At 44.6% G+C, this 69,109-nt stretch overlaps 1 protein-coding gene across 2 annotated transcripts; it reads left to right on the top strand.

Moving 5' to 3' along the window:
- Positions 1-32,454: 32,454 nt before the first annotated feature.
- Positions 32,455-64,438, top strand: LOC127044291 (epidermal retinol dehydrogenase 2-like). Of its 2 annotated transcripts, none has more exons than XM_050938927.1 (7): positions 32,455-32,662; positions 40,048-40,391; positions 56,180-56,311; positions 57,868-57,967; positions 59,471-59,615; positions 61,295-61,420; positions 63,557-64,438. In XM_050938927.1, the coding sequence occupies exons 2-7, from the start codon at positions 40,071-40,073 to the stop codon at positions 63,648-63,650; spliced, it is 918 nt and encodes a 305-aa protein (XP_050794884.1). In that variant the 5' UTR covers positions 32,455-32,662; positions 40,048-40,070; the 3' UTR covers positions 63,651-64,438. The 2 variants fall into 2 exon arrangements, with proteins under 2 accessions (XP_050794884.1, XP_050794885.1); XM_050938928.1 differs by having other exon boundaries at positions 40,045-40,391.
- Positions 64,439-69,109: the final 4,671 nt, after the last annotated feature.

Here is a 69,109-nt window from a genome sequence, read left to right as displayed (position 1 = left end):
CCATCTGTCAAATGGGGATATAATAGGAGGTGTTGTGAAAATAATTCAGTAAGTTTTGTGAAGCCCTCAGATACTCTAGTGATTACCACTATACAAAATCCCATGAGGAAATTAATAATTCTATCTTTAGAGCAAGGTCTGAATAATGTGCTTGATTCTGCAACCTTAACTGTGTGTGTGTGTGTGAGAGAGAGAGAGAGAGAGAGAGAGAGAGAGATTATTATAAACAGTTTTGTCTCCAGCCTGTCAGTAGAGGCCACTCTTTCCTCAGGCTGCTGGAAAGTCAGGATGTAGCTAGATTAGAAACAGATTTCTTTAGCCCACAATGGGAAGCTAGCTTCAAGTTTAATTAATAAGTGGCTACTACTCCTTCATAAGAAACTAATACTCTAGCTCTTTTTGCAGTAATTTCAAATAATTATATGCATTTCCTGTTCCTAGATTTCTTAGAAATCTATAATATGCCACCCTTTGGGCAATCAACATTTATCTTCTCATTCCAAGTTACTACAGAGGCATCAGGAGTGAGTCCATAGTTAAGTTGCATTGAAATATGCATTTAAGGTCAAACTAAATGCATCTGGGTCACATTCTAGTGATAGTGATTTAATTTAATCTTCAAAATTTAGCACAAAAGTCTTCATAAAGCTATTTAGTCTTCTATGTAATTTTAGTCATTTTAATTTAGTAAAATATATTTTAAAGAAATTACACACAAAATTCACTTGTCCTGTGAAGAATTATTGTGCTGAATTTGGAGGTTACACTAAATCACGCGTATGTGACACAGTGGGATTTTAGTCCAGATTTAAGTGCAAATTTCAACACCACCTTATCCATGGAAAAACTATTGACAATGCTGATTGCCAAGATTGTTTAAGATTTTGAATAATGCATTATCCAAAGTTTTGAAAGAGAGAGAGTATATCATTCAGTAAAAGATACTGGAACAAGAGACAGTATACATGTATTTATTGAGTGGTAGCTGCTGCCTAATCAAGTTAAAGTTAATTTCCCATTATGAGCCTAAGCTAAAAAAATCCGTAGACAAGTATGTCCCCAACAAGATACTAATTACCTTGACATTTCTCATGCTGAATCCTGTTTATTAATTTTTGCAGAAGGAGCATTTTTAAAAAGCTCTTCTTTTCATATTTTACCCTGTGCTCTTCGCGTTCCTTTGGCTTCTTCTCAACAGCTACAACCTTCATGCATGCACACACATAATCTGACAGCATATGTGACAGTAAATTTTTGGAATCTTACAATTACAAGAATAACTCTGTATGTGTTTAACAGTGCATGCTGGCCCTTTAAGGGTATATCTACAGAGCAGCTGGGAGGTATAATTCTCACTCAGGTAACTGTACACGTTAGCTCTGGTCAAGCTAGTTCCTAAAAATAGCAGTGTGGCCATAGTGGCACAAGAGGTGGTTTGGACTAGCCACCCAGGTCCACACCCAGAAAGTCGGGGGGCACTGTATTCTGGAGAACACTGGGGAGGTGCAGGCAAAATTTATTAGCTGTTGTTTGTTTCCATTTATAGAACATATAAAAGAGTACCCATCCTAAAAGCTCTCTCTGCCCTGCCATTCCTTAAAATCACTTACAAAATTATACAATAAAATCTCCAATCAGCCTCCCCCACTTTCAGAACTAGCTATGATCAAATAATCTTCAGCAAACTTCAGAATCCTATTTTCTCTTTATCCTAATCAACTCCCAAAGGTCTGAGAAACAGATGGGTCTTGCTATATGCACTAGAAGTCAATAGATTCAGGTAATTTTGGACTGAGCTGAGTAAATTCCAAAGTCAAAGGATATGTCTACAGAGCAAACAAAAACCCATAGCTGGCTAGTGCCAACCAACTCAGGCTCATGTAGACTTCCACGCTCAGGCCGGAGCCCAAGCTCTGGGACCCTCCCACCTCACAGGGTTCTACAGCCCCGCTTCCAGCCTGAGCCTGGGAGTCTACGCAGCAATGAAACAGCCCTGCAGCCCAAGCACCTGGCATAGGCCAACCACAGGTTTTTTGTTAACTCTCGAAAGGACACTACCAGTGCTTAATTTGTGCCAGGGCTTGCTAAGGCCGAGCCCCGGCACCACTGGGTTTGCTGAATCAGTTATGAACATAAAAAAATTGGTTGAGCCCTGGCACCTCTTTCATTACAAATTAAGCACTGGACCCTACCCCTGTTAATAATGTTAATGTATGTTATGTAAATGTGAATGGGGACAAATTTATGAATTTGTTGAGGTACCAGTTAGTTTTTAAAGCTGAAATGTAACAAACTAGATATTTCAATTTAATTATAGCCAATATCTTAATTAAATTTACTAATAACCCTTTTTTATTGAGTCCAGTGATCATTAAGTTACCAATTTTTATGCTATGTTTTTCTCAGGTCAACTCTTATATTGGACAGTACTTCACAGATTAGAATACTTAGTTGTTCTTAACTAACTAATAGTTGTATTAAGTCACCAAGAATCATGTTAGAAAATAATCAGTTATCAAGTTTTTAGTATCTCTAATGCATTTATCACACTTCAAGTAATTCTCCAAGATGTAATGTTGCACTTTATCTTAATGTGATTCTGGTATGTCCAGTGCTGGGTTTGCAATGGACTAGATTAAAGCATCAAAAGCTATTGCTTAAAAGTTTTCTTTGAGATTCTCTTAAGTCAATTTACTTGGACTCTCAAAGGAAAAACATGCATAGAGCATTGCGTAGTTCAGTGGTTCCCAAACTTGTTCCGCCACTTATGCAGGGAAAGTCCCTGGAGGGCCGGGCCTGCTTGTTTACCTGCCGCATCCGCAGGTTCACCCGATTGTGGCTCCGACTGGCCATGGTTCACTGCTCCAGGCCAATGGGAGCTGCTGGAAGTGGCGCGGCCCGAGGGACGTACTGACCATTGCTTCCAGCAGCTCCCATTGGCCTGGAGCAGCGAACCGCGGCCACTGGGAGCCATGATCGGCCAAACCTGCGGGCTTGGCAGGTAAACAAACCGGCCCGGCCCAGCCCGGCCGCCCAGGGGCTTTCCCTGTACAAGCAGCAGAACAAGTTTGGGAACCACTGGCTTAGTTAGAATCCAAAAATGCAGTTCCTTGATGTCTCACTAGAAAGAGTGTAGACTCAAGGAGGTAGCATTCAATACTTATATTAAAGAACACAGAGAAAGACAATGAAGTCTCACCACTTCTGACTTCTGGTAATCCTGTGAAGGGACAGCCTGTCCACGTCACTGGTCCATATATCTGCTGCACTTCTGGGTTCTGCAGCTTCTTTGGTGGGTTCAGCAAACTCTGGTTTTATACCTTGTTTCAGGAATTTGTTGGAAGAGGACAATCCTCCTATTTCTTATTGGATACTTGCCAATGGGCTCTCATTTTTGCTTTCAGTTTTTCAGCTATGTCCATCTATATCCAGTAGATGGCAACAATGTATAACAAATTTCTTTGTCCTTTTATTAGGGTATTTTTATGTTTTATTCATTTCAGTGATTGTATTTCTATATTCACCCAGACTAGTAATTGGAATTTTCCCCTTTTTAAGCAGTTTCTTTTAATATTTCAAGTCATACCTTAATAAAATCTTTTTTTCCTTATGCCATACAATTCATATCACTTCTAGAGTGCAACAATCATTTTGAAGGAAAACAAACATAATCCTCAGTTCCTCCAAATGTTGTGGACATACTCCGTACATTCTCTGAGTATAGTTATACCTTTCATTTCACATTGTTCAGGGCTTACAAGAGACTTTGTCTTGAAGGAACAAGAAATTATTCACATATAGAGAACTGTATAGCTGAGTCATAAGACAGACAAATGTACAGTTTCTAATTTGGGGTGAAAACTGTATTGAACAGCTTTGGGGGATCAGGAAATATGATCTCTGGAATCTTCAGCTTTCTGTGTCTTTCAGCTATTATATTATAGCTATTGTTTATAGCTATTCCTATTGGTTTACATTTACCCTCTTTCCCACCCCTCCAATCTCTGTAACTTTATTAACAGTACAGAATAGACCACTCTGCACTGGAAATAGGGTGTTACCCTAAAGGCTGACAATTAAGGGTATGTTTTCACAGCAGCGTTAGTCTGGGTTCTGGCCTGCGTGCTGCCCTCAACCCCTCTTCTATCCACACAGGGTGCTTTAAGTCCAGGCTAGGAGGTGTGGCTAAGGGCATAGGCTTGAGATCAAGTTTCACTTCAGCCCAGACTGGCAACTTTACTACTTTGCAGTGAGAAGACAGGCTAATCAAGCCTTTGTGCTGTTAGTCCTCCAATACTGTCTCACAAGTGCAACTGAGCTGCATCTTCTTATCTACCTCCTCCCTTAGTCTGCCCTGGAAATCACATACAGTAGCTCAGTATTTCTAGCCAGCAATTCTCTTTCCTTGCTGCCAGTTGGCCAGAAGCCAACACCAGCCTTCTGCTAAAGCTGTGATGTAATATCAGTTAGATCCATAATTTAGGAAATGTATCCGAAATGATAATTTACGTTTAATGCATAGAGGAGAAACAGATAGAGCAGGCAGTCAGTTGCTCTACAAATCATTTTGTGGTTTGTAGACTGAATTGTTTAATGACATTCTCATTAAAAGGTCTTGCTGCCAAATGCAGTTTACTTTTTGCCTTCAGAACTGTCTGCATTAATAATGAGGAACTGCACTTGGAAGTTAATAACTTAAATTATTGTTCTCATGTCACTGATACAGACGGTATGCTAGGCAAGCTGCTTCCATGCTAAGCCAGAGAGAGTGAGAGTCTCTGCGAATGAATTCATAGAGCAGCCCAGTGTAATGCACTGCAAACCATGTAACAGCCCACCAGAAATCCATCCCTGCACGTGGGCTAGTACAGCACTCATAGGAAGGGCTGTGCAGTGGGGACACTCCACTATACTAGGTTACCTTGGGCTAACTCTTCAGCATAGATGTACCCTTTTTAGCTAGACACTGGAAGAGAGGGCAGTTCCATCCACATGTAAATTATAAGATACTTGCCTCAATGACAAACATGACCTTGACAATTTTATTTCACATCCCCATTTCCTATTCCTGGGGGAGAAGAGATTCCAACTCCAGCTTGGCTGAGATTCCCTAAAGATTGTCTCTCACACATTTAAGGTGTGGACTGCCTTCTTAGATAGGTCAAACAATTGCCCAGCACTGTCCTGAGGTTCTCTTAGAACTTAAGAACTATGACACTCTGGAGTATATCCATCTACTGCAAATATCCCCAAAACATCGTTATTCTCACTGCTGTCGCTGATCAATGTAGACACTTAATCTCTGTCCATTGCTAGTAGGAAATAATCTATGAAAGCAGATAATATAGTTTGTCTACCATAATGAGGCCTGAAACCAGTTTGGCTGGGATCAAGGAAATATGAAGCCTCCAAATATTTCTGGAGTTGCCTCACCATAAAGTCTGTTAGAAAGGGAGTTTGAAATAGATCTATACGACTGCGACTGTCTGCATCAAGAGACAGATTTTTAGCAGAAACCTAACAAGTATTTCCTCAGAGAAGCTGACAGCTGGTCCTGCCAAAGGGAGGTGTTGGCAATCTCCACAAGGAATGGACTGGGTACTTAGTTGACCTTCGCCAGAAAGGAAAACCATGAGTTCAGCAAGGTGATTCCAGAACCATCCAAAGTTCTTAACCTAAGAGAGCAACACCAGCTGAAACTGAACATTTGGGTTCACATTTGTCCTCTCCACTGCCTACTCCACTGCCATGGAGAAAACTCAATTAGGTTTTAGCAATTTCAACTGCAAAGAAACACAAACATTCCTTGTGAAAAAACACACAAGGATATATTGGATTTAAATGTGACAGGGGATCTTGATCCCTTAATTGAAACCCTGCTTTAACATAAAAGGAAATGCACCTATTCTTTCTAGCTTTTTTCTTATCAATGATTTACAAGTGTTAATCACAGCTCATGAAGAATAAAAATTAAGGCAGCATTATCTGAAGAAATCTGTTTAGGGCTTGGAGACAGGAACTCACTGGCTCTAAACCCAGTTTTGACAGAAATGGTCTGTGCTCTTTGTCAAGTGGTTTCATCTTTCTGTTCATAGATTATTAGTGTTGGAAGGGACCTCAGGAGATCATCTAGTCCAACCCCCTGCTCAAAGCAGGGCCAATCCCCAAATAGCCCCCTCAGGGATTGAGCTCACAACCCTGGGTTTAGCAGGCCATTGCTCGAACCACTGAGCTATCCCTCCCCCCATAAAGTCATCTGTAAAATGAGAACATGGAAAAAGTTTAGAAGATGAATGTTCACAAAGATTTGGAGATGTATTATACGTATTAGTGTATTATTGTTAGTCAGAATTGGGGAAACTATAAATGTTGTGTTTTTCTCCTCTGTTTTGTACCTGTAAGTGTTGTTCCTCCTTATAGATTACTTTGGAGTCTTCAGCAATGTGGATTATTTCAGAGGTCAAAAGAGAAGGAGTTGAAACCAAGCTACACTGAAGAGGTGATACACCAGCAAAATGAAATTCACACATGACAATTTATGGAACTAATGGATTATTACTTTGCTACTTTAGTAGATAACTGACCTTCTATGTGGTACTTAGTGTTTCATGATACAAAACAGGTTCCCCTAATTGTCTTTCATAATTTGCTAGGGCTAGATTTAAATGAGCCTAATACAGCTCTAAAGGGGAAATGGAGATTCATGCCCACCAATACCTCCTCTCCCCGTCTCCCTTCTACAAGCCCCTGTATGGGCTACCAAACTTTTCACTCCAGTTCCTGAGCATAACACATATGCTATATTGCAGCAGCTTCCTTAAGAAATCAAGTGCGCAGGGGAAGGGCAGAACCATGGCTTCCTGCCCCATTCTTCTTGCCAATAGAGCCGGTTAGGGACATGTGTTAAAAGTATGTTGCACCTTTTCTCAGGGCAGAGCCTAAGGAGGCTAGTGAATGAGTCTGGTGAAAGAATATCCATATCACAAACTATTCTCAGTTGGCACATTATTGGATACTCTCTGCTAAGAGAGCAAGGATTTAATAGTTACAGAAGTTGACCTGAATTCACATTCCTAAAGGTAATCCCTCTAGATAGTATTAAAATACATTGGCAGGGCAGTGTGAAGAAGTTTACATTACTATAGTCTTCACTGTGCTAGTTCTGTGGATAATTAATGTAGTTAGCATTTAGGCCCAGATTCAGTTTGGTATTTAAGCACAGGTGCGACTTCAAGCATATGAGTAAATCCCCTGAAATCAACACAAGTACCTAGAGGCCACATTTTTAAAGGAGTGAGGTCACCAAAGATTGCCCAGTGGGAGTTGGGTACCCAAGTGCTCTTGAAAATCCGGATAGGCACTTATCTGTATCTTCAGTTGCCGAAATATCATTAAAAATCTGGCCCTACGTGCCTTGTTAAATCAAGGCTTTACCATCCAGTACTGTTTGATTATTTGCACAAGAACTAACACTGAAGAGCATTTTTGTTAGAGTAAATGTAAATCTTATGCACTGAGAGAATTCTCCATAGTTGCTAAATTTACCCTGATCAAATTTACTGTTTGTGTCTAGGGACGAGAGATTTCAATAGCTAATGTCTACAGATATACATCTTCCAAAGAAAAATAGTTAAGTGCACAGATTTCAGAGTGGTAGCTGTGTTAGTCTGTATCAGCAAAAACAATGAGGAGTCCTTGTGGCACCTTTAGAGACTAACAAATTTCTTTAAAGACTGGGAGTGGTTGAGTCATTAGAAAACCTAAACTTAATTTCCCCATTACTAATTTCTCCCTACTGTTACTCACACCTTCTTGTCCACTGTGTGTAATGGGCCACTCTTTTACCACTTCAAAAGTTATTTTTCCTCTGTTGGTATCCTGCTATTAATTTATTTATCTCATTAGACTGACCTCACACTAGGGGAAAGCAACTCCTAAACTTTCATGTATTTATACCTGCTCCTGTATTTTCCACTCTATGCATCTGATGAAGTGAGCTCTAGCTTATGAAAGCTTATGCCGAAATAAATTTGTTAGTTTCTAAGGTGCCACAAGGCCTCCTTTTTAGATTAACATGTTTGCATGTTGACCTATTTATGTAATTTTGTATATAAAAAAGGGGCAATTTGTAGTAGGACTATCCAGGATATCTTATGAAAATATGTGTGTGTAAAATATTGAAACTCCTAACACTGTTTTATAACAAACTATCTAAAAGCACATCATGTACTAATAACAGTAAAAGGCACATTTTAAGAAATACTTTCAGCTAAAACTACTTATAATCTCTAATAATATGCCACTAACATTTGGCAATAAATAAATTATGAGTCCTAATATACCTACTGAAATCTTCTTAGATTGAGAATTGGGGGAAATACACTAAAATTATACTTTGTCCCTCTGTTTGCTCACAATCTGCATTAACTTATACTTATTGTACATACATAAGCATTCTGGGCTAGATTCACAAAGGGACTTAGGTGTTGTGATGCTGAGAGGCGCAATGCCTAACTTTTAGATGCCTAGAAAATCATTGATTGACAAAGCCTAAGATCAGTACTCAAGCTTCCTATATAACAAATGGAGGGAGATTGGTGCCTAAGAACAGAACTCACAAAAGCCACCATGCTGAGTGGGGAGCCACCTAGCCTAGCCAACAGGAGATGTTAAGGAGAGGGCTGTGCTATAAGCTCTGCTCCTCTCAGGGAGTTCAGTGCATAAATCCAGGCTGCAGGGAGTCTCCTATCTGTGCTTGGGACTCAGCTGTGAATCCTCTCCTGTAGTTAGGAGCCTACAGTGCTTTTCGTGATGATGGCCACCCTAACTTTTAGCCCAGTGGTTAGGGTGTTCACCCACAGTGTGAAAGATCACCAGTCCAGTTCTCCTCCTCCTCCTCCTCCTGAGGAGACGCGATTTAAACAGAGATCTGCCACCTCTCTGATGAATGCTTTAACCACCGGACTATGGGATATTCTGATGTAGGGAACCTTCAATCTCTCCTGTTGAAGCTGTTCCACGTGGCTAAATAATTAGTCACTGGAGCAGGGGGACCAGACCCTGGGTCTCCTACAACCCACATATGTGTACTAATCACCAAGCTATAGAGTCATTGTTGCTTGCTCTTTGGCCCAGTGACTGTTTATTTATCCACACTGGAACAGTTTCAACGGAAGAGCTTGAGGAAACCTCACCTCACAGTATCCTAATGCCTAGTAACTGGAGCACGCACATGTTCAAATCCCTTCTTGTCAGAAGACCAAGGACTTGAACTAGTGATCTCTCACATCCTGTGTGACTGATCTGACCACTGGGCCAAAGATAAGAAAAGAAGGCCTATTTCTGTTTTGTGTGGAGTTAGGTGGCCTCTGAGCATGCCTGTCAGATCAGGCGCAGCATGTGAGTTAGGTGCAGAAACACCTATTTTCCTCCAGTTTGTGAATTGCACTGGAGCTTAGGTGGGAGACAGGCATCCAGTCACCTGGAGTAAGGCAACAGAGCCCATGCTCAGAGGTGGAAACATAGACACTTAGAAAACTTTTGCTGCAAAACATAGGCACCGAATGAGTTTAGGTGCCCACAGGGTTAGGTGGCAGCTGAACAGGGGTTTCGCGAATACCTGTGGATCAGACTCGCCTCTGGCTGCCTACCTCTGCTGCAGGAAGCTTTGGAGCTGGACAGCAGCCTTGGAGCTTCTTGGAGGTGCAGGGGATTCCCAGAGGTGGGTCTGATCTCCCCTGTGTTGCTGGGAGAGCCCCAGAAGAAGCTCCTACCTGCAACTCCCAGCCATGCTGGGGAGGGACAGGACATCCGTTTCCCCTACACAGACATTTTTGGGCACCTCTCCTGGCTGCAGAAACGTCTGCACTCCCAACTCACTTCCTGCCCCGAGAGATCTGCAGCTGCAGGAAGCGGGGTCGCTGTACTGGGTGCACCCTCTGTCATGGTGCACTCCATATGATGTTATGAAAATATGCTAATGAGTGTGAATATAATGTAACTGGAATATCCTTCATGCAAAGGTGTCTTGTAAGGTAGCTTTACAAAGCTTATAATCTACTGAGTGTCTTCATCCTATTTGTATAAATGTATCATTCTTGTATCTGAAACTAGAAATATGAAATATAACTCCGAGGTCCTATTGTAATTATGCAAAGTGTGGGCCATTAATGGTAGCTTGGAATCTTGATGGCTCCCATTAACCAGAACAATTGGTTTTAAACGTCTCTGTTTATTTGTAAGTCTTCCTGTATACCTGTGTTCTGGTAATTGGGTAATGAAGTCTTACAGTGACATGTGATCATGTCAGCTGAACTGGAATCCATCTTTAACCTAGTGCTTTTCCATTTAGAATGAGCAGTGGGAACCAGAGAGGGACATCCCCTTGTGCAAAAGCTATATAAGGGGGTGGAACAGAACAAAGGGGGCTGCAGTCATGAGAAATCCCCCAGCTACCACTGAGCTGGAAGAAGGACTGTACCAGGGAAAGAATTGGGCCCAAACTAGGAAGGCATCCAGTCTGTGAAAGAAGCTTATTAAAACATCTCTGAGGGTGAGATTTTATCTGTATTCAGTTTTCCTACTTTATTAGGCTTAGACTTGCGTGTTTTATTTTATTTTGTTTGGTAATTTACTTGTTCTGTCTGTTATTACTTGGAACCACTTAAATCCTACTTTTTATATTTAATAAAATCACGTTTTACTTATTAATTAACCCAGAGCAAGCATTCATTCCGGCGGGGGAAGCAGGGGGCAAACAGCTAGGCATATCTCTCTATCAGTGTTTTAGAGGGTGGACAATTTATGAGTTTACCCTGTATAAGCTTTATACAGGGTAAAACGGATTTATTTGAGGGTTGGACTCTATTGGGAGCTGGGTATCTGAGTGCTGGAGATAGAAGCACTTCTCAAGCTGTTTTCAGTTAAGCCTGCAGCTTGTGGGGGACATCGTTCAGACCTAGGTTTGTGTTTGTAGCAGGCTAGTGTGTCTGGTACAACCAGGTGGGGCACTGAAGTCCCAAGCTGTGAGGGAAAACAGGCTCAGAGGTAGTCTAGACACATCAAGTGGCAGTCCCAAAGGGGTTTCTGTGACCCAACCTGTCACACACTCCTTCCAGTTGCAATTATTAGCTTATTTTAATTTAAAAAACAAAAAAGAAAAGTCACGTGAACTTGACAGGATTTATTGTCTGACACCTTACAGCAGCAATAACACGCAGGGCTCAACTCCCTGATCGGTAGATATGGGCATTTGAGACAGTTTTGTAGGGTAGTGATCTTAATTGGTAGCTTCAAACTTGAGCCACTGCCTTAAGTTAACAAAACAAAGTGGGAGAGGAAAAGAATTTCTGGTTTCTAATGTCATCAATTGAAAGTCACCATGGAGCATCCAGCAACGGTGTCTTTCTTCATTCCCTGTCACTGCGCTGAAAACGCCAGTCCACGTTTAGGCACAGCTCTCTCTGCATCCACGGAGTTCATTGGAATTGTCAGACAGCACCGAGCTAGCCTTGCGAGGTAGGGGATTCTGCTTTCCATTGAGTTCCAAAACTGCAACACAAGCAAACTATGAGTTGGGTGGCAGAGGGGACGCAGGCCCTCCCACTTCACTGCATCCTAGCCCAGGGCCCTAGCAGCAGCAGAAGACCCGCTGCTGCTTCAGTGGGGATCCTGGCAGCAACACACTGACATGGGTTCTGGCAGTGTCGCAGCCAGACTAGGGTTGGCTGTCCCTGGGCTACTCCCCCTCTTCAGGTACCTGGGTCAGAGTGGTGTCCTCAGGGTGGTCCAACACCATGGGTTCCTCGGGACTGCTGGCACAGGGCAGGCTCGGCAACTCCTCTGGGTAGCTGGCCTGGGGAAGGCTCGGCAATTTCTCCGGGTAGCTGCCCTGGGGCAGGCCCAGCCAGCCATTGGGTCCACCGCAGGTCGCTGGGGCTTCCCAACTGGGAGGTAGGCCAGAGGCATCTGGTCTCCCCGGCAGCTGCTCTCTCAGTGGGCTCTGGGGTCAGGAGTTTATACTTCCTGTGCCACGCCTGATCATCTCGGGGGCAGGCTCAGAGCTCCCTGGCTCTGCCCACTCTGGTGTCCAGAGGGGCTTGTCTCTCTGTGGGCGGTGGGAACCCACACCACCTCACGACATATTTGTATCGAAGTTTGCAACTAGAGCATTGTTTTAAACATCTTTTTAACGTAGATGACCAGTTTATCAACTTTACCAAACTCACATCTCTGCAGCTCACTGACAAAAGAAATTATATATGCATTACATGTAATATGGACAGCATTTGGCATTACACCTTGGAAAATAGATTTGAAAGATTGTAGTCATGTAAGTTGCATTGTGGCTTATGAAAGCAGATACTTTGTCAAAGTTTGCACCATATTTTGAAATGATTTCAATTATTGCTTGAGAAACTGTAGTATAGTTAGCAACCAAGTAAATGCAATCGGTGAACACTGTTGTTAATTTTCCTTGCCTTGCCTAATCTTCGGCCTTGGCAGAAATAAAATCAAACAGAACATGCGGTACGTAGTTGTCTTGCTCACGTGTGGACCCATCCAAAACAATTGCGAAAGACTCACATGAGTTAATTTGAGACTTCATCTCCTCAAAATGTGTAGCAAAAACCTGTGAAAGGTAGTCCTGTCGTAGCTGGTAAGCAACCGGCATTTTGTACATTCCACTGAATGAACTCATGCAGCTTGGGTGATCAAGTTTTTTCAACAGTATATTAGCACTTGCAAATGCATCCACAAGTTCCATTTTAGCTAAAATACGTGTCTCAGAACTCTCTGTCATCTTCTTAAAAAGAGTTGAAGTTGTTTTTTGTATTTGTAACTTTTTGTTTACCAGCAATGCACTATCCACAGCCCTCTTTCTGCTTCAATGGCTTTCCAAGTCTAAGTGGCGCTGAACTGTTGCCCAATGTGCACGATCCAATGAAACATTTCAGCTTGTACAAAATAGGTTGTCATCATCAGCAAGTAGAATTTAGCTTCCAGATTCTTTCACATGATCCTCTGCACTAATGGTTTCAGAGGTTTTTCATTACTTTGGACACTCATTTTACACTTATAATTTCACTTGTCTTCTGGTAGGCTGTCAACTGAGATCACTACACTGCAAAAGTGCCCCAGTGGTCATATCTACCAATCTGTGAGTTGAGCCATGTGATTCACTGCTGTAAAGTGTCAATCAAAAATTTCTGTCAAGTTCTTCACTTTTCTTTTTATTTTTATTGAAACAAGCTAATAATTGCATCTGGAAGGGGGGGCAGTTCCCTGTAAAATGACCCCTCTCCCTGTGTCTGCAAAGCGATGGGGACAGGAAGAAAGTGGGGGTGGGGGGAGAGTGCAGAGCTATCTGCTGCAGGGAGAGGTACCCAAGAGTGGATATGTAGGATAAGAAGAAGTCCTGTCCCTCCCCAGCCAGCCAGGACTACCAGCTAGGAGCCGCCTGCTGGGGCACCCCCAGCAGTACAGGGGAGATCGGACCCACATCCACCCCTGTAAGCTTCCTGCAGCTGCAGGAAGCTCTGAAGCTGCTGCCCAGCCCCAGAGCTTCCTGAAGCAGGTGAATATACCTGGAGGTGGGTCTGATGCCCCTCCCCCCCGAGAGCATCCAGGCAGGGGACAAGTCCTGTCCCTCCCCAGCTCAGCCAGGACGAACAGCTAGGAGCCCCCAGCTGATGCACTCACAGCAGCATGGGGGAGATTGGATCCATTTCCACAAGCCTCCTCTGGCTGCAGGTACCTCCGTGGTTACCGCCCAGGCCTGGAGCTTATGATTCATAGTCTGACTATCCACCCTATGCAGAATTCTCCCTAGTTGATGGAGCACAATAGTGTGAAAGCAATGGACATGACCTGGCACGAGTTCTGGATTAAGGTGTGTGCATGCATATTTGCCTGGAAAATGCTGAGTAGCTCTCTGCAGAAGTCCAATTGAAGTTCCCAGTCTCTTTCCCTCATCTCCTAGTCATGCCATACTTGTAGTAGTGGGATTTTATGTTTGTATTTTGTATAATTTAAAACAAAAAATAATAGAACAATAATGTAGCATGTATTAAATGTATTGGTGTATAATTTGATCATATCCTGCCAGCCACCCTTTTTGAATAGCAGAAAGTAATGGCCTAATGGACCATTTGGTAAAAATGCATCAGGCCTGGTCCACACTACACAGTTAAATCGATTTAAACAATGTTAAATTGATTTAACTCTGTACCTGTCCACACTACAAGGCACTTTAAATCGATTTTAAGGGCTCTTAAAATCGATTTCTGTACTCCTCCCCAACGAGAGGAGTAACCCTAAAATCGATATTACTATATCGATTTAGGGTTAGTGTGGATGGAAATCGAAGTTATTGGTCTCATTCCTTTAATGTAGCTACCCAGAGTGCACCGCTCCGGAAATCGATGGTAGCCTAGGACCATGGACGCACACTACCGAATTAATGTGCCCTAGTGTGGATGCATAAAATCGATTTTATAATATCGGTTTTATAAAACCGGTTTTAGTAATTTCGATTTTATGCTGTAGTGTAGACGTAGCCACATGTGTCTGGGCTGATTTCAAGGCAGTAACAGACTTTTCAAGGTCACTATTGTGTTGTAGGTTTAGCATTTTAAAATAAGTAAAAGAATGCCGTAATTGTTTTCTTATGCATTGCAATTTGATGTTCCTGTTCAAAATGTTCTGTGTAAATTAATTAAGATCCTGTGTGCTTCTTATAAGCATAACATTTTTGGTGGAGAATTGCGAAAGGGGGAAGACATGCAGTGTGATTGTTGGACATGCTGCTAAATATTGCTAAAAGGTAAACCATACGTATAAAGTGATCGATCATTCAGCTGCGCACACCCCCGGTAGTAGAAGTGCTGGGCAATAGGGGGAGGATTAGAGTCCTCTCTCCGACCCATCTGTCAGGGAAAACTATACAGATAAGATATATACAAATTATCTAGGTATATCACCCCCGGTCATAGAGGTGCTGGGCCATAAGGGAGAGGGTTAGTGTCTTCACTTCTACCCATCTGTAGGGGAAAAATTGCATAGGTGAATATATCCTCGATTGTAGCAGGATCAAGCCCAGAAGGCTTAGCATTTCCCCCTCCTGCTCTGTCAGGCAGAGTTCTTTTTAGTGGATATAGACTCTTGTGTTTTATAAGTCCCAGCACAAGCGTGGGCACAGAAAAGTTATAAAGGTAAAAGAGATTCATAAAGAAATATGGTCAGGCGGTATTTTCTATGTGAGACCCAACTCTGAAGGATATAGGAGTGTGGGCAAATAGTGGTAGCACCTGTGTAGGAAATGTTTAAAAGGAAGCAAGATGATACTTTGTTCAAGAAATTACTCCTTTTAAACAGATCTTGCTCTGTTAAATCAATCTCTGAAGGATATAGGAGTTTGGACAGTGTAGTTTTTTTTTTTTTGTGAGTGATTTCAATGATTTCGTGATTTCACAATTTTGAAAGAAATGTTTAAGGAAAGGGACCAGGAAGGGTGGGGGCTAGTTAAGGAGAGGTCACTGCAGAGCAAAGAATTGCCTTGGTAGAGGCACCCCCACTGGAAAAATTTAATACTGTGGGCCAAGAAAAGCATGTCTGGTTTACTGATGGGAGTGCTATGGTAGTAAAAGAAAAAAGATGTGTAAAATATGCCATCATTAACTTAGAAGAGGAAGTCGTTCAGGGACATTTAGACCATGGATCGACCCAGCATGCCGAGCTCCACGTAATTTACCAGGTTTTAAGACAATATGAAAATTCCTGATGGCCTGTGTATATTTATGCTGACAGTGATTTTTGTGTGAAGGAGATACAGTTTTGAATACATGATTGGTACAGGAATGGGTGGAAAGCAGCAATTGAAAAGAATATTGCATATTCAAAGAAATGAAAATGAATTTACCAGTGAGTAACAAAGAACTCTAAACAGTTAAAGGTGCGATATATAAGGGCACAGAGTAAAGGAATGGGTGTGAAGGTCACCTGAAATAATCAGGTGACACAATAGCCCGACAGCATGACATAGCAATTGTAACCAAAAGTCAGAAAAGGAATGTCTGTGCTGACACATCTAAGGGTATGTCTACACTACGGGATTATTCCAATTTTACAGAAACTGAGTTTTGGAAAGAGATTTTATAAAGCAAGTGCACGTGGCCATACTAAGCACATTAATTTGGTGGTGTGCGTCCATGTACTGAGGCTAGTGTTGACTTCTGGAGCTTTGCACTGTGGGTAGCTATCCCATAGCTATCCCATAGTTCCCACAGTCTCCCCTGCCCATTGGAATTCTGGGTTGAGATCCCAATGCCTAATGGGGCAAAAAACATTGCTGAGGTGGTTCTGGGTACAGCCTCACCTCTCCCTCCGTGAAAGCAACGGCAGACAACCATTTTGTGCCTTTTTTCCTGAGTGAACTGTGCAGATGCCATACCATAGCAAGCAAGGGGCCTGCTCAGCATTCTCATGCAGTTTATGCTGAACCAGGACCTGAAAAACCAGGCGAGGAGGAAGCGGCTACGGCAGCGCGGCGACGAGAGAGATGAGGACATGGACACAGAATTCTCTCAAACCGTGGGCCCCAGCACTTTGGAGATCATGCTAGTAATGAGGCAGGTTCTAGCTGTGGAACACCGATTCTGGGCCCGGGAAACAAGCACAGACTGGTGGGACCGCATAGTGTTGCAGGTGTGGCTGCGAAACTTTTGCATGCGTAAGGGCACTTTCATGGAACTTTGTGACTTGCTTTCCCTTGCCCTGAAGCGCCAGAATACCAAGATGACAGCAGCCCTCGCAGTTCATAAGCGAGTGGCGATAGCCCTCTGGAAGCTTGCAACGCCAGACAGCTACCGGTCAGTCGGGAATCAATTTGGAGTGGGCAAATCTACCGTGGGGGATGTTGTGATGCAAGTAGCCAAAGCAATCACTGAGCTGCTGCTACCAAAGGTAGTGACTCTGGGAAATGTGCAGGTCCTAGTGGATGGCTTTGCTGCAATGGGATTCCCTAACTGTGGTGGGGTGATAGATGGAACCTATATCCCTATCTTGGCACCGGAGCACCAGGGCAGCCAATACATAAACCACAAGGGGTACTTTTCAATGGTGCTGCAAGCACTGACGGATCACAGGGGACGTTTCACCAACATTCACGTGGGATGGCCGGGAAAGGTTCATGACGCTCGCGTCTTCAGGAACACTACTCTGTTTAAACCGCTGCAGCAAGGGATTTACTTCCCAGACCAGAAAATAACAGTTGAGGATGCTGAAATGCCTATAGTTACCTTGGGGACCCAGCCTACCCCTTAATGCCATGGCTCATGAAGCCATACACAGGCAGCCTGGACAGTAGTCAGGAGCTGTTCAACTACAGGCTGAGCAAGTGCAGAATGGTGGTAGAACGTGCATTTGGACGTTTAAAGGGACGCTGGTGCACATTACTGACTCACTCAGACCTCAGCCAAACCAATATACCCATTGTTATTGCTGCTTGCTGTGTGCTCCACAATCTCTGTGAGAGTAACGGGGAGATGTTTATGGCGGGGTGGGAGGCTGAGGCAAATCACCTGACCGCTGGTTAGGCGCAGCCAGACACCACGATGATTAGAAGAACACACCAGGAAGCACTGCGCATCAGAGAAGCTTTGAAAACCAGTTTCATGACTGGACAGGCTACGGTGTGAAAGTTCTGTTTGTTTCTCCTTGATTAAAACCTGCCCCCTTGATTGACTTATTCCCTGTAAGCAACTCACCCTCCCCTTCGATCACAGCTTGCTTTCTAAGGAAATAAAGTCACTATGATTTAAAAATCATGTATTCTTTAATAATTGATTATAAAAAGAGGGAGATCACTGACAAGGTAGCCCGGGTGGGGTCTGGGAGGAGTATAGGAGGGAAGGAAAGGCCATTTCAGAAGTTCAAAATAATGACAGCCTTTTGCTTGGGCTGTCCACTGGGGTGGAGTGGGTGGGTGCACGGAGCCTTCCCACCCACCCCCCGCCCACGTTCTTACATGTCTGGGTGAGGAGGCTATGGAATTTGGGAAGATGGGAGGGCGGTTATACAGGGGCTGCAGCGGCACTCTGTGATCTTGCTGCCGTTCCTGAAGCTCCATTAGATGCCGGAGCATGTCACTTTGATCACGTAGCAGACCAGAGTTGCATCCCACCACCTCTGATCTTCCTGCCGACACCTCTCATCTCGAGTGTCCCTCCTCTCTTCACATTGGTCCCTCCTGTCCTCACATTGGTCCCTCCTGTCCTCACGTTCACGGCATCTTTCCTGTGCGTTGATACCGCGTCCTTCCACTCATTCAGATGAGCTCTTTCATTGCAAAAAAAAAAGGGAGAGAAATATTTTAAAAGATACATTTTACAGAACAATGCTTATACTCTTTCACTGTGAACAACACCATTCACATTACATAGCACATGTGATTTCAGTACAAGGTCACATTTTGTACCTTAATATTGAGTGCCTGTGGCTTTGGTGTTAAAGATCACAGACGCAGGTCCAGGCAACAGAATTCGGCTTGCATGCGGCTATGGTAAGCCATTGTCTTTCGGCTTCTGCAGCCTTCATAAAACCAGTGCCCTCCTTTCCCACATACCAAGCAAAGCTCATTGAGTGCTGCAGCTTTCCTGTTAACATGCAGTAGCAGAAACTAAACTAACCCCCCACCATCCAATTCTCTGGGATGATTGTTTTACCCCTCCCCCCACCACGTGGTTGGTATCAGGGAAGATCCCTGCTAGCCACCCCCCACCGTGTGGCTGGTATCAGGGAAGATCCCTGCTAGCCAAATGCGAAAAAGCCAATAATTCCGCCCCTCCCCCCATCTCGGCTAACTGCAGGGAAGGATTTCTTTTCAGCCACAGGCAAACAGCCCAGTAGTAATGGCCACATCTGTCCCCTTAATTAAATTTCTGTATTTCAACCAGGTTACCATGAACGATATCACTCTCCTGAGGATAACACAGCGAGATAAAAAACGGATGTTGCTTGAATGACAGCAAACACTGGGACCATACGCTGCCAGGCTTTGTCATGCAATGACACCAGATTACTTGCTACTAGCATGGGATGGTCAAGTGTCCTACCATGGAGGACGGAATAAGGCTGCACTGCCCAGAAACCTTCTGGAAAGGCTTTTGGAGTACCTCCAGGAGAGCTTCACGGAGATGTCCCTGGAGGATTTCCACTCCATCCGCAGACACGTTAACAGACTTTTCCAGTAGCTGTACTGGCCACGAATGCATCCCAAGTCCTCAGGGAAAATTAATCATTAAAAAAACCTTGCTTTTAAACCATGTTTTATATTTACAAAGGTACACTCACCAGAGGTCCCTTCCATGGCTTCATGGTCTGGGATAATGGGTTGGGAGGGTACTTCAATCAGGCTGAGAAAAAGATCTTGGCTGTTGGGGAGAATGGAGTGCTGTGTGCTCTCCACAAGCTCGTCATCCTGCTCCTCCTCCTCATCTTCCCCGTCCGCAGAATCCTCAGGCATGGCTGAGATTACTCCCTCCTTGGAATCCATGGTCAGGGGCAGGGTAGTAGTGGCAGCTCCCCCTAGAATTGCGTGCAGCTCAGCATAGAAATGGCAGATCTGCGGCTCTGCCCCAGACCTTCAATTTGCTTCTTTGGTTTTCTGGTAGGCTTGTCTGAGCTCCTTAACTTTCACGTGGCACTGTAGTGAGTCCCTATTGTGGCCTCTCTCCATCATGCCCTTGGAGATTTTTTCAAATGTTTTGGCATTTCATCTTTTGGAACATAGTTCTGCTAGCACGGAATCCTCTCCCCATATAGTGATCAGATCCAGTATCTCCCGTACGGTCCATGCTGGTGCTCTTTTTTGATTCTCGGACTGCATGGTTACCTGTGCTGATGAGCTCTGCATGGTCACCTGTGCTGATCAGCTCTCCATACTGGGCAAACAGGAAATAAAATTCAAAAGTTCACAGGGCTTTTCCTGTCTACCTGATCAGTGCATCCGAGTTCAGATTGCTGTCCAGAGCGGTCACAATGGTGCACTGTGGGATAGCTCCCGGAGGCCAATACCATCGAATTGCAGCCACACTAACCCTAATTCGAAATGGCTATACCGATTTCAGCGCTACTCCCCTCGTCGGGGAGGAGTACAGATATCGATATTAAGATCCCTTTATATCGAAATAAAGGGCTTCGTTGTATGGATGGGTGAAGGGTTAATTTGGTTTAACACTGCTAAATTCGAAATAAACTCATAGTGTAGACCAGGCCTAAGCCAACACATGGCACTACAAATCACCCTAAGCGAGTTCCAGAAAAAATAAAAAGACAAGAGTTACTTAATGTAGCCCATCAGTTTACGAATGAAGGAGTGGAAGGGACTTATAAGAATGTATTTAGTGTTTAGACTCTATGAAATGTTTGTAAGTTTTTGCATGTATTAATCTCACTTGTAATGTCTATATTACACAGAAGATAAAACACATTTGTTTTATAATTGTAAAAATGCCTTCTCACAATTGTAGACTCAGATGGGAAGAGTGGTTCCTCTCCCCCATCAAGAAGACTATCAAGACTTAATGGGCCATTTGGGACAAAAAGCTTTATTGGTAACTTCTTCATGGGTGGATGGGGCAAAGTGCAGGAGCCCTCATCCCATCAGTTTGAACTCAGGGGGAGGTCATATAAAGATGCTCACAAGAAGAAATGGTTCTCTCTTTGCTATTTGAATTCTCACAGTGACAGAGACACTAAACCAAAGCAGAGATCTCTAAGGTCAACCTGGGTCTGCCCTGAAAGATATTTTGAATTGACAGATTAGGACATCTTCATCATCGTTAGGAATCATAGATGGTAACTCATTTGTGTGTATATGTTTGCTTGCTTTAACCAGTAAATAACTTATTTCTTTTCCCTAGTTAATAATCTTTATATAGTTTATTACAGGATTGGCTACAGGTGTTTTCTTTGGTGTAAGATCAAGGGTAACAATTCATCTGGGGTAAGTGACTGATCTCTTGGACTGGAAGCAACCTGAACATTTTATGATTTTTTTTTCATGTAAGTGACCATTTATCACTAAGTCCAGCTTGCCTGTGTGGTAAGATAGAATGGAGATCCTAAGCGGACTGTCTGTGACTCCATGGTAAAACTGTTATAGTGATCCAGGAGTTCACATTTATTACAGAGTTAGTGAACACTAATACCATCAGTTTGAGGTGTCTGCCCTGTTTATGACAGTCTGCTGTGGGATAGGCACTCTTGGCTGTGAGCCACTCCAGACAGTGACAACCATCCTCTTCTCCTTCTCTTTTTGTTTCTCTGGTAAGGCCTTGTGATCCTCAAGCAGCTTTAATTCCTTCACATCCATTTCATAGTCAGTCAAACAGTTGGAAAAGTCCTTGTGCATATCCTGCAGTAAGTCCTCTCCTGCATCCCTTCCCCCGAGAGCAGATTGATCCATCTGTTCATTGTCAGGGGTCTAAATCCTACTGCCTACAGCCACTGCAAATGCTTGGTGGCCTAGTATGCTAGCAAGGTTGCCACCTGAAGTGGCGCACCACATCAAAGGTGCAGCCACATGAGGTGAGTCACCATGAGGAGATAAACCTCACTGAAAAGGGAGTGGAAGCAGAAACATCTGTTGCTGCAACCTGTGAAGAGGAGCCAGAAGGGAGCAGAAGCAGAGGCAACAGCTAATTAAAAAAAAACAGAAAAAACATGCACATAAAGTAGTAGAAATTGGGTAACAATAAAAAGGGATTTATTTTCTTTATGGTTGAAGCCATACTGTGTATTACAGGCTGCTCTGGTAGGGAAAGATGAGAGGGGGATTGGAGATCTTCACAGAGGTCTGAGTTCATTATTTCATAGTTGTATTCTTGTATTATTGTTTCTCTTAGGGGGGATGACAGCAAGATGTGTGAGGACAAGGAGCCAGACTGTTGGTGTTGACTTCAGCACTCTTGTGGTAATGCTCAGAGCAGTGTTCAACTGCATGTCTACATGTGTGATATGAACTCTGTCTGCGCATATGCCCAATCCTCTGCCCCATATGCTCTGTCCTAGTCTTCTTGGCAGCAGCTTCATCAGATGTTGGAAGTATGTGAGGATACAATCCAGAACCACTCCCATATATTTCAGGAAATCCACATGCCTGAGTTTGGCATTGCAGATGGTGACATTCGGGTGCTTCTTTGCACGTTTGTTGCTCAGGTGGAACGCAGAGACAGCTGTTTGAGGGTTTGGGCAGAATCACTACAACCAGTAATGGTGCCATGATGGATCCTTGTGGGAGCCTGCTGTCCATTAGAAGAGATCTGCTGGTCTGTTCCATTAGCTGTACACAAAACCCATCTTTGCAGTTGGTGAGCATGATTGTCAGTAGGTGCAGTGTTGGTCTGCAATGCGCTATTTTCAATCTTCAGTGTACGACTTCAGTGCAATTACCTAATTGCAGATGTTGTAAGGTCTGAGACCTTTTTCTGCAGCCACATTAGGACAGCAGAAACCATAAGCCAAAAAGCAGATTGTCACATCATCACATTCTATCTAAATTACGTTAAAACAATGAAATATCAGGCTGTTAAGAAGGCGCTCCTGTACTAATAGTTTACCTACCACCACCAAATAACCTACCACCACCAGATAAAGAAACAGATCTTAAGACATTTAAAGAAAATTTTGTTTGATAGCATTCTGTCCAGCAAGGAATCACTTATCAACAGTTGTAGTTGTGAAATCTCTACCTGTGTATTGTTTTGCCTTTACGGTCCCTACTTATCTATTGTCTATCTGTATGATTTCTGTATGGTTCTTTGAATGTTTCTGTCTGTTGCATATCTAATTTTGCAAGATTTAAGTCAGATTTAAGGTGGGTACGATTGGGTAAAGGATTGCTTTGCAATATGTTAGGTTTGCTCAAAGAATTATTTTGTAATATTTTAGTAAAATGATTGGTTAAGGTATAGGTAAGCAGGACTCAAGTTTCACTATCTAAACTGAGGTTCAAGAAGGAGACCAGCTGGGAAGGAAGGAAGGAAAGAAATAAGAAGGAGAAGGAAAAGAAGAACTCCTTACCTCCAAGACACAGCTCAAGATCAGAGCTACAAGAATCCTAGGCATGACCGTGACATGCAGCAACCAGAACCCAAACAAGACTGTGACTTTGCCTGGCAAACAGGGAAAGTCCACCTGAATGATCAGGATTGGTGAGCATAGCATTGTATGTTTAACGTGTGTATTCTAATTGGTGATTGTTAATAAATGGAGGTTAAGGATATTACTATGTATGACTCTTTCACTGGTAAAAGGTCCTGCAAATCCTCAGAAGGTTATGCCCTGAGTCCTAGGAATTGGGTATGGGTAGGTGCCTAAATTAACTGGATTACACCTTGAGCCCTAGGAACTGTGTAAAAGTGAGTGCCCTATAGTGTGCGGGTAACAGTGTTTCTTCCCAATCAATTGTTCTCCATGTCCACTGGAGTTAGACAGGAAGTACTTGGCTTAATCTGCAACAAGGGAGATTTAGGTTCAATATGAGGAAAAACTTTCTAACTATAAGGGTAATTAAGCCCTGGAATAGGCTTCCAAGGGAAGTTGTGGTATACCCATAATTGGAGGTTTCCAAGAACAGGTTAGATGAAAACCTACCAGGGATGGTCTAAGTTTACTTGGTCCTGCCTCAGAGCAGGGGCCTGGACATGATGACTTCTCAAAGTCCCTTCCAGACCTACCTGTCTATGATTCTATGAAACCCAGATTGATCTTTAGGGATGTAGTCCTCAAAGATGGGTGTAAGTTTCTGGAGTAGCATCCTTTCCATGCATAGTAATTACATCAACCAATAGTTTTTTGGATAGTCAATTCCTTACCTTGGTTTCAGGATGGTGGCAACCTTTGCCAATTGCCATATCTTGGGCATTTGGCCAAAGGCATCAGATTGGCAAAGAAATGTGTCAGCTAATCATGACCAAGCTGACCTTGTAGGAGCAGAATTAATGTATGATTTGATTTCATCCTGCCAGACACCCTTTTTGATCCAAACTCTGGACTGGTAAGTATAAACATCGACTGGTGGGACTGTGTGCATGGAGTGTGCATGTGACTGAAAAGCATATGCTAACTGCTGTACTCTCAATAAATGCAGAGTGTTGCCTTCCCCCCTATAAAAGATCTCATGTGCTTTGTTTAAGCATAACAATCTAGGTTTTTCAGAAATTCTGGAAAGATGCCAGCTGGGCCTGCAGCTTTGCTTAATTTGGTAAGTGTTATGGCCTTGTTCACTTCTTCTCTAGTGAATGGCTTTGATAGATTTGATGTTGCTGGGCAGACGGAGAGGGATTGATAAAGCTTTTCCTTCACTTTCCTTTTCTGATGACAATCTGTCTGAGCCTTGGAATTCAGGAGCATTTGGATGAACATAAGAACAGCCTTACTACGTCAGACCAAAGGTCCATCTAATCCAGTATCCTATCTTTCGATATTGGCCAATGTCAGGTGCCCCAGCGGGAACGAACAGAACAGATAAGCATCAAGAGATCCATGCCCTGTCACCCATTCCAAGACTCTGGAAAACTGTCCCTGCCCATCCTGACTAATAGCCATTGATGGACCTATCCTCCATGAACTTATCTAGTTCTTTTTTTAACCCTGTCATAGTCTTGGCCTTCACAACATCCCCTGGCCAGGAGTTCCAAGATTGGCTGTGTGTTGTGATGGTGATAGCATTAGCTGTAACATGGGGCACTCTGCTTTGGGGAGGGTGAGCAGCACCTACTTCCAAGATTGTGAAGAAGCCTTCAGGTTTTCCTGCTTCAATGGGAGAAGTCTAGGCTCTACATCTATCTGTTTGTGACAGAGTGCTAGGTATGAAAGCCTGAGTCAGCACTCTGTTCACAGCAGCTCCAATCTGCATTGCCTGATTGGAGCTGACTAAGCAGAGCTGTGCCTAATTTGTGGGTGGGAAAGGGCAGAAAGGATAATTAAGCCACTAGCCAGAGCCCACAAATAGGCACAGAAAGGAAGTGAAAAGAGGGCAAAGCAGACAGTGAGAGGGGGAGAAAGATTGCTCTCCCTCTGCCTCTAAAGGCACTAGGTATGCTGTGAAGGTGGTGGGTCTTGATTATAAATAAACTGCACATTGTGTTGAAGCAGCACAAAGGTCTCTGCATGGTTTGTAGACTGAGACAGAAGCAGGACCAAGAAGGCCCTGTCACACCATTACTCTTGTCTAATGGAGGTCAGTAATTCCAGAAAAGCAGTTGCAGTAACAGGGTTGTCCTGAATGCATTTAGGAGTGCCCCTCTGTCTGCCAACCAGCAGGGAGTATAGGTATTCCTGTAGCTGCAGGAGATGTTCTTTTTCACTGCCACATTAAGGAGGCTGGTGAACCTGTCATAGCTGGTTATGTTGGCAGGTATTTGATGAAACACTTTTTCCTATGTGTGATGGGTTGGATCACAGAACCCCCCTTGGGGCTGTCAACTGATGTGCTAAGACTACTTCTGCCCCTGCTTTCCCTGCCAGCTTGGGACTCCAGAACCCTGCCTGTTGTGCCAGACATGCTTGCCAGCCACAAACACAGACCCAGGTCTGAACCACGTTCCACAAACTGCAAGCTTAACTGAAAGCAGCTTAAGAAGTGTTCCTGTCTCTAACACTCAGATGCCCGGTCCCAATGGGGTCCAAACCCAAAATAAATCCATTTTACCCTGTATAAAGCTCATGCAGGGTAAACTCATAAATTGTTTGCCCTCTATAACACTAATAGAGATATGCACAGCTGTTTTCCCTCCCCTCCCCCCGGGTATTAATACATTCTCTGGGTTAAGTAAGAAGTAAAAAGTGATTTTATTAAATACAAAAAGTAGGATTTAAGTGGCTCCAAATAGTAACAGACAGAACAAAGTGAATTATCAAGCAAAATAAAATAAAACACACAAGTCTATGCCTAATACAGTAAGAAAACTGAATACAGATAAAACCTCACCCTCAGAGGTGTTCCAGTAAGCTTCCTTTTATAGGCTAGTCTCCTTCTAGTCTGGGTCCAGCAATCACTCACACTCCCTGTGGCTACTGTCCTTTGTTCCAGTTTCTTTCAGGTATCCTTTCGGGTGGAGAAGCTATCTCCTGAGCCAGCTGAAGATAAAATGGAGGGGTCTCCCAGGGGGTTAAATAGACTTTCTCTTGTGGGTGGACACCGCTCTCTCTCTCTCTGTGTAGAATCCAGCTACAAAATGGATTTTTGGAGTCACTTGGGCAAGCACATGTCCATGCATGACTGAGTTCCTTACCAGCCAAGCCACATTCCTGGAAAAAGCTCAGATATGGATTGGCATCTCCAAGTTTATTGTAGGCTTAAGGGTTTCTTGATTGGGCACTTACTGAGAGTATCAGAGAGGTAGCCGTGTTAGTCTGGATCTGTAAAAGCAGCAAAGAATCCTGTGGCACCTTATAGACTAACAGACGTTTTGGAGCATGAGCTTTCGTGGGTGAATACCCACTTCCTCAGATGCATGTAGTGGAAATTTCCAGGGGCAGGTATATATATGCTAGCAAGCAAGCTAGAGATAACGAGGTCAGTTCAATCAGGGAGGATGAGGCCCTGTTCTAGCAGTTGAGGTGTGAAAACCAAGAGAGGAGAAACTGGTTCTGTAGTTAGCAAGCCATTCACAGTCTTTGTTCAATCCTGAGCTGATGGTGTCAAATTTGCAGATGAACGGAAGCTCAGCAGTTTCTCTTTGAAGTCTGGTCCTGAAGTTTTTGTGCTGCAGGATGGCCACCTTAAGGTCTGCTATAGTGTGGCCAGGGAGGTTGAAGTGCTCTCCTACAGGTTTTTGTATATTGCCATTCCTAATGTCTGATTTGTGTCCATTTATCCTTTTCCGTAGAGACTGTCCAGTTTGGCCGATATACATAGCAGAGGGGCATTGCTGGCATATGATGGCGTATATTACATTGGTGGATGTGCAGGTGAATGAACTGGTGATGGTGTGGCTGATCTGGTTAGGTCCTGTGATGGTGTCGCTGGTGTAGATATATGGGCAGAGTTGGCATTGAGGTTTGTTGCATGGATTGGTTCCTGAGCTAGAGTTATTATGGTGCGGTGTGCAGTTACTGGTGAGAATATGTTTCAGGTTGGCAGGTTGTCTGTGGGCAAGGACTGGCCTGCCACCCAAGGCCTGTGAAAGTGTGGGATCATTGTCCAGGATGGGTTGTAGATCCTTGATGATGCGTTGGAGGGGTTTTAGCTGGGGGCTGTATGTTGCTCTCTGTCTGAGGAGTTAGAGCAGATGCGGTTGTACCTCAGTGCTTGGCTGTAGACAATGGATCGTGTGATGTGTCCGGGATGGAAGCTGGAGGCATGAAGGTAGGCATAGTGATCGGTAGGCTCATGCCTCCAGCTTCCATCCCGGACACATCACACGATCCATTGTCTACAGCCAAGCACTGAGGTAGAACCGCATCTGCTCTAACCTCTCAGACAGAAACCAACATACAGCCCCCAGCTAAAACCCCTCCAACGCATCATCAGTCCTTGCCCACAGACAACCTGCCAACCTGCTCTAACCCCTCAGACAGAGACCAACACCTACAAAATCTCCACCAAACATTCTCAAAACTACAATACCCGCACGAGGAAATAAGGAAACGGATCAACAGAGCCAGACGTGTACCCAGAAGCCTCCTACTGCAAGACAAACCCAAGAAAGAAACCAACAGGACTCCACTGGCCATCACATACAGTCCCCAGCTAAAACCCCTCCAATGCATCATCAAGGATCTACAACCCATCCTGGACAATTATCCCACACTTTCACAGGCCTTGGGTGGCAGGCCAGTCCTTGCCCACAGACAACCTGCCAACCTGAAACATATTCTCACCAGTAACTGCACACCGCACCATAATAACTCTAGCTCAGGAACCAATCCATGCAACAAACCTCAATGCCAACTCTGCCCACATATCTTCACCAGCGACACCATCACAGGACCTAACCAGATCAGCCACACCATCACCGGTTCATTCACCTGCACATCCACCAATGTAATATACGCCATCATATGCCAGCAATGCCCCTCTGCTATGTACATCGGCCAAACTGGACAGTCTCTACGGAAAAGGATAAATGGACACAAATCAGATATTAGGAATGGCAATATACAAAAACCTGTAGGAGAGCACTTCAACCTCCCTGGCCACACTATAGCAGACCTTAAGGTGGCCATCCTGCAGCACAAAAACTTCAGGACCAGACTTCAAAGAGAAACTGCTGAGCTTCAGTTCATCTGCAAATTTGACACCATCAGCTCAGGATTGAACAAAGACTGTGAATAGCTTGCCAACTACAGAACCAGTTTCTCCTCTCTTGGTTTTCACACCTCAACTGCTAGAACAGGGCCTCATCCTCCCTGATTGAACTGACCTCATTATCTCTAGCTTGCTTGCTAGCATATATATACCTGCCCCTGGAAATTTCCACTACATGCATCTGAGGAAGTGGGTATTCACCCACGAAAGCTCATGCTCCAAAACGTCTGTTAGTCTATAAGGTGCCACAGGATTCTTTGCTGCTTTTACTGAGAGTAGTCTTTTCTTAGGAAGCTGACCAACTGCTTCACTGAGGCTATTTAAAATTGAACAAGTACATAGCCAATATTCATAACTTCGAATACAAAAATGATACATGCATACAAATAGAAGGAATGTATTCAGTAGATCATAACCTTTACAGAGATACATTACATGGCATGCGGAGCAGAAAGCATATTCCAGTTATATCATAGATACATTCATAACCATATTTCCATAAAGCTTTATGGGGTGCAACGCTATGATTTCCATATAATCGTTCCAGTCAGTCTTCCTATAGTTCCACTGCAGCTTTCGTAGTGATGTAATTAGGGAGACTTGCAGACTAACATGTATGATGATAGGACAGTGTTGGCTATGCAGAAAATTGTTGAGGGCAGTTAGAATTGCCATTGGGGCCATGCACTCTGGTCACAGAACATAAAGCATTAGTCTGGCATATAGTCTTTTCTCGATCATGCAGAATGGAAAGTTCCTGGCTGCTTATAATCAAACCGTAGATGCTTGTGTTGATTCGAGGCCCATTCAAGAAGTTGTTTACCTGCACTATTGTTGTCGTCATATCCCCAGGACATATGATGGCTACTGAAGTCTCTGACCAATACCGAAGAGTGGTTGTGATGTGGAAGACAGCGGAGGAAGTTTAAACAGCCCTTTACTCTATATCTGCAAGCAGTGGGTGCCAATAAAAAGGAAGAAATTCAGAATGTAGCCTTATTTTTGACAGTGTCTGGTTTTGAATCACTGGAAGTGTTTAATAGTTTTTATTTAACTCAGGCAGAGGAGGCTAACTATGAAATTGCAGTACAGAAATTTAAGACACATAAAGGGAGGTGAAATGTCTCAGTTTGGGGCAACTCTACCTGTATTCCCCATGTATGGTCCAGCAAGTGTCAGAAGCCCAGGTGATGGCAGTACATCTTAGTGGCTAGAAACAGAATGGGAAAGGGCCAGAAGCAGGAGTTAGGAACCAGAACCAAAGGTCAGAGCTGGAGTCAGGAACCAGAGCCTGGAGTCAGAGCCAGAGTTGGGAGCTTGCTAGCATAGGTTCTTATATTTTTATTATGTTTTCTCTGTAATGATTTCTACCTTAAGAATAAAGTAGGCTTGCTTAGAAAGAACCATGTGGTACCTTATACCTGTAGGACTGTTATCAGACTGAAGAGACAGCAAGCACATCTGTTTAGGAAGACTGTTTTTGCTGTGATGAAGGCAGCGAACTCTTCAATCTGGGACATACCCTGATCAGGAGAGAGTGAGACACAGGTCTCCCTCCCAAGAGAGGCAACAGTGGGGGAACTGGAAGCCTAAGATTGGGTGTCCTTGCTGGACCACTGAGGGGAAATACAGGTAAAGTTGCCCTGAACTGTGATCTATCTGGAGCTCTAAATTTGGCTGGTTAGTGAGAAGAAAGGCCACTGCTCAGCTAGTTCATCCTGGTGGTGCCCACCTACTACTACTTCTAATTCATCCTGAGGACCTTTTATGAACGCCTCACAGTCCCTTTAGCAGTGCTTCTTAGCTTAATTTCCAATTGGCACTCCCCTCTCTCAGCATATTGGAACTCCAATCACTTACATCTGTCCCTGTAATGAGTCCCTAATCACACTCTGAAAATGATGCTGTTCAGTGTTACCAACATTCTTTGATATTTGGCGCGTGAAGCCCCCCAGCCCCTCCAGACAATGGATTAGATGAGAGCTGCAGCATTTATTTTGTCAAGCCTCTTCCCCTCCCTTTCTCCTCTTCCCCTCACCCTTACTTTGGGGGAAAACATGGAGAATGGAATGGGAAGATGGGAGAGTCTCTACCGACTCCTACACATGATTTTTAAATGTGTGGGGTTCACTGTATTGCTAATACCTAGAAGCCCCCACCCAACACTGTAGTCTGGAAGCATCTGTCATTCTGTGGGCAAGTTAATGACAGAAAGGTAAGGAAGGCGTTATTTGATTTGTAAAAATGCATGGAATCATAATTTCAATGGTGTCTCTCTTTGCAGCATGGCGGGAAGGGCTCACTGCCCCCTGCTACAGGTCCTGTGGTTGGTGGAAATTTCCTCCTCTAACCACAATGGTCCAAACAAGACGAACCTAGAGCAATGATGTAACTATAGACTCAAGAAAATGCCTACAACTCAACTTTTTAAATTATACACGTTACTTGTAACAAAAAGAGGCTGATCTTTGGTAATCCTAGGGAAGTCAGCGCGGACATTAGGGCTGAAAACATTCATCCATTAAACTCATCATCAGTGTCGTCTCGCTGTCACCTGGGGCAACAGCCTGCCTCACGCGGAAATGTGCAAGTGTCCCAGAGCAGCCTGCCTGCACCCCAAACTCATCCCCAGTCCTGCCCCATCCCAGAGCCCACACCCCCAGCCAGAACTTTCCACACACATACCCACACGCTAACCCTCTGCCCGAGCCCTGAGCCCCTCCAGCACCCTCAACACCTTATCCCCAGTCCCAGCCAGAGCCCTCATCCCCCTGCACGCCAACCCTCTGCCCCAGCTCTGAGCCTAACACCCCAACCCCCCCAGCCCAAGCCCTCACCCCTCACACTCCTACTCGCCCTGAGCCCCTCCCACATCCCATACCCCTCATCTGCAGCCACACCCCATGGCACACACATCAGCACTCACTCCTGCACACTCTCCCTCTGCACCCCCTCCCATCCCCAAACTCCTTCCTGGAGCCTGCACCCCAATCCCCTGCCCCAGCCTAGGGCCTGCACCCCAGACCTCCTTCCCCACACAAACTCCCTCCCAGAGCTTTGGGCAGGTGGTGGGTGGAGTTTGGGGGGGTGGAGTTTGGGTGGGAGTGGGTGCTGGGCACCACCAAAATTACTAGAAACTGCCACCCCTGGCTGGGGGTGTCTTTCTGCACTGGGCCTTTTGCCCAGGGTCCTCCCTTGGCTGGCCTCAGTTGCTCACCACACCTGGCTCCAACTCCAGCCCCAGCCCCACTCTGCCTCAGCACTGATGCTGCTTCTCTGCCTCCAGACCCTGGGGCTGTTTCTCTGACCCTGTGGCTGCAGCTTTGCTCCCAGCGCAGGATCTGCTCTCCCTGGGCTGTGTCTCTGGCTCTGTGGCTGCAGCTCTGCTCCCAGAACAGGATCTGCTTTCCCTGGGCTGCGTCTCTGGCTCTGTGACTGCAGCTCTGCTCTCAGAACAGGATCTGCTCTCCCTGGGTTGTGTCTCTGGCTCTGTGGCTGCAGCTCTGCTCCCAGAACAGGATCTGCTCTCCCTGGGCTATGTCTCTGGCTCTGTGGCTGCAGCTCTGCTCCCAGAACAGGATCTGCTTCCCCGGCTCTGTGGCTGCAGCTCTGCTCTCAGAACAGGATCTGCTTTCCCTGGGCTGCGTCTCTGGCTCTGTGGCTGCAGCTCTGCTCCCAGAACAGGATCTGCTTCCCCCGGGCTGCGTCTCTGGCTCTGTGACTGCAGCTCTGCTCCCCAGCTTAGCTTGGGCCCCTGCTTTCTCCTTAGCTCCAGCTCCACTCTGTCTGACAGGGTAATTCCAGCCCACACAGAGCACAGGACTTGTCCTGGCCTCCAGACTCTCTGATTAGCCTGCCCACCTTGTCAATCACGCTGACCTGGAACATTGCCCTCTCCCCATTGTTCCTGTGAACTGTCAGTCTCAGGCTCCTGATTGCCCATCTACGCCCCCTTTCTTTTGGTTCTGGGAGCTGGCCAACCAACCACCCCCCCCCCCCCGAATGTTAGTAAGGGGGCAACATCCCCTTACATATAGACTCCTATCCCCCCCCCCCCCATTTTGTCACAGTTGCTTTCTGGTCACCCTTTGGAACCGCCCCATTTCCAGCTTCACAATCCTCCCCTCCCCACCCAGTTCCTCTGTGACCGCCAGCCCGCCTCCCCCTCTCCTTCAGCGCGGAAGAGCGAAGGGCTCAGAGCTCTACGCTCCGACACGTTGCCGCGCCCTGGTGCCTGCTCCAGGGGAACGCTGGGTGGCCAGACGGGCGTAAGCGCCGCTGGAAAGGCGGGGAAGAGACTTCAGCCGGAGGGCTGCCTGAGGCACGTGCCGGGGAGCAGCCATCGCGGTGAGTGGGGCCGCGGCTCTGGCCGTCCTGCGGGCGCTGCTGGGGGAGCGAGGCGCGTGGGTGTCCCGGGGCCCGCGCCGCTTGGCCTCTAGCGCTGGCTGGCTCTCCCCTGGGCTGCTGTGCTGTGCTGGCGGGAGAAGAGGCTGCGGCCGCAGAAAGGAAACCGGCCCAACGCTGCTCGCAGCGCCGGACACCCGCCGGGGAGTGAGCTTGGCGCCTTTTAACGCAGATGAGTGGCTGAGAATTTGCTCACCCCCACCCTGGTGTTTGGGGGGGAGGGGGAGAGTGGAAGGACCCCAATCTCGAGTTCGGACTGTGGGCTCTTTGTTGAGGCGTTATCCGAGGTTTCTTGCATTACAGAGCTGGAGGTGTTGGTCTGGCAGAAGAAGCCTTGAGGTTGGCAGCTTGGTTGTGTTTTTGAAAGGGAGGGGCAAGATGGGGGATGAGAAGCTGGTAAGGGCTCAGTGGAAGAGGATTCTGGTGGCTACATTCTAACTGCTTGATACCAGTAAAGATAGGAGATGCTCGTCTCTACAGTCTTATCACCCCGGGAGAAATTCCCAGTTCTCTGTACCTGTATAACCCCTGCAGTGCTTGGACAGTGCCTCACAGCTGGGTAGAAAATCTCCCAGCAATTGCATGTATGCAATGTCAGAATTGCATTTTGCTGGTCTAAAGACCTATTGCATCTGAACCATTTGTTAGGCCTTGGCTACACTGGCGCTTTACAGCGCTGCAACTTTCTCGCTCAGCGGTGTGAAAAAAACACCTCCCTGAGCGCTGCAAGATACAGCGCTGTAAAGCGCCAGTGTAACCAGTGCCCCAGCTCTGGGAGCACGGCTCCCAGCGCTGCAAGCTAAACCCCATCAGGATGTGGAGTACGTGCAGCGCTGGGAGAGCTCTCTCCCAGCGCTGGCGCTGCGACCACACAGTGCTTTGAAGTTTCAAGTATAGCCATACCCTTAGGTAGAATGTGAACTAGGTCACCTGGTTCCAGTCGTCTTCTCTAAGACAGCATTGGCCTTCCAAAAGATCTCAAAATCCATTTTTTCTGGGACTAATATTAGGAGTTGTAGATTAGGTACTCACAGTACAATGTAATTGATGGGATTCAGGAAGACGCAGTAGTGGGGCAAAAGGTGCCATACTTTTTAACCAGTATTGGCATAGCCACCTTGGATGCAGTTGAACCAGTTTATGCTTACTACTTCTGTCCAGCTGGTTCAGCTTCCACCTCTCTAATTCTCTGGTGTATACATAATCTAATTAACTAGCTGGAACCCAGCAAAATTTAGTGTTCACCGCTCTTATGTGCTGATGCTATGTGAATTTGGGGAGCTAAACGATGAACAAGGTAGGGAATGAAAGGTTTTCAGAGATGGCAAACATGAAGCTTGCAGTTAATATAAACATTTGTGCTGGAGGAAGTGTTGGCTGTAGGTATGAGATACCTATTTCAAACTGCTAAATTAGTCTATTGAACACCAAAAGCCTATGTGACTATGGTAGAAATCACTCTTCTTAGGTTTTAAAAAACATAAAAACACCACCCTACTGTCTTTCTACCACACTATAAAAGCAAAGATCATCCATCTGATTCTTAGAGAATTGAAAGCTATGCTTATCAAAGGTTTTGTGTAAAAAATACAATTTGTGTTCAGTGGTGTTAATGGAACAGAAAAAAATGAGGAATTGAGAAACAACAGCAAAGGCTCTTCCATGTTCAATGTACAAAATATCTATGGTTCACAATTTTGCAACATTCCAAGTCTTCTCACATTTTTTTATTTTAAAAGTAAACGTAATTATGTTACTCATTTCCTGGCTCATAATATCCAGTCAGAGGCTTAAACTTGTTTCCCTAATTTCGGCCATGTTATTTTTGGCAGTCCATATTTCCACATGAAAGTTCTGAATGGGACTTGAAAAAGTGAGACTTAATGTCTTGATAAAAGGCTTTCTGAAATAACTTTCTCTGTTTCAATAGCCATCTAATGCCTTCCAAGGAAAGTAACTGCTTGAGCCTACATGAAAACATGGCAGTAGTAGTAGTAATTTGAGAGCATCAACTTGCTAAATTTCACTGAACTTTTCTCAAAAAATCAAGAATCTGAGTAGTTTTATCAGTCACTATTTGTATACCACTGCTGTCTGTATACATAGCAGTGAACAACAGATGAAGTGCTTTGTGTTTTGGTGGGGGAGGGATGGATTCATGTAGGACTCCAACATCATGGTCCAATTTCTCAAAGGAACCTCTATCCAGCTTCTAATGTACATGCAGTCTTGAACTAAAATAAACTATATGCAGTTGCAACATAAATGAGGAGTGTCCCAAATTTAAAAACAGTCTCAGTGCTGAAAGTTGAACTCTGAGCCCAGTACACTGAACCTTCACCTGAGGAAGGTAAAATGTTGATTCTCAAGGCTACAGTTGCAGAGCAGGTTTCAACATCATTCATATTCCATATTATTATTATTTATTATTATTATTATTATTAGGGTTGGAAGGGACCTCAGGAGATCATCTAGTCCAACCCCCTGCTCAAAGCAGGACCAATCCCCAAATGGCCCCCTCAAGGATTGAACTCACATATGTTCATGGAAGGTGAAATGAAGTTATACTCCCACAAAGACTTAAGCATTTGCTTAACTGCATTGAGTACAGTGCATAAAGTTAAGCACACTTGAGACTTTGTGGACACTAGTATTTCTACTGCATGTTTGGTTAACACACAATTTTAAAGAGAGGTTTTGTTTGGCTATACATTGTAAGGGATATAAACAGTATTTACATTGTAGCTCATCTGCAAAAAGCCAGCAGAGATGATAAATTTATTGTCATGTGAGCCACATAAGTATCTCATTTTTCTCAAGCGTTTTGCTGAGTTTATAAAAGAGGTTGTTTTCTGAAGTCCTTTATGCTAACCGTTTTTAAGTAGAGCAAGCTTTGTGCTTTAGCCTGGATACAGTACCTCAACAAGAAGGAGCTACCTGTTCCAGGGCTTGGCAACGTTTGTCACGCAGCCTGCCAAGGTAAGCACCCGAGCAGGCCGGGCCAGTTTGTTTACCTGCTGTGTCCAAAGGTTCAGCCGATCATGGCTCCCACTGGCCGCGGTTCGCTGCTCCAGGCCAATGGGATGTCAGGAAGCTGTGTGGGCCGAGGGATGTGCTGGCTGCCGCTTCCCGCCACCCCAATTGGCCTGGAGCGGCGAACTGCGGGCAGTGGAAGCCATGATCGGCCAAACCTGTGGACATGGCAAGTAAACTAACTGGTCTGGCCCGCCAGGGTGCTTACCCTGGCAGTTCTCATGCCAAAGGTTGCCTATCCCTGACTGATTGATTGCAGAAGCCTGTCTTCCAGGTATGTTTTCTCTGTGGCTGATTTTAAAAAAGAGGATGTGAGCTATTAATTGTTAGCCCAGCTATAATTCCATTTTGGAATTGTCATACTACATCTAAGACACATTAGTATAAAAATACACACTAATAGAAATGTAAATAGAAAATAGAAAATGCCTATTAAGATGTCTTGCATAAAATAGCATTACAGTGCTAATCAATTAAAAGTATGTGTATGTAAATGAAGTGATTCGGGGAATTGTGAATACCTGCTTATCGGGCCCTAGCACTAGGGCCCTACCAGTTTCACGGCCATGAAAAACATGTCACGGATCACAAAATAAGTCCCTCCTGATGCTATCTGAACACCCCCATGCTACTGAGAGCTCCCCAGATGGGGGCTCCTTGCTGCAAGTCCTGCCCAGGCTGGGGAGAGACAGGATTTGTCCTTCCCCTGCAGGGCCACTTTTGGGTACCTCTCCAGGCTGCTGATAGCTCTGCACCCCCTCTCCCTCACTCACTTCCTGTCCCCATTGCTTCGCAATTGCAGGAGGGGTCATTGTCCAGGAAACTGCCCAGCCCTCCCTTCCAGATGCACTTATTAGCTTGTTTCAATAACAACAAAAAGAAAGGTGAAGGACTTGACAGAATTTTTTGATTGACGCTTTACAGCAGCGAATCACACTCATGGCTCAACTCACAGATTGGTAGATATGGACATTGGTATGGTTTTGTAGTGCAGTGATCTCACTTGGCAGCCTACCAGAAGATAACTGAAATTACAAGTGTAAAATGACCGTCCAAAGTAAATGAAAAACCTCTGAAATCATTAGTGCAGCAAATCATGTGAAAGAATTTGGCTTCCAAATTCTACATTCCAGTAGTGACACAGTATTTTGTCAAAGTTGCAATATTTCATTGGATTACGCACATTGAGCAAGGGTTCAGCACCACATAGACTTGGAAACCTATTGAAACAGAAAGAGGGCTGTGGATAATGCTGATAAACAAAAAGTTACAAATACAAAAACAACTTCATCACTTTTTAAGCAGATGACAGCTCTGAGACCCATCATTTAGCTAGAATGGAACTTGTGGATGCATTTGCAAGTGCTAATATACCATTGAAAAAACGTGATCACTCAAAGCTGCGTGAGTTCATTCAGTGGCATGTACAAAATGCCGGTTGCTTACCAACTACGAATAAGCTACGACAAGACTACCTTTCACAGATTTTTGCTACACATTTTGAGGAGATGAAATCTCAAATTAACTCATCAGTCTTTTACAGTTATTTTGGATCAGTCCATAGGTTAGCAGGACAACTATGTACTGCATGTTCTGTTTGATTTTATTTCTGACAAAGCCAAAAATATACAGACAGGAAAGTTAAGAACAGAGCTCACTGATTTCATTTACTTGGATGCAGTTAACTACACTACAGTTTCTCAAGTGATAATTGAAATAATTTCAAAATATGGTGCAAACTCTGACAAAGTATCTACTTTCATAAGCCACAATGCAACTTACATAGAATATCAGTGACTCACAAGGTCTTCTAGTCCAACCCCCTACTCAAAGCAGGACCAATCCCCAACTAAATCATCCCAGCCAGGGCTTTGTCAAGCTTGACCTTAAAAACTTCTAAGGATGGAGATTCCACCACCTCTCTAGGTAACCCATTCCAGTGCTTCATCACCCTGCTAGTGAAAAAGTTTTTCCTAATATCCAATCTAAACCTCCCCACTGCAACTCGAGACCATTACTCTTTGTTCTGTCCTCTGGTACCACTGACAACAGTCTAGAGCAGGGACTCCCAAACTTGTTCCACTGCATGTGCAGGGAAATCCCCTGGTGGGCCGGGCCGGTTTGTTTATCTGCCACATCCGCAGGCTTGGCCGATCGCAGCTCCCAGTGGCCGCGGTTCACTGCTCCAGGTCAATGGGAGCTGCTGGAAGCGGCTCAGGCTGAGGGACGTACTGGCTGCTGCTTCCAGCAGCTCCCATTGGCCTGGAGCAGTGAACCGCGGCCACTGGGAGCTGCGATCGGCCAAGCCTGCGGATGTGGCAGATAAACAAACCGGCCCGGCCCACCAGGGGTTTTCCCTGCGCAAGCAGCGAAACAAGTTTGGGAGCCACTGGTCTAGAGCCATCCTCTTTGGAACCCCCTTTCAGGTGCATGATAAAATCTTTCAGATCTGTTCTCCAAGGTGTAATGTCAAATGCTGTCCATATTACATGTAATGCATATATAATTTCTCTTGTCATTGAACTGTGGAGATGTAAGTCTAGAAAGTTAACAAACTGGTCAGCTACATTAAAGAGATCTTTAAAACACTGCCCTAGCTGCAAAATTCAATATAGGCAGCACACTGCAAACATGACTGAAATCAGGAAATAAAAAATTGCAGTTCCCCCAGAGCCAATACTCTGTGGAATTCCTGGTTTAGGGCTGTACAGTACCAGGCAGTTCATCTGAAATACTACTCTGAGTTCCTCTCGGAAGAGCTGACACTGACAATGAAAATGCAGGTTTTAACAGAACTTTCAACCCTTCTAAACAATGCTCAGCTGAATGAGAAAGTTCAGGTCATTGCCAAGAATGCCACAGCACTGATGGACTTAATCACTTGGTTCAAATCTCAAGATGTTATAATCCACCAAATGTACAACAAAGTAATGGATGTACTATTCTGGGTTGAAGCACAGTCAAACGAAAATCACTCTGACAATGCTGAATTAAATGCCAGTGCTCAGCAGGCATTTTCTTGCACGGCAAAGAAGCTCAGACAGTACCATTGCTACAGGGAAGAGTCAAGCAATACAGGAAAAACAGCTCAGAAGTTTCAGCAACCTGCAGTGGGGTTCCTAAAAGCTGTGCGTATATGCGAATCTGCACAAATGCACCTGTTGATGGATTTAACCTCACTTAATGCAATTCCTGGCTTTGACATGAATTCTAGGCTAGAGATTCCTGCTTACAAAAATATTATGAAAGAAGTGGACTGTAGTTTGCCTGTGCTACAGTTTTGGAACTCAGTGGAAGGCAGAATCTCCCACCTCTCAAGGCTAGCTTGGCACTGAAAATTCCAGTGAACTCTGTGGATGCAGAGAGAGAAATGTCTAAACATGAACAGTGTTTTCAGCGCAGAGACAGGGAGTGAAGAAAGACATAGTTGCTGGATGGTCCATGCTGACATTCAATTAATGATATTAGAAATTGGAACACATTTTTTCACTTGCTTTTGTTAACTTAAGGCAGGGATTCTCAAGTTTGAGGATACCAATTGAGATTGCTACCCTACAAAACTGTCTCAAATGCCCATATCAGGGAGTTGAGCCCTGAGTATTGTTTGCTGCTGTAAAGAGTAAATAAATCCTGTCAAGTTCACATTACTAAAACAAGCTAATAATTGCATCTGGAAGGACGGGGAGCACATACAGTACTGTGACTTCCCCCTTGCAACTGAAGATCTCTTGGGGCAGAAAGTGGGTGAGGCAGTGCAGAACTTTCTGTAGCCAGGAGAGGTAGCAAGAACAGCCATGCAGAGGAAACTGAAGTCCTGTCCCTGTCCCTCCCCAGCCTGGTCGGGACTAGCAGCTCTTTGCTGGGGCACTCCCAGCAGGATGGGTGAGATCTGACCCACCTCCACCTCTGGGAACCGTCTGCGGCTGCTGCCTTCAGAGCCCAGCTTCGAAGGCAGCACAGAAGTGAGGATGGCAATCCCGCAACCCCCCCTACAACAGGTTTGCAACCCCACCTGCCCCGTGTTGAGTTGGGACACCCACAACTACAACACTGTGAAATTTCAGATTTAAATATCTGAAAACGTAAAATTTGCCATTTTCAAGTCCTATGGCTATTTCATTATCCATTCTGGTCAATCTATTTGGTAAGGCCCTATCTATTATTCTTTAATAGTTTCCACTGTTATATGTATTCATAGAGGGGATATATTTAGCAATATTTTTTTTCAATTCTAAAATATTTGAAGTTTCACTGTTGCTGTTTTGTTCTAAATGGTAAATATTCATCATTAGCAGGTGTTTGAAAAATCTTCTCCAAGATGAACTTCTTCCTTGAAACACTCAAAGTCCTGGTGCTCTCAATATATTTCCTGTTAGAATCTCTAGTGTTGTTGTTTGTTCCTGTGCGAAAGAAGAGTGTTGCTGGTGAAATAGTACTTATAACAGGAGCCGGAAGTGGAATTGGAAGACTTCTAGCATTAAAATTTGCTCGCCTTGGAGTCACCCTTGTTCTCTGGGACATTAATCAAGAAGGTAACAAGGAAACAAGTAAACTAGCTAGAGAAAATGGAGCCATAAGAGTGCATGCTTACTTGTGTGACTGCAGCAAAAGGCAAGAGATCTACAGAGTGGCAGATCAGGTAAAATATTACATGTTTATGTTTCTTTTTTTGAATCCCATAAAATACTGTCTGATCATAAAGCACTGATCTCTTACCTAGATGTCGTTGAACAGAATTCATGAGTCCAGAGTTCATGTCATTCATTCCGTTATTAATCCAGTGCTGTTTACATTACCTGTCTTTACACACTTCAGTTTCTAGCGTCAACTTGTTCAGCTCCCTCTGCTTCTGCTAAAAGGGGAAGAAACACTTAAGCTTTGTCCTTTTTAATAAAGTTATCTACTACAAAGTGGACCCTCGCTCAAATAGATTAGCTCTTCACCAACTAGTTCGTTTACTGAACATGAAGTGTAAGAACTTTAGTATATTAAAGATAAAGCAACAATTAATGCTTGAACTACTGCAAAGAATGAGCCTTAGAAGTAGCAGTATCTTTTAAAATGGACTAATGATTTGCACAAATTTAGAATAACTTGTGAGTTTTCAAGGACTTTATATATGCTTTGATCAAATGTATCAGAGGCTGAAATATTGCAGTCTTTCCCTCCTAAAGAGAATTAGTTCCTACAAATCAAGTACACCTTCAGCAATTATTTGCAGAGTTGGTACCAATACCTATGCTTAAAATCCTTTCTATATCCTTCCTATAAGAGCCTGTTTTCTGCTGCTTAAAATATTATTAAACCTGTCTGCTGGGCTGAAAACTCTGTCTGCTTCAGGCTAAATTTTTGGAAAGTTTCAGCTAAAATAATTCAGCTCTTTCTGGGAACAGAGTTGGAGAGGAAAATAATTGCCTTACCCATGTTTAAAAAAAATCACAAAAGCTCATCTGAGAAGCTCTAGCACATAGGTGGGCAAACTATGGCAGCCCACGGGACCCTCCTACCCAGCCCCTGAGCTCCTGGCCCAGGAGGCTAGGCCCTGCCCCTGCCCCCGCCTCCCCCCCCCCGCTGTCCCCCCTCTTCCACAGCCTCGGCTCGCTCCGCCACCGCTGCAGTGGTATGGGCGGTGGGTCTGTGAGCTCCTGGGGCAGGGCAGCTACAGAGTCGGGCCTGACTCAGTGCTCTGTGCTACATGGTGGCAGTGGCAGCGCGGCTGTAGTGCCACCAGCCAGTGGTGCTCCAGGCAGTGTGGTAAGGGTGGGGGGAGGGGTTGAATGGAGGGCAGGGGAGTTTGGGGTGGTGGTCAGAGGCAGGGATGTGGATAGGGGAACAAGGGGGCAGTAGGGGGGAACAAGGTTGAAGTGGGGCAGTCAGGAAGGGGGGGTGGGTTGGATGGGGTGGCAGGGGCAGGGGTTCCGGAGGCAGTCAGGGGACAGGGAGAAGGGGTGTTTGGGTGAGTGTTTGGATTTACTTTTTTGTGGTTGGTGAAAATCTGTCCAAACTTGGCTAAGTTACAAGCCTCTACCAGTTGAAGTCTCCATATGAGAAGTAGAGAGGCTCCTTTGAAGGCAGCAGTATTACTTTCAGAAGAGTCTGTTTGCAACGAGCATGCTGCGTTACCTCATAGCTCCTACATGTTGGCTGAATTGCACTTTGGCTGTACCCACAGAGTAACTAAGTATGCTTCACCCTAGGGCTGCAGGGACTGAGCAGGGCTCTTCCTGGAACTCATCCTCCTGGATGCTGGGGGCCACTGTGGCATCAGAACTAAGAACAAGAAGATTGCTGGCATCTGGGTAGCAGGAAGAGAGGGGTGACACCCTGACTTAAGAACATAAGAATGACCATGCTGGGTCAGACCAAAGGTCCATGTAGCCCAGTATCCTGTTTTCCGACAGTGGCCAATGCCAGGTGCTTCAGAGGGAATGAACAGATCAGGGCAATTATCGAGTGATCCATTCCCTGTCACTCAGTCCCAGTATCTGGCTGTCAGAGGCTTAGGGACACCCAGAGCGTGGGGTTGCATCCCTGACCATCTTGGGTAAAAGTCATTGATGGGCGCTATCCTCCATTAACTTATTTACTTTTTTTTTAAAACCCAGTTACACTTTTGGCCTTCACAACATCCCTTGGCAACAGGTTCTACAGGTTGACTCCTCTTTGCGTGAACAAGTACTTCCTTTTGTTGGTTTTACATCTGCTGCCTATTTCATCAGTTTCTGCCAGGTGGGAACCCTCTAGGACAGTGGTTCTCATTTTGGTGGGGTCACCATGGTTGGCTTAGACTTGCTGGGGCTCGGGGCTGAAGCCCAAGCCCCACCACGTGGGGCCCAAGTCGAAGCCTGAGAGATTCAGCCCTGGGCATCACGGCTCAGTTACAGGCCCCCTGGCTGGGGCTGAAGCCCTTGGGCTTCAGCTCTAATCCCTTCCCTGCCCAGGGCAGTGGGGCTTAGCCTTTGGCTCCCTCACTCAGGGCAGTGAGAATCAGGCAGACTCAGGCTTCAGTCGCCCCTCCTGGGGTTGTGTAGTCATTTTGATGTCAGAAGGGGGTCGCAGTGCAGTGATGTTTGAGAACCCCTGCTCTGGGCGGCAGTGAAACTGCCAAGATTCAGTTCTGCTTCAGCTTGAGGGCAGCTAATGAAGAACACTAGAAAGGCATCTCTCCTATGAGCAACAGCACAAAGGATACAATCCACCCCTACCTTGGGAACCAGAAAAAAAACAGCTATGGCAGTATAAAGAATGTGAAACTGCAGGGCCTTTTATGATCTCTCCTTGCAGAAATCACACAAAGGGAAGGCTGACAGTTAAAGCAGCTATAGCTTTAAACAACCCTCCCTCCCATCGAAGTACCCAACATGGGAGCAGGGCCCACCCAGTAAGAAATAGAGCAGGGACATCCCCTGCTGCTAAGAATCAGTTTTGAAACTCTGATTCAGAAAACAACCCCCTCCGCCCCATTTTCTCCTACTGTTCTGGCCTTCCCAACACAAGAGGAAGCAGAATGAGGTCCTTACTTCATTGCTGGGTACCAGAATTACATCTGTTGGCAGGCTACTTTAAGGCCAACCTTCTCCCAACAGTCTAATGCCTGTGCTTATTTTAAAAAACAGGGTTCCAAGTCCAGCCAGCTAGGCTAAATAGGCAGCCGAGCAACTTACAGGGAACTTTGCACTGTGCTGTTGCTGTGTAATGGGTGTCTCAGACTTGCTATACTATAGGCATCTGACACCATTTTCTTTTATAAACAAAAAGCTTTAAGGAGTCTTGTTGCTGCTTCCTATGAATCTGTTACTTCACTAGACTTCTACCATTGCCAGTTAGAACCACTTCGCTGCATTTTTCCCCAATACAAGGCATAAATAGGAAGAAATAACTGAGGAAATGGAAGCATGCATCCAGAAAAATGATGATTAAATAGTCACATGAAGTGTGTACAAACACCCAGGCAGGACCACAGCCTCATGCTCATCAATGTAAGATCTGTAATCAATAAGTCCTTAGCCATTCACTATTGACAAATTACCTTTCTTGGTCTAGGGGTCACAGAAACCAACAGGTCCTGCAGAGTCAACTCACCTCATCTCCCTGCTTCCCCCCCTACTTGCCACACACCCAGAAAGGATGAGTCTCAAATGGAGTAGCCATTTTTATACCCAAGAAGAAAGGACCACAGTTTTCTTCGGCCTACTCCACAAAAGAACAAAAAAGCAAACCAAGGATGGCTTGTGTCAGCTAGGATAAACAAGCTGACATTAACGTTTTAAAGATACCTTCTAAGGAGTAGAGCCGTCTGTAAACAAGGTGTTCAATTTGCCAGTTTTTCTTAGCTTTCTGCCTGTTATCTGACATGCTTCTTGGGCAGGGAAGAGATCACCAAATAATCAGAAACCAAGTGCAGGGCAAAACACACAGCACCCTCTTTCCAAGGACTTGGTCTATTCACACACATAATAGTTGGGATCATTACCTGTGATTCTGACCTCTGGCCTTTTGGTGTGGTTAAAAACACAAAGATGACCTACTAAATGGGACTGACACCTCCTTGTGAGGAACCTGTTGCCTTAAAATATCTTTTAGTCTGACCAGTACGAAAGAAGCCATTGTTTGATGTTAAAGACTTCTCAAACTGCTGCCCTGCTACCCAGTATCTAACCTTCCTGTTCTACAGGGTTGCCTACAACCACAAGTTGTGCTACTTTAACCATACTAGTATGGCTGATGTAGTTATACTGGCACAAAGTGTTGTCTGCTGTGTCAAAGGGTATGCCTGCCCTGTAACACTCTCTGCTGTCCAACACGTCTGTCTGGTTTCTGTCCGGTTCTTTCATTGTTTGTCTGTTGCATAACTAATTTTGCAAGATTTAAATCTACTAAAGCGGTAGGGTAAGCTTGGTTAAAGAAGTATAGATTTCACCATCACAACTCTTGATAAGTGATTCCTTGCCAGACAGAATACAATCAAACAAAGTTGTCTTTTTAAACATCTTAAAAGCTGTGTGTTTATCTGGTGATGGTGGGTACTATTAGGACAGGAGCACCTTCGTAACAGCCTGATATTTCATTGTTTTAATGTAATTTAGATAGAATGTGAGGATGTGACTTTCTGCCTTTTAGCTCATGGCTTCTACAGTCCTAATGTAGCTGCAGAAAAAGACCTCAGACCTTACAGCCCCTAACTAGAATAGTTACACTGGTTTGCAAACTACAGATTTAAGCAAATTAATTCAGAAGCTAGCAAAAAAGGTCTCCAATATCATCTGTTAGGTGCCGGAACCCTTCTGTTGGATTTAAGGCTGGGGCGATGGTCTTATTACAACAAAAAAAAAAAGGGAAGAAATCACAGCTGTATGTGTACACTTTTCCCCACCCTCACTAATATGCCAAATCCTCAAGTTGGTGGGGATTGGATAAATATAGTAAGGCCTACTCTAAATTTAACAAGTTACTACTAATTATTAATGCTGCCTATAAATTACCCAATGGAAAATTTTATAAACAGAAGCAATTAGGTTTTGGTTTTTCCCTACCTGCCCTAGGGAAAACTTGTATACACTTCTCTGCCAAATTCTCAGCACGCATGACATTGTTAATTGTTCTTACAGTACTATGCAATATAGTAGTGATTGTGCAAATAGAGGAAGACCTGGTGTGTGCTTCAAAGAGTTTACAGTCATGTGGGGGAGAAAACAAAAAGCAAAGTGGTCAGAGTGGAGAGAGGCATTGTCTTGTCCATTTTAGTTATATGTTTCCTCAAACGTCTCTATTTAGCCCCTTTTGTGAGTCTCTTTGCTTTATAACCCTTTCTAGCTCCTCCTTTGTTTTTTTCTAATCTGTTTACCAGGTCTGTTTCTCAGTCTTCTTACTAGCCTCAGGAATGAAAGATAAAGGAGAGGATTTGTATGGTAGATCTTTCTCTCCATTCCACTTCCTTACTAGATGTTGCATATGCCACCTTAACTGGCATTACTTGAATTCTTAAATGCATAATCATGTAATGTTTACATTGTCTTAACATGAAAGATTCTAGTTTTAAAAAAAAAAAAACACCATAGTTGTGAGTCTCAAGGAAAAACTTGAAATTATGTGATCAGGAACTGCTTGACTAGACAACACAGGAACACCATTTCTCATGGACTCTAGTGGCTCTTGTAATATGAGCAAAGACTGAGATCAGAGTACATGCAGAAGACTCACTGTACATCTTGCAGGATATACACTTTTGCTGTGTAGCTAAATTAGCCACACACATGCTGGAGAACTTCTTTGCTACAAAGGATTACACACAACAAGTGTCAGACAGAACTAGAACCCAGATATCTTGATTCTGCCATTGTAAAAAAGCAACTTTGCATATCTGGGATTTATTACACATGGCATTTCATGATCAGAATTGTACATGAGCAATCCAAACTAGCTTGCCATAGGTGGGAGAATAAGTTCAAGATAGCTTGTTTTAAATGCAGCCTGTCTGAAGTGTCTGCCAACATCAGGCTATTAAATCTCAGCAGAATCTTAAAATCTTGTCACTGACTTTTCTCACTTGGCTTTGTAAAGCATCATGCATATCTGTGCTGCTCTATAAATAATGACTAAGCATGTGAAAGCCAATATGTTGGATGGTGCTCAGATGGAATGGAGCCAGAGGGATTGAAGCGTGTTGGCTTCTGCCTGTTGCTGGAGAGAGGATTCTGTGCCAAATAGTGGTGCTACAGAGGAGTTGATGAACACAGTTTTATAGAGCCAATTGCAGTGATTTCAGTGATTTATTACAGAGATACAAGATCTTCACATGGATAGCCCTGTCCTCCCATGGATTCAGGGAGACGGCCAAATTTGGCAAATTTCTTCTCAAGGAAGCAGTTTGGGAGGAGTGCTGCCTGAAAAGAACTCTGTGTACATGTGTGGGTGTAATCCCATGTCTGTCTGTAACGTACATTGTACTCTGCGCCATAGGTTATTTCTTTTGCCTATCTCCAGTAACACAAGCCTTAACTTCAAGGTTACATTATCTGAGCTCTCATGTGAACTATGTACTACTTATTTTAAGAACTATTCTAAGACCTTTTATTCAACTTTCTTTATCCTTTCCCTTTGTGGGAAACATTCATATTTGTATTTTTAGTTGCCAAGTTGCATTTACAGGCCTAGCGTTAAGAAAAGAAAATAATTCCACTTGTAAGATGAGCACACTCAACCTGGAAGTGATGAATAAATAGAGAACTACACTTTGAAGATTTCTTTTATGCAAAAAAAAAAAAAAAAAAAAAAAATCAGTTACCTCCTCCTTCATACTCCCTGGCAAATATGTCAGTTTGTCATACCCTAGCATTATAATGGTAGTTATCAAGCATTGGACTTGCTAAAATTAAAATGATTTCTTAGTTGATTCTCTGCACAAAAATTAAGTTAAATTCTATTTTATATCTAGAAAGCTTATCTCCTTTCACATACTGTACTGAAGGTACACAGATTACCCTGCAGCAACTTCTAGCACATGAAAGGATTCTAGAAAAAAATTACAAAGCAAATACATTAAACTTACTTATAAGGGATCCACAAAAATTATATGAGATGCTAACGTACAAATAAGCTGTCTAAACTGAGCATGCACAGCTTGTGTGAATTAAAGCTTGTACCTTAGCACTTAAAATAATTTAGATACATAACTGTTGACAGTTTTATCAAGTGTGTGTATAAGGATAATAGAAAGTGCCCAACACAGACTGAGTCTCTTTAACTTGCAGTCAAAATGAAGTTACAGTTGCAGCCACATCAGTAATTTGACTGTGTATTGCCTATCACAGTTCAGGGTAGTGACACCTATATTCCCGCTCATGGTCCAGCAAGAGCACCATAATAGGTTCCTGGCTCTTCAGTCATCACCTCTCTTGAGCAGAGACCTATGTCTCTCTCCTTCCTGACCAAGATATTTCCAGATTACATAGCTCCCTGCCTCTACTGTGACTCCTTGCTTCCTCACTGCCCCTCTGATGGGTTCGGTCACAGAAATCCCCTTGGGACTGCCACCTGATGTGCTGGGACTACCTCTGAGCCCGTTTTCCCTGCCAGCTTGGGACTTCAATGCCTTGCCTGGTGTGCCCAACACACTAGCCTGCTACAAACACAGACCTAGGTCTGAACCATGTCCTGCAAAAGCTGCAAGCTTACCTGAAAACAGCTTAAGAAGTGCTCCTGTCTCCAACACCCAGATACCCAGTTCCCAGTGGGATCCAAACACTAAATCGATCAGTTTTAAAGCTTATAGAGGGTAAACTCATAAATTGTTTGCCCTCTGTAACACCGAGAGAGAGATATGCACAGCAGTTGGCTCCCCCAGGAATGAATACCTGCTCTGGGTTAATAAGTAAAAAGTGATTTTATTAAATATAAAAAGTAGGATTTAAGTGGTTCCAAGTAATGACAAGCAGAACAAAGTAAATTACCAAGCAAAATAAAACAAAAACATGCAAGTCTAAACCTAATACAGTAAGAAACTAAATGCAAGTAATCCTCAACCTCAGAGATGTTCCAATAAGCTGCTTTTACAGACTAGACTTCCTCCTAGTCTGGGTCCATCAATCACTCATACCCCTATAGTTACTGTCCTTTGTTCCAATTTGTTTCACGCATCTCTTTGGAGTGGAGAGGCTATCTCTTGAGCCAGCTGAAGACAAAATGGAGGGGTTTCCAGGAGCTTATATAGTCTCTCTCTTGTGGGTGGAAGCTCCTCTTTCCCCCTGGTTAAAATCACAGCTACAAGGTGGAGTTTTGGAGTCACATGGGCAAGTCACATGTCCATGCATGTCTCAGTTCTCTACAGGCCCACGCCATTGCCCACGTTAGCCCGAACGTTCCCAGGAAAGTTCAGATGTGGATTGGTGTCTGTGAAGGCCCATTGTTAGCCAATTGCCTGAATAACCCCTCACGCTATGTTGACTAAATCTGCCTTAGATGCTTTCTACAGTAAACGCTCTAAATACAAGCATAGAGCCAAAACTTCAGATATAAAAATGTTACATTCATATGAATAGATGAAAATACATTCAGTAGAGATTAACCTTTGCAGAGATGTTACATGGCATATATAGTATAAAAATATTCCAGTTATGTCATATTTACACTCACAAGCATATTTCTATAAAGCATTATGGGGTGCAGCGTACATCTCCAATAAGGCCAGGTTGCCTCATACTTTACTTTTCTCCTCTGAGATGGTAAACAAAGTAACTGCCACAGTTAGGCTACTACACAACTCTTTCTCAGCAAGCATATTTATTCTTAAGCATTTCAGATAAAACATATTCAAAACAATAAAAGAAAATAGATACATGCCAGTAAATTTACCCAGAAATCACTCCTGACTCCAACAAGGGCTCTGGCTGGTGACCAGTCCTTCAAACCCCACCCAAGAGTGTCATTTACTCCTTTTTGTTAGTGGTTTTTTTTTTTTTTTTTTTTTTTTAACTGTCTTCATGTAACAGGTGATAAGGGCCCTCAGGAAGAAACTTCAAAGGCTGAGTACAGAGGTGGGAATTTGCAACCTTCTTAAGTACTACCTAAGAATGCCACTTTACACATATTGTCACAAAAGATCATTTGTCCCCTACGTCGTTCAAGGGGGGAGGGATAGCTCAGTAGTTTGAGCATTGACCACTAAACCCAGGGTTGTAAGTTCAATCCTTGTGGGGGCCACTTAAGAGATCTCAGGCAAAAATCTACTGATCCTACTTGGTCCTACTAGTGAAGGCAGGGGGCTTGATTCAATGACCTTTCAGGGTCCCTTACAGTTCTATGAGCTAGGTATATCTCCATATATTTTAAGGCAGTCATTTGAAGCTCACAGTACTTCCAAAGATTGCATTAATCCCATCTTCCTCCTAAAGAAGTTCTATACAATCGCACAATAATACATAAACATTTGCATTTTTTAATACAGTGAACTCCTAAAATACTTAAACTTAGGCCTTGTCTACAGTACAAAGTTTTGTCAGCAAAAGTTATGCTGCTTTAATTAAACTTCTGTTGCATGTCCACACTGTGCTCTTTGTGTCAGCTGAGTGCATCCACACTAGCCACTCTTGCAATGACAGAGAGAGCACTGCGGGTAGCTATCCCACTGTGCAACTGAGGTGCTTTGGGAAGGGTTTACAATGTCTCATGGGGCAGGTACAGCATCACATGATGCAGATTTCTCAATCCCATCGTTCCATGGGCATCGTAGTAGACTATCAGCTGGTTTTCAAATGAAATGTGGGGGCGGGGGAAGGGAGAGGAGAGTGGTGTGTGAGTGGGGGGGGGGATGGGACAGAAACTGTGTATGTTGGGGGAGAGTAAGTGTCGGCATGCTGTTTCTTTAAGTTCAGACAGCAGGATGACCATCCTATCCTGTGGTAGGGGGTGGAGGACACTCCCACAGATGACAGCCCCCAGCTCTGCATGGCACAGCAGTTTCTCTTTCCCCTTTGCCCCCACAGAAGCAGCCCTGTCTGTCTGCCTGCCTATAGTTCTGTGATTCCCTCCCAGTTCTCCTGCAGCCTCTTCAGCTGCTGAGAGCAGCATCCTGAGCAGCTCTGTGAGCTCTCCATGTTGAGGAATGTCAAAGCAGCACAGCAGTCATCCCCTGCAGCAGCAGTCTGCCTGCGGCTGTGTTCCTAGTGCTGGGCAGAACGGGAGCATTCCACCTTAACGATTTGTTCTTTGTTCCCCGAATGGAGCAACACACTCAGCTGTCAGATACTTCCTGGAGCTTTGAAAGGGGAGGGGCGCGTGCCTGCAGAGCACCAACTGGGCTGCGGGGGGAGGGGGGGCGCAAGTGGGGCAATTTGCCCCAGGCCCCACAGGGGCCCCCCTGTGAATATAGTATTCTATAATATTGCAACTTTTTTTTTTTGGAAGAGGCCCCTGAAATTGCTTTGCCCTGGGCCCCCTGAATCCTCTTGGCGGCCCTGAGCAGCAGAGATCAAAACATTGAGCAGAGCGGTCACGGCAGGCATTGTGGGATACTAGGGGAAGCCAGTTATGTCTACCTAATGTACAGCAGTGTCTACACTGACGCTTTGTCGCTTTAACTTTGCCACAAAAAACTATATGCCTCTCATTGAGGTGATTTTATTTTGTTGGCAGAATATCGGAGTTTTGCCCCAAGAAGTTGCTTTGTAGTGCATACGCCTCCCCTGTTTTGTTGGCAAAAGGCAGCTTTTGCTGACAAAACTTTGTAGACAAGGCCTTAAGTCAGTAAGGATTTGACCAGGATATTGCAAGAAACTGCCATAACTATCACATTACTTTTCAAGAATGTTAGTTACACAAAAATCTTTAGAAGACCAAGAAAATCATGCAATCTTTGGAGAAGACACAAAGGATTCTCCTATCTCCTCCTACATAATCCTTACAAAGTTTTTTGGGGAATCCTTATGCCCCACCATCTGCGAGCCATAAAGATATGTCTACACAACAAAAATAAACTCGTAGCTGACCTGTGCCAGCCAACTCAGGGTATGGCTACACTTGCAGCTCTACAGCGCTGGGAGTTAAACCTATCTTCATACAGCTGAGTAGGGAAAGCGCTGCAGTCTGTCCACACTGACAGCTGCCAGCGCACTGTCATGGCCACATTTGCAGCATTTGCAGTGGCGTTGTGAGTGGTGCGTTATGGGCAGCTATCCCACAGAGCACTTCTTCCCATTCTGGCGCCATGTGTTGTTGGGAGGAGGTGGGGCATTCTGGTTCCTGTCCCAATGCCTCGTGATGCATCGCTTCACATCCCAGCAATCCCTGTGTTTCCGTCCACATTTGGTGCCATCTTTCAACAATGTCTCTGCAGTGCAATCTGAGTTCCATTTCAGTCTGCAGGAAATGGAGCCCGAACTGCTGGGGAGTATGCTGACGAGTCTTGCCAGCACATCATGTTTGGCAGTTAAGCTATTCCTTAAGATCCAAAGTGACAGTGAGGAGTCTGATGATGATAGCGAGTCGTGTAATGCGTATGACACAAAATTGCTTGTGGCATTCATGGACATGCTCAGCACCGTGGAACGCTGCTTTTGGGCTCGGGAAACAAGCACTGAGTGGTGGAATCACATGGTCATGCAAGTCTGGGATGACGAGCAGTGGTTGCAAAACTTTCGGATGAGAAAAGCCACTTTCATGGGACTGTGTGAGGAGCTTGCCCCCACCCTGCAGTGCAAGGACAGAAGATTGAGAGCTGCCCTGCTAGTGGAGAAGCGGGTGGCTATTGCAGTCTGTGAGCTGGCAACTCCAGACAGCTACCAATCAGTCGCGAACCAGTTTGGAGTGGGAAAGTCGACCATTGGAATTGTGTTGATGCAAGTTTGCAGGGCCATTAATTGCATTCTGCTAAGAACCATGACTCTGGGGAACGTACAAGACATTGTGGATGGCTTTGCACAAATGGGTTTCCCTAACTGTGGAGGGGCGATAGGTGGGATCGATATTCCTATTCTGGCACCACCCCACCTAGCATCCAAGTACGTTAATTGGAAGGGGTATTTTTCTATGATTCTGCAGGCATTTGTGGATCACCGTGGGCTTTTCATTGACATTAATGCAGGCTGGCCTGGAAAGGTGCATGATGCACACATCTTTCGGAACACTAACCTGTTCAGGAAGCTTCAGGCCGGGACTTTTTTCCCCAGAGCGGAAGATCACAGTAGGGGATGTCAAAATGCCCATTGTGATCCTTGGAGACCCCACTTACCCGTTAATGCCGTGGCTCATGAAACCGTACACAGGAAGCCTTGACAGCAGCAAGGAACGGTTCAACTACAGGCTGAGCTGGTGCCGAATGTCTGTGGAGTGTGCTTTTGGCCGTTTAAAGGGCTGCTGGCGATCTTTGTATGGGAAGCTGGACTTGGGCAAAAACAGCATCCCCGTGGTTATATCTGCGTGTTGTACCCTCCATAATATTTTTGAAGGGAAGGGTGAAAGATTCAGTCAGGCATGGACCTCTGCGGTTCAACACCTGGAGGCTGAATTTGCCAGCCAGAGAGCAAGGCTATTAGAGGGGCCCAGCAAACAGATGCAAGGATTAGAGATGCCTTGAGGGAGGAATTTGAGGCTGAAAACCAACAGTAATGTTTGGTGCCCTGCACGGGAGTGAAATGCAGTGGTTACAATGTTAGTAGGAATCTGTGTTTCCTAAGCTAATTTGCAGTTCCTGTTTCTTTCCTGGGCTAAGGTATCTTTTACTTTATGCAATAATAAAGACTGTTTTCAAAGCCAAAAAATCCATTTATTGAAAAGAAAATTAATTTATTGAAAGAAACACAACTTTTTGGGAATCAGAAAGGGCAAGGGGGTGGGGAGGGGAATGGTACACTCACAGATTTGCATATGTCCTGTCTGGAGTGCTGTGCAATGAGTGCTGGACTTCAGGATGGCTATACTGCATGGTGATGGGGGTTGAGTGCAGAGGGTAAGGGTCGTAGTTCTCAGGGCTGGTTGGTGAACATACAGGTGTTGGAGGCAGCTGGTAGCGGTAAGAACCCAGATGTTGTTTAAGAGGGGTTGGAGCTGACATGGGGGAACAAGGGAAAGAGCTTTGGGACAAGGGCTTCAGGAAGGGGCGGGGGCGGTAGTGCTCCGCCTCCATGGCTACAAGCGCGTGGATAGAGTCCGCTTGGTGCTCCAGGATGCTTATCAGCCACTCTGTGCTTTGCTTCCCATGCACTGCGTTTTCCTTGCAGATCCCGCTTTCCCTCTCCTTCCACTCCTGCACTTTTTGATTCTCTGTGAGAGATTGATGCATCACTTTGTGCAGCATGTCGTCTTTGCTTTTTCGCGGTCTCTTCCAGAGTTTTTGCAGTCTCAGCCGGTGATAACATGGACAGCTGAGATCTCAAGGTTGCATCTGTAAAGGCAAAATGCAACACTTAACAGAGGCAGCATTGTTTATACCAGACAGAGTAATGATTCCCCCACACTTAAGGAGGGCACACACAGTCTACACAATAGCATTATTTTCCCATCCCAAAGAGAGCGGACATAACCCACGGGAGCCCCAAAATGGTGAGTAAGGGGGACTGATTGTTTCAGGGCTGTACTGTCCTCTGGGTTTCTGTGCCTTGGGGAGAGCCAACAGCTGCAGGGGGCACCTACACTGAACACTGTCCCAACATTTTCCACAGGAGTTTATCCTGTAAGATATCTCGCTGCTGAGGGTGACCTGGGAAGCAAGGGAGGGTCTTCTACTGCAATGCGGCTTCCGCCCTGGCCCCTATGCAGCTTGCCTGTGTGCAGCAATGGTCCCCCTACCCCTTGCGGCACAGTGGTGCGGACACATTAGCCTGACTGGCACAAGGATCACAGCAGCTCTCCTAATAAACCTGCACAAGCACATTGCCCACGTTCTGGATGAGACTTTCGAAGAGATTACCGAGGCCAATTACTGCAACGTGATAGAGCACATCAATGCGCTATTCCGCATCTAGGCATGCATGCATGCAGCCCTGACCCTCCTCTCCCGAAAAATTTCCTTCCTGAAAATAAAAGCCACTTACTGGGAACCTGCTCCTCTGTTTGTCCTCCACCAAGTACCGGCTGCTGCGACTGGCTACCTTCCTCCTGGCTTGAGAAGAGCTCCTGGCTGCATCCCTCCAGGGACTCCAGGGTGTCTTCCCCCCACCCCAGTACCCTCACTCTCACTTTCCTCCTCCTCCTCCTCCTCCTCCTCCTCCCATTCTGAAGTGTCCACAGTGGTGCTCAGAGTGGAGGTGGGGTCACCCCCAAGTATCGCATCCAGCTCTTTGTAGAAACGGCAGGTCGTGGGGGCAGCACCAGAGCGGCAGTTTCCCTCACAGGCTTTGCAGTAGGCACTCCACAGCTCCTTCACTTTAACCCTGCACTCAGGGCCGGCGCTACCATTTAGGCAGCCTAGGCGATCACCTAGGGCGCCAGAATAAATGGTGGGCGCCGTTTTGCCAGAGGAGGCGGCTGGCGGCTCTGGTGGAGCTGCCGCAGTGGTGCCTGCGGAGGGTCCGGTGCTCCGTGGCTCCGGTGGAGCTGCCGCAGTCATGCCTGCGGACGGTCGCCTGCTCGCGCAGCTCCGGTGGACCGCCCGCAGGCACCACTGCGGCAGCTCCACTGGAGCCGCGGGACCAGCGCGCGGGGCGGCAAAATTGCCGTCCGCCTAGGGCTCTCAAACCCCTAGTGCCGGTCCTGTCTGCACTGCAGTGCGTCCCGGTCATGGCCCCTTTCCATCATGGCCCTTGATATCTGCCCAAAGGTATCGTAATTTCTATGGCTGGAGCGCAGCTGTGACTGGACAGCTTCGTCCCCCCAAACACTGATGAGGTCCAGCAACTCGCCATTGCTCCATGCTGAGGCTCGTTTGGCGTGTGGAGGCATAGTCACCTGGAAAGATTCACTGATTGCACTCCACACCTGGCTGAGCAAACAGGAAGGGGATTTTTAAAATTCCCGAGGAATTTAAAAGGCGGGTCTGATGGTTGGTCACCTGAGGCCAGGGCAGTAGAGTTCGAACTGATGAGCAGAGTGGCTAGAACAGGCATTCTGGGATACTGCCGAATACTTCTGGAGGCCAACCAGAGCGCTTTGGTTGGCCACACTGGCGGCGCGGCGCTGCAGGAGCAGCGTTATACTCTTTTTATTCCTCTTGTGGAGGTGGAGTACAAGCAGCGCTGTAACCGCGGAGATACAGCGCTGTATGTGCCTTGCCAGTGTGGACCGGGAGTGAGTTACAGTGCTATAAAGCCGCCACCAGTGCTGTAACTCTCAAGTGTAACCAAGGCCTTAGGCTTGGGCTTCAGGGCTGTTTCATTGCTGTATAGACTTTCAGAAGTTCCGGACATGGGCAGCCCAAATCTGTTGTCTCGGGTCAGCTACAGGTTTTTCTTCGTTGTGTAGAAATACCCTAAGAGGCTTATCAGGGCCTCACTGTCTCTGGGGAGGTTGAATATATCTGTTTATGAGCTCATAACACCTTCATTGAAGATATTAGAAATATGACAAAGGTTTCCTTTATTTAAAATATTCGAATTTTGTTTAGCTTCTGTCAAGTCTGATTAAAAGCTTCCCCTCTTCCAAACTCATTGGCTTTTTATGATGACCATTCACACTAGCACTCATGGCATCATGTTTTTCCTGCCATCTTTATGGTATACAAAGTATGGGTGGCTTTTTATTAAATAAAGCCCAATATTTCCCCTTAGCAGGTTACATTTAAATTACAGACCTGTAAAGTTGTTGTCTGCAGAGTTCTAACACTTGACTAAAGGAAAAAGTTGCAGAGTGAAAAGACTTCAGTCTTATGAACTGCTTTCTTACCATCAAGCCTTGTAAAATTAGCAATGTTGCAACTTCCTGTAATATAAACGTATAACAAAACATACTTTCTTTGTTTTGGCTATGGAATAACACCTTGATTTGGTTGCCTTCCTTTAGGTTAAAAAAGAAGTTGGTGATGTTAGTATCCTAATCAACAATGCTGGTATTGTAACTGGAAAGAAGTTCATTGATTCCCCAGATTCACTTGTAGAGAAAACCATGGAGGTGAACACCATGGCACACTTCTGGGTAATATACAGATATTCTTTTTTTATAGGGAACTGTGAAAGAATATTGGCACTTAAGTCTGTTTTGGAAATGAGGGGGGAAATCTCTTATATAATTTCTGTTTAACTGGTTATTCTTGTAAGGCTCTACATGCAACTCGATGACATTTGTTTGTGAGTTCCAGAAATAGAGGGGATGGAGAGGTGGCCCACAGAAAGCTTGTGGGAGAGAGTTAAGGGATGTGTTTAGCCCCTTGTGTGGGCAGTCACTTCTGCCTAAAGAAGCAATAAAATGTGACACACACACACACACACACACCAGTATTGCCTGATATTAAGAGATACTTCTAAGAAATGTAAAGCTGAAAAGTACTGTTATTGTGGACAGTCTGGTGCTATCGCCCTTGATATGAACTGACTCAGAGCAGGGTTGCCAAAGCTGCCATAAACTGGCTACTTCATCAACCATTAGCAGAAAAGAGCCTGGTTCAGGTGCTGTCATGGGTTGGGTCAGAACTTACTCTGATTGCATCCTATCACCTGTTTGCCACTGGGAACTTGCACTATTAGGGCTGGTCTACACTACGGGGGAAAATCAATCTCAGATACGCAACTTCAGCTATTTGAATAACGTGTAGCTGAAGTTGAAGTATCTAAGATCGAATTACTCACTGTCCTCACAGCGCGGAATCAATGTCCGCGGCTCCCCATGTCAACTTCCCAACTCCGTTGGGGTTGGTGGAGTTCCGGAATCGATATAAGAGCGTTCGGGGATCGATATATCGCGTCTAGATGAGACGCGATATATCAATCCCAGAGCAATCGATTGCTGCCCGCCGATACGGCGGGTAGTGAAGACGTAGCCTTAGAGTGTCTCCTCTAAAGCACTCTTACTTGGTGTCTTAAATGTCCGACTGACATATGCCAGCATGATTGATTTGAAGACTTTTATCTTAAATTAGTCATTTGGTTTGCATTTCGCTGTGAAGGAGATGAACTGATATTGTAATAAAGAACTGAAGGTAAATTATAATCCAATAAAGAAAGAGTGGTGAATTAGAATATGCTGCTCTGTTTCTGTTTGCTGGAAAACGTGGAAATGACTCATTATGGTTAGCTGAAATCAGCAAGTGATGGCAGAAAGATTAGTAGTTCACTTTTCCCTTCTCAGCTGCTATTTTTAAGATGGAAGCCTATTTGGAAAATGTTGTAGTACTGAGCTCTTAAGCGTAGGGAATCTACAGCTCTCCAGGACTTCAGTGATTGCAATCTCGCTGACAGCAATCTAGTTTCGGACTCCCCCTAGTGGATGACTACAACATCAAGAAAACTATAGACACATATTGGAGAGTCCTTAGAGATCCACCTTGGTGGATTCAGTTAGTAGACAAAGTGGAAATACTTCCTGTCCTAACTAATATGTATCTTATTAGCCTCAGTAGAATGAGGGAGAAGCATTAAGACTTAATAGGTCTCCTTAATAGGTGGCACTTTTTCAATAGTAATGCTCTAATTGCACAGTTAAATCACTTTTCAGTAATGTTTAACTATAAGTGTGGATTTCAATGTGTTTCATAGACTTATAAAGCCTTCCTTCCAGCCATGATGGCCTCTAACCATGGACACTTGGTTAGTATTGCAAGCACAGCAGGACTGTTTGGAGTCAATGGGCTAGCAGGTTAGTGTAGCGAGATCATTCTAAATGGAATCTAAAGGTATATTCTTGGTTATGCTCTTCAACTACAGCTCTTGGGCCAAGCCGTCTGACACTTGTACACTTAATGGCTCTTACTTACCTCAATGGGACCTAGGTTCTCAACACCATTAAAAATTCTTTTCATCTTTTATTAAAGGACCGGGCTGGGGGTGGGGAGGGGAAGAAGAAAACAGTTAAAGCATTTGAAATGTAAAGTGTTAAGTAAGGATTTTATTATAACATCCTGTGGCTTTTTCCCTTTTGCTGGGGAGTTTGTAGAAGGAATATCCACCCCTTCCTCCTCTCCCCTCATTTGAGATTTTAGATGGTATTAAAGATGATAATAACTACCCTTCTAGGGGGAAGGAGACAGTAATTGAAATGGACTAGGTTTGGAGCTGCTGCTGTTACTAAGTCTGGTCCTCTTGTTTGGAAGATGAAGCAGGACGCACAATAGGAGAGAAAAGAACAGCAAAGATAGAAAATGCAGCTTCTATGTCTTTGATGTTGACTCTTACTTGCATTATTACTGCTGGAAAAACACAGGCATGGCTACCCTGAGACCTGGCAAACTTGTATCTGGCCATTTAGGACATTTGGTTTTAGCTGCCTTTCTGATAACAGGCTTACAGCAGTGTTGCAAAACATGTAGGCATGGCTGATTTAGCCACTCTTAGCCACAGAAGGTGAAAGAAAAGAAATATTGTGAGGAAGGGAAAAGACACATGATGGGAGCGGGAGGAGTCTCACGTGCCAGTTGATGGTTGGGGTTTACCCAGAGCCAGTGGAGGTGAATCTCTCTCTCTGGCCCAGTCTAGTCAGCACATGTCTCAGGATTAGAACGACAGAGGCCCAGTGGCGTCACGGGGGATTCTTTGTCCTAGGAGACAGCCGAGGTGGCAGCTATGATGGTAAAGTTTATCCCTCTCTCAGACAGCTTTTGATTGGTGGTGGGGAGTCTTTTCTTTTAAGGACCTCAAAAGGGAGCAATGGCAGAGCAGCCCATCCCCTTCATTATTTTGTTCACCAAGTAGGCCTAATTTTTGGCACACCAATTTGGGTTCATTAATTTCTGGTCCCAGACTTTTTTTTATTGACCAAGCGTAATCTTAACATTGCCCTTGAATTATATCATTCAGCCTTTTTGTACGAACGAACTTAGTCTTTCTGTCTCCCTTTCATACCTGTTCACATCAGCATTTGTTATAGGTTATTGTGACAATTCATAAAATTACACTCACTTTTTGCAGTTCAGCTCACAATTAAGATAAATGTGTAAGCACAGTTATTTTAACAGTACCCAGACTACTCTTGTTAGAACATAATTTTGCCAGACTTTCTTCTCACACAAGAGGTGCTTGGTTTGCTCAGCACGAGACACTGGACGAAAACCATGTAGTTATGTTTTTTATGAGAGTTGAGAGATTTTTCTCTTAATGAAAAAATTAGCTGCAATAAATAACTCTTCATCTCTTCACTCTACAGATTATTGTGCAAGTAAATTTGCAGCCGTGGGCTTTGCAGAAACAGTTGCTTTAGAAATGCTGGCTCTAAGGAAGACAGGCATTAAAACCACTATTGTGTGTCCTTACTTCATCAACACAGGAATGTTTGATGGTTGTAAAACCAAGTGAGTGAATTTTGGGGTTTTGTGTGTAATTAGTATATGGCACGTCAAAAGTGTTTGATTAAATATATGATTTATGAAAGGGAATTAGTAATCGGTAGAAAGGACATAATCTGAAACTATTATAAGGTAGGTTTTTCTTCATTGTGCCATTTTTAGGGCGCATAGACAAAGCCCAATGATTGCCAGACTGCAGAATCTAAGACTTTTTAATTACATTTCTAGCCCCTATGGTATGAATATGAATCTTCCAAATATCAAGCTAGTGTAATCCAATGAAGAGTTCTCTTCCTGTTTCTGCAAATAGCCTGAAACAGTAACTCTGGAAAAAATGTAAACTGCCACTCAGATTATTGACTCTACAACCTAGTGACGATGTTACTTTTATTGTCAACACATTTAACTACTTCGCTGCTCATTTTAGAGGACACAGACTGTGGTCTTGGCTACACTTGTGAGTTACAGCGCAGTAAAGCAGCCCCGGGCGCCCTAGCTCACTCCCTGTCCACACTGGCAAGGCACATAGAGCGCTCTGACTCCACAGCTACAGTGCTGCTGGTACTCCACCTTGGCGAGTGGAATAACGTTTGCTGTGCCCCGCTGGAGTGCCGCAGCGCCAGTATGAACGAGGTGTTGCGTTACTGTGCTGTGATCAGCCTCTGGAAACATCCCATAATCCCCTTAAGTCAATTGGCCACTCATGTCATTGTTGTGAAATCAGCTGCAGGAGTGCGGAAATGCCTTTTCAGAGCTCCGTTCCAGAGAAGCTGGCTGCTTATCAGCACCAAGAAAAAGCAAACATTTACTGTTTGAGTGAGTGAGAGAGAGAGAGGCGGGAGGAGATGGGGGTCTGAACTTACAAGACAGCCTGCTGACACACTCTCAGCACCCAAAAATCCCCTCTCTCTCTCCACACATACACACAACACACTCCCTGTCACACTCCACCCCACCCCACCCCACTTCACCCCCATTTGAAAAGCACGTTGCAGTCACTTGCATGCTGGGATAGCTGCCCATAATGCACCACTCCCAATGCCACTGCAAGTGCCGCAAATGTGGCCACGCCAGTGCGCTTGAAGCTGTCAGTGTGGACAGACTGCAGCGCTTTCCCTACTGTGCTCTATGAAGGCGGGTTTAACTCACAGCACTCTGCATGTGCAAGTGTAGCCGTGCCCTCAGTGTTTCTTTTCGCACAATCTCATGTCTTCTACCTAGATGCCAAAAGCCTCAACTGTCTCCTATTTGGCTGCCAAATCTCCACCTTCCTCATGACAACTTCAGTAGTGTACCTAGTCGTCAGTACAATCTTTCATGGCATGTTAAACACAGAAAATGTAGAAGCAGAATAAGCTTATCTAAATAAAATTTTTGCTTGATTTGAAGATAGCAAGAATTGAGCTCACAGGCGCCAATCCCAAGTGAAAACAAGACAGCAGTTGTTCACCACTTTCAAACTGATTTGTCAGGTGTTATATAATTCCATGAACAGAACTTCATTTTTGTAATGTTTGCTTCTAAGTTAGAGGCAAAATCTTTGTAAAATGTGGTATCCTTCTTTTGTAAGGAGCAAACTTTAAATTTGAAGCTGTCTTGTTCTAAATTTGAAGTTATCCAGATGAAACATATAGGGGAAAGTTTTGACAATGTCATATTAGTAGCCATATGTTGTCTTTTTCCAGGTGGCCACGTCTACTTCCTATTCTAGATTTGGACTATGTAGCTGAGAAGATTGTGAGTGCTATTCAACGAGAGCAAGTGCTTCTGCTGATGCCACGAAGCATATACGTTTTATGGGTTATGAAAAAGTAAGGATGAGATTCTCCTTGTCATGCTTGTGTCTTTCTGCTTTCAAATGCATTTTGTTTAGTTGCATGATTATGGACTCTACATGCTACTATATCAAATGATTACTTGGGCTGTTGAGTCTAAGCCTACTTAGATATTTACCTTTGTGGGTTTCAAGTTGCTTTTAAGTTTTAGATAAGTTGTTGCTACAGGAAGGCTTCCTCAGGTGGTGGTCTTGGATAACTTGCATGTCTACATATCTTATACCAGACTCTGAAGAGTCCCAGTAAGGAATACTTTCCCATTGCTATACATATTTAAATAATCTCTAAAGGGAAACTGTTATTAGTGTTGACTGAGCAAAACTACAAGAGAGTTTTCTTCTTGGCTATGGAGAGGGGCTGCCCCTGTAATAGTGTTGAGCACTTATGCAGGTCAGTAGGAGTTACTGGATGCTCAACATTCTTGAAGATCTGGCCACTGAGTTAGGTGGCCAAATATGGATTTAGGAGCCTATCTTTAGGCTCCTTTATTTATTTATTTATTTTAATCTTGGCCCATAGTTTGATTCTAAATCTCTCTAATTAAGCCAAAGGGAGCCAAGAGTAGTGCTACAGTGGATGTGTTAAAGCAGTGCAAGCACAAATGGGAACACAGAATAACCCTTGTAACAGCGCAGAGAATAGAATCAGTCAACAAAGATGGGCTGTAGCACATAACTTCTAATATTAGGGATAGCAGGTGGGTGAGGAGGAGCCATCTGAATCTCAGAAGGATTTGTGAAGGACTTTGAAAAGAAAGGGGCTACTGTACCGGAAACAAACTGGTTCTGGAAATATTATCATCTTCCTTGCTTCAGATAACATAATTTGCTGCAATTTAATAGGCATGTATATTGCTGTATATTAATAGAGCTATCATACTAGCATCTAGAAGCCACTGTGAGGATCAGTGCTGCATTGCATAAACGCACAGAAATGCTGCTTCTGCCCTGACATGCTTACACACCCTAGGTATGTTGAAGGCCAAAGGTAGTGTGTGCTGCTTCGAATGCTGAGCATACCAATAGCCTATTAAATGCATTCTCTATTGTGGCTTATTTCTATTGGAGTTTATTAACTTTATTGGAGGCTTGATGCAATATTATCCCACTACTTTAAAAAAAACTAGGATAAAACACTAGAGAAGACTATGAAGACCTTTTTCTTTAGTGCTTTCAAAATATATTTGTTATTTAGGCATTTTTTTTAAGTTCCTGGACTATTTGAAGGCTGGTCCCGCTCCCAACAGCAGTTAGTGGTCCAACGCCTATTTTAAAATCAATGTTTCTATTTTTTTTTAAATGTAACCGTTTGCAGTTTTGTTCTGACAGTAGAAAGTGATTCTGTAAGTAGCAGGAAGTGCATAAACAGCTACTGAAAAGATAGCTTCAGAGGTGGGAGAAGGGCAGCTTAAAATTTTTTCCCTCCTAACTTCTCTTCTCCATCCTCCTCCCCAAATATCCCTCTTCATTTGCCCTTGTCTTTCTACTAGACATCTGTTCATAGTCGCATCCTAAAAACTGGAGAGACACTGGGCATCTAGGTGAGCATGCATGAGACACTTTTAGGGAGGAGTGAAAAAACTGTTTCAACAAAAATCCTGTACTTCAATTACAATATATAATTTTTATAGCTTCCGCCACCACTTGAGTGAGTTAAGTATCTCTACAAAACTGCAAATCCTGTTGTATAGATGGGTTATGCTAATATGGAGAAGTTTGGCTTCTGAGGTCTTGAGTACAAAAATAATTATTCCTAGGACTGACAGTTTCCAAAATAAATTGAGAAATTGGGCCCACTTAGATTGAGGAATGTCTTTCATTTCAATTTCTTTATGTACATTATCATGTGGACAGTGAGGCAGTATGTTCTAAAGGAATGTGTCCATTTAGTGACTGGGTTCCTGAGTTCTAATCCTGGCTCTGATATTGGGGAATCGCTGCCTCAGTTTCTCTCTGTACACTGGGAGTACTTGCTACCCCATAAATACATTCTGAAGACTGTTAGTACTTCATTTTAGAATCTGAAACGCTTTGTATTCTTGGACTTAGCCTCATGGATCACTTCTGTGATTTATAAGACTATGTAAATACTCTGGTGTGTTTTTTCCTTCAGTATTTTGCCTGTGAAAATGGGAATTCTCTTTGGAGACTACATTGGGGCCTTCCAATTGATGGACCACTTCAGAGGTCGAGTGAAGAAGGACTGAAAATAAAGAATGAAAATATCCAATACTAGCAGAAAATTCACATTCATAAAATTAAGTAAATATTTTCCATACCTGTGATGTTGATTCACTAATCAAATTAATGGACCAGTTTAGAGTTTAAAAAATGACCTGCTGTTTCAGCTGCACAGAACTTGCCTTCGGTATAACTGTGCCTCATACTTTTGTTAATTAACTGTTTTAATCAACAGTTTCCAACATGAGCTCTGTCTCCTTCATTCCCTGAATAGCTATCCTCAATGTGATGCCTGTCATAGTCTCTTATCCTTAGTGAATTTGTATGGGTATCTATTTCACAAACTAATCACAATTGGCACCCATATGGGTATTCTCAGTTAAGAAACAGGGTGTAATGGGTTGGGAAGCTAAATTGGCTTTGCATGCCTTCAAGATAGTCCCCTCCAGAACAACATTGCTGTTAGGGCTGTCTGAGAAAGCTTATCTTTGTCATTGCCTTTACTATTCAGTTGATGATTGGAAGTATTTAACTTTCAATTTCCTGAGCTGTTTGGCATCTTTTATGAGCACTAAAATTCACATTCATAAAATTAAGTAAAATGGCAGTTGTAGACACTGAAAATATTTTCCATACCTGTGATGTTGATTCACTAATCAAATACATCAGAAGGTTAATAATTAATTTACTCTTAATGTCTGTGAAAAAGATTCCAATGATTATAGATGTATCCCTTCCAGAGATGGGCTGATAACAATTGTACATGCTTGTCTGTTTACAAATGTTAACTTTTAAATAAATGACCATATTTTTAGTAGGACTAAGTCATTTATCAAATATAAAAAAGTGAAAATATAAAGTTATGTCTAAAATATTGTAACTCTTAACGCTGTCTTGAAAAAAGAGATGCACTGAATAAGAGTCGCAGTGAAAGAGGCTTCAGAAATCCTTTCAGGTGAGATGACTGTCAACTAAAAGCAAACCACTGGCAATAAATCGCTTAACATGAGTTTCTCTGTTAGAAATTTTTGCGGAGCATGGTGGTGGAGGAAGTTAAATTGGATGGAATCATTCCTCACCTGTAAAAATCAACAAGGACAAACCATCAACCATGCAATAATTTAAAAGTTTAAATAACTTATTATTTGCTCCTCTGAATCGACTTTGCATCATTTATATTAATCCCGTTCATTATAGTAGCTCTGCCACTCCTCATTTCTCTCTTATACTACGTCTATGCTGCACACCTAAGTTTCCCCTAGGCTGCGCAGCAAGGCATCAAGGGCCGCAGGCATGGAGAGACGCCTCTCCCCTCCTCCGGCCCAGTCCTGCCAGAGCTGCTGCAACTGGGGAGAGAAACCTCTCCCCTAACCCCAGACTGCTGTGGTGAGAGAGGGCTGGGGGGTGTGCTCTCTCCCCACCACAACCCTGGGGCAGCCTACACCACAAACCCCTCATCCCTGGCCTCACCCCATGGCCTGCATCATCCCCAGCCAGAGCCCTCACACCCCCCGCACCCCAACTCTCTGCCCCAGCCCTGAGCGCCCTCCCGCACCCTGAATCCCTCATCCTGGCCCCACCCCATAGCCTGCATCATCCCCAGCCAGAGCCCTCACCACCCCCCCTCCCCGCATCCCAACCGTCTGCCCCAGCTCTGAGTCTCCTCCCACACTCCAAACCCCTCAACGCAACCCCACATCACCTCCATATTAGTGCACATAATAAAACTCATTCCACACATGGATGTAAAAAAATAGAGGCAACACTGCTGTACACCTCTTGCGACACCTTGTAAGGTAAGTGTAGCTACATGCAATGATGAAAAACAGGCTGCGTCCACACTGGTATGTAGCTACATGTATCAGTGAAAGGCTCTGCTGGGGGTGGTAGTGGGGGCACTATATTTCTTTGTTACCTTTCAGCTGCTTGAGCCTTTCCCTGTGGTGGGGAAAGACTCCTCCCATGATGGGGAAAGACTCCAACAGCAGGACACTACACTGCTAAAAATAGCAGTGTAGATGGGAAGGTTCTCCTTAGGGGAGTGGAAAGCCCTGCAGGGTACATACCCAGAGTTCAAGATTGTCTTTACTTGCCTAAGCTGTGCCTCATCATGTACACAGCTGTTTATACCTGTGCTGGCTCTGGGGTGCCAAAGAGTGTGCAGTGTAGACATATCAAAGTTTAGATAATTAAGAAACTATGTATTTAAAACTTAGGAAGGAAGGATGGTCTGTCCTCAGTATTTTGCAATGGCCTTCTAGTTATGAAACTAAAAGCCTCTTCTGTAAATGTGAAGGGGTAGACCACCAGCTGCAGAGCTTAAACTTGTTCCCACTGCTAGTAAACTTTAAACATACCAGAGAAACACAAATCTGAGTCACGTTTCACCTTAAACAAGGACTGGCTTAGAGGAAAAAAACTGTTGCCCAAAGCTACCTTGGATGCCCTAGTGGTCAGACTTCATATTTTTGCCAGATAAGGATTATCCAGAGATGAAGCACACCATTTGACCAGAAACTTAATCAAATTCTAAATTTGACTTGAGCATCAATGCTTGTTCATTTGTTTTTGCAGCAGAAAGGTGTATGCTTATGTGTCCATACAAAAAGATGTATGCTTATATGGATACGTGGCCAATGCTGCATAATCATACCTCAGATGATTTACAGTTTTACTCAAAGTTAGAGTGAAAGCCAAGTGGGTTGTGTGATGTGCTCTCCTTCAAAGCATCCTGTAGGAAATGTTTATCACTTCATGGTTATGGCATCTAAATCTTCAGTAGAAGAGTGAGCATGGAGCTAATAGTTTAAATTGACTATCCAAAACCAAAAAAGTTATCATTTAAATCTATTTTCACAAAATACCTAGTAAAACAAAGAATGCAACATATGTGATTTAGCTTATAATTGTACAAAACTTGCAGATTTAGGATTAAAGGCTTTGGCAGATCTAGTCTAGGCTACAGAAGTAAGTCAATGAAAGTCACCTTGCATCTACCTATTTGTGTGCGTGTCTACACTGAAATTTGTCTCCTGGCAATCTAAGTATCCCATTATGGCAACACAGTAACACCACCTCCTCAAACATGTTGAGCTATAGTTGACATACTGTGGTAGACACTGGGTGAGTGTAGACACTCTGTAACCTATGGCAACCCTAAGGGTCCTCAAGTAGCAGTCCCACAATGCCTGACAGTGACCGGTTTGGTCACAAGGGTGAACTACACTGCCCCGGGGTCACGGAGACTGGAAGCCACCCCTTTTCCTGAGTGCCCAGTTTGGTGAGCACGCCTATCTGCTCTCCCTTGTTGTGTGCAACTCTTCAACTGCTCTAGACATGCTCCTGCCTGGAGTAGCCAGGAGGTATTGGGTCTCCTGGGCCTATGAGGAGAAGAGGCCGTGCAGGCACAGCTACAGTCCAGTCATAGAAATGTGGACATCTATGAAGAGATTGCAGGGGAGAGGCAGGCAAAGGGGTACAACAGGGATCAGTACCAGTGCTGCTTGAGAGCGAAGGAGCCGTGGCATAACACATGGCCAGAGGGGCCAACAGTCAGTCTGGTGCCAAGCCGCAGATCGGCTTATACAATGAGCTGCAAGCCGTTTGTGGTCATGATCCTACCAGCATCCTGCAGACCACTATGCATACCTTCGAGGAACTCAAGACACAGACTTCTGCTCTGAACAGCAAGGAGGAGGGACATGAGGAGGGAGGCAGTCCAGCTAATTCTTTGAGCCAGGATTTTTTGAGCTTCCACCAGAGTCTAGTCAGTCCAGCCAAGCATGGATAAGCTCAATCCAGAGGAGCAAACCTTGGGTAAGCATGTGCATGACGTCTCCCTTACAATGTTTAAATGTAGAAATGGTTCCTGGCCCAACCCCAAGTTAGCAGGGACACCAGTGTCTACTTTTCATCGCTTTACTCATACAAACCACTCTATCCCATCTGTTTTTCATTCCCCTGTGGGATTAGGTGGTGGGACCATGTGGAGCAGTTTCTTTATGCATGTAGGGATGTCCCTTGTATCCTCCTGAGTGAGTTTGATAAAACTTTCATGGAGATACCCTGCAGTGCTCTCCTAAAGGTTTCTAGGGATGACTGCCTTATTTCTTCCTCTGGTGGAACGCTTTCTGATGCCACTCTGCAATGACTGCAGCCGGAACCATTGCAGTAAACAGGTCAGTGGCATACAGACTGGGTACCTGTGTGCTCTGTGCCTTTGTGACCCTCAGAAGTGAGATATCAACTAAAATCACCAATGCCTGTGGAAAATAGTGCCACTGCTCAGTGCTGTTGCCTATATTCATGCCCATGGAAACTAGAGGCCTAAATTTTGTTTTAATCAAACAATTTCCTCCTCATTTCCCCAGCCCTCACCTGTGGCGGCACATATTCACTGTGCCTGTGGCTGGAAAGCAGTGCTGTGCAGAGCCTGTCATTTAAATGCTCTTCGTTGTGACTGTAAATACGATGATACATCTGTCTGTTTTATCTGTAGCTGTTGCCATTGCAGCTTTGAGGGGTGCCCCCTCCACACCCTGACCCTGAGGAGGAGGAGAAGGAGAAAAGCAGGCTAGGGAAGATGTGTTCACCAAGATCCTGCAAGCCAGTGCTGCATCCGATTGTGAACAGAGGGCCTGGAGAGTGAATATAGCAGACAGCCTGGAGAAGGAAAGCACGGATAGGAGAAAGGCCCAAGAGTCCCAGTGGAAAAAGCAGAGGAAGATGCACCAGGACATGATGGGGTTTCTCAGGCAGCAAACACAAATGCTGCAGGCTCTTGTTGACTTACAGGTCCAACAGCCATGTGCTTGCCTCCCTTTACAATCAGTGGAGAACTCCATTTCTCTCTCTCTCTCACACACACACACACACACACACACACACACACACACACACACACACACACACACACACACACACACACACACACACACACACACATGGCATCATAAGCCACATCCCACCCAGACCACCCTGGGGGATAGCAAAGAAAACCTCAGCTTCACATACACTGACCTGTGAGAGCCATGGTTGCTGTATGTTTGGCAGAAAGGGACTGAAATGGCACAATTCTCCATTCTATTTTTAAGGTTCTGTCCTGTAGCTTTTTAAGTTTGCACTGTATTGTTTGTTTTTAATTGCATATAATTATTTTGCACTGTTTTTGGTATGCAATAAGTTGTTGTAGTTGTTTGGAAATAAATTCATCGTTATTGCTTGATAACATATAGTGCAGAATACCTAGCACTCCTCAAAAGCGCACATTACTTCTAATACAGGGATCGGCAACCTTTGGCATGCAGCTCGCCAGGGTAAGCCCCCTGGCGGGCCGGGACGGTTTGTTTACCTGCTGCGTCCGCAGGTTCAGCCAATCATGGCTCCCACTGGCTGCGGTTTGCCGCTCCAGGCCAATGGGGGCTGTGGGAAGCAGCAGACAGCACCAAAGGTTGCCGATCCCTGTTGTAATATAACAAGACCACAG

This window comes from Gopherus flavomarginatus, chromosome 2 (genome assembly GCF_025201925.1).
Source record: "Gopherus flavomarginatus isolate rGopFla2 chromosome 2, rGopFla2.mat.asm, whole genome shotgun sequence".
Lineage (NCBI taxonomy): Eukaryota > Metazoa > Chordata > Testudines > Testudinidae > Gopherus > Gopherus flavomarginatus.
Note: the sequence above shows the minus strand (reverse complement) of the source record. Positions and strands in the feature narration are given on the sequence as shown.

Bases quoted from the DNA above. Each gene is read 5' to 3' on its own strand.
- LOC127044291 (XM_050938927.1), top strand. From the start codon at position 40,071: ATGAACTTCTTCCTTGAAACACTCAAAGTCCTGGTGCTCTCAATATAT. The intron at 56,312-57,867 runs GTAATATACAGA...TGTGTTTCATAG, and splicing joins ACACCATGGCACACTTCTGG to ACTTATAAAGCCTTCCTTCC. The intron at 57,968-59,470 runs GTTAGTGTAGCG...TTCACTCTACAG, and splicing joins TGGAGTCAATGGGCTAGCAG to ATTATTGTGCAAGTAAATTT.